The sequence below is a fragment of the Neltuma alba genome, unplaced genomic scaffold (genome assembly GCF_004799145.2).
Source record: "Neltuma alba isolate B1F8T4 unplaced genomic scaffold, ASM479914v2 tig00011084_pilon, whole genome shotgun sequence".
In the NCBI taxonomy this organism is placed as follows: domain Eukaryota; kingdom Viridiplantae; phylum Streptophyta; class Magnoliopsida; order Fabales; family Fabaceae; genus Neltuma; species Neltuma alba.
Window position 1 is genome coordinate 1 of NW_021635825.1, and position 57,971 is coordinate 57,971.

The 57,971-nt window shown below is 36.8% G+C and overlaps 3 protein-coding genes across 9 annotated transcripts; 1 reads left to right on the forward strand and 2 right to left on the reverse strand.

Moving 5' to 3' along the window:
- Positions 1–9,978: 9,978 nt before the first annotated feature.
- Positions 9,979–13,478, forward strand: LOC114761141 (uncharacterized). The gene has a single exon (XM_028950466.1). It carries the CDS (start codon positions 10,279–10,281, stop codon positions 11,179–11,181), a length of 903 nt encoding a protein of 300 aa, XP_028806299.1. The 5' UTR covers positions 9,979–10,278; the 3' UTR covers positions 11,182–13,478.
- Positions 13,479–15,582: 2,104 nt separating this feature from the next.
- Positions 15,583–32,127, reverse strand: LOC114761139 (chromatin modification-related protein EAF1 B). Of its 7 annotated transcripts, none has more exons than XM_028950461.1 (23): positions 32,022–32,127; positions 29,620–29,797; positions 29,451–29,505; positions 29,269–29,366; positions 27,721–29,107; positions 27,479–27,601; positions 27,057–27,323; positions 26,350–26,538; positions 26,007–26,087; positions 25,750–25,807; positions 25,145–25,662; positions 24,974–25,024; positions 23,042–23,120; positions 22,755–22,951; positions 22,618–22,671; positions 22,414–22,494; positions 21,785–21,922; positions 21,565–21,681; positions 19,921–20,006; positions 19,561–19,776; positions 19,085–19,466; positions 16,831–18,586; positions 15,583–16,052 (listed from the first exon to the last, which is right to left on the reverse strand). In XM_028950461.1, the coding sequence occupies exons 2-22, from the start codon at positions 29,760–29,762 to the stop codon at positions 16,913–16,915; spliced, it is 5,994 nt and encodes a 1,997-aa protein (XP_028806294.1). In that variant the 5' UTR covers positions 29,763–29,797; positions 32,022–32,127; the 3' UTR covers positions 15,583–16,052; positions 16,831–16,912. The 7 variants fall into 7 exon arrangements, with proteins under 7 accessions (XP_028806294.1, XP_028806297.1, XP_028806296.1 ...); XM_028950464.1 differs by having other exon boundaries at positions 23,066–23,120; positions 29,620–29,809; XM_028950463.1 differs by having other exon boundaries at positions 23,063–23,120; positions 29,620–29,809.
- Positions 32,128–40,415: 8,288 nt separating this feature from the next.
- LOC114761140 (pentatricopeptide repeat-containing protein At5g48730, chloroplastic) lies at positions 40,416–44,508 on the reverse strand. Its single transcript, XM_028950465.1, has 3 exons — positions 44,039–44,508; positions 41,643–42,049; positions 40,416–41,160 (listed from the first exon to the last, which is right to left on the reverse strand). The coding sequence occupies exons 1-3, from the start codon at positions 44,483–44,485 to the stop codon at positions 40,446–40,448; spliced, it is 1,569 nt and encodes a 522-aa protein (XP_028806298.1). The 5' UTR covers positions 44,486–44,508; the 3' UTR covers positions 40,416–40,445.
- Between the last annotated feature and the right edge of the window lie 13,463 nt (positions 44,509–57,971).

A 57,971-nucleotide genomic window follows, 5' to 3' on the forward strand; every position in this document is an offset into this window, starting at 1 on the left:
AAAAATTAGTAATTAGTAGTTAATTATTAAATAATTTAAGAAAGACGTGTACCTGATAAGTGGCAAATTATCATCTCCTTGAGGAAAGAAAGTCTTCAAAATTTCGAGGGTTGGAAGGGTTCACTGTCGTAAATAATGTCACCATCACCCATATCGTAAAGATCCCGTGGCTTGAGGTGAACGACCATATTCCAGTCTTTATGTTTCTCGTCCTCGACATAGTAAATTTGGTGTGCCTCAGAAGCAAGGATATATGGCTCATCATCTTCAGATGCCCCCGTATGAATAAGTCTTGAGAAATTGACTGAGGTGATGCCCAAATGGTCAGTAGCGAGTCCCCGTGGAAGTTGTCGTATTTGCCCAGGAGCATTTGAACAGTGTCACGGTGAAAAGCTGGTAAGTCAACTCAATAATGTCAATTAGCTTTCCATAGTAAGTGACGCCTCCAAAGCGCATATCGCCATCACTACTGCTAGCATAACATCTCGTTCCGAATGTCCCGCAAACTCCAGAGTTTTGTGTGAGCAATCCCTGATCACGTGCAACCGTACAGAACTTGAAGCCGTTGACATTGTACGCGGTAAACCTCCGTGCATGGTCTAACGGACCGAGAGAAAGAGCTCTGAATTCATCTGTGTATGGGCTGTTGTCATTACGTATTCGACGTGTAAACCAACTGGGAAACTCTTTGTGGACTCTTTTATCAATGTCAGCAGAACGCGCACGGCCCCGTAGCTGACGCCTGAGATAACTCCTAAACTCACTATAGTAAAGTGTAATTTGTTAGAAGAGTCAATAAGAAACAAATATAAAGTGTAAAAGCTAGTGAGCTTATATGATATATATACTTACTGCATGAAGGGTTCAACTTGGCTGCAATTTATCAAAACGTGTCTGTGTGCCTGGAGTTTCTCTGTAGGAGTGAGTCTGAAGAATTCATATCCTCCAACTGGTTTCCCAACAGGAGGAAATAAAGTTGACGTGGAAGGACCGGGAGGAGAATCATCTACGCGACGCGGGCGGTTAAAAGATGTCTCCATGTCATCAAAGTACCTCGAACAGAAAGTTAGGACCTCATCTCCGGAATAACCTTCTGCTATTGACCCCTCAGGCCATGCCTTATTCCTAACATATGATTTTAATTTTCCCAAGTACCTGTAAGTTAAAATTGCATTAATAATTACGAGTAAATGAAAGAACAATGTGAAATTTAAAGAGGCGGGAATAAAAGATAATCTAGTACCTCTCTATAGGGTACATCCATCGATAGTGAACTGGGCCAGCAACCTTTGCTTCTCGAACAAGGTGGACAGTCAAGTGAACCATAACAGTAAAGAATGATGGAGGAAATATCATCTCCAAGTGACAAAGTGTAAGAATAATTTTATTTTGCAGCTGATCAAGCTCTTCCGCTACCAAGACCTTCGCACACAACTTCTTGAAAAATGAACATAATTCTACCAAAACCACCGATACATCAGAAGGAAGTGTGTTTTTCAAGGCCAATGGAAGTAACTGTTGCATAAGAACATGAGAGTCATGACTTTTCAACCCAGTAACCTTTCGAGCCTGCAGATCGATACACCTTGAGATGTTGCTAGAATATCCATCTGGTACTTTTATGTTCTTCAACGTCGAGAGGAAGATATCCTTGTTCTGCTTTGTCAAGGTGAATTTAGCTGGCTGAAACTTGTCGTTTTCATCAGGCCAAGCCTCTTCACGAATTCCCCAGGCCCGTAAATCTTTTCTAGCTGCGAGATGGTCTTTGGACTTTCCAGCTTCATTGAGCAACGTATATAGCACATTATCGCACACATTTTTTTCAATGTGCATAACATCCAAACTGTGTCGTAGCAAATTAGATTCCCAATAAGGAAGAGTGAAAAATATGCTTCTCTTCCGCCATTGCATAGGTTGCGTATCAGATGTCCCACGAGATCGTCGTCCCAATCGTTCGGGATCCACACTCTTACCAAACTCGATATGAACATCTTCTAACTGCCGCAAAATATCCATACCAGACAAAGTAACAGGAGGATCTCTCTTCTCCTGTTTCCCATCGAAGCGAATCCGTTGCAATCTAAGTCTGTGCTTGGAATCAAGGAACCGTCGATGTCCTATGAAGCACCACTTGCGACTGTGTGGAAGGCGACATGGCACAGAATCAAAATTGCACTCAGGACAGGCCAACCCAGTATGCACATTCCAGCCAGACAAAGTTCCCAAACCGGGAAAATCACTTATTGTCCACATCAAGGCTGCACGGAGATTGAATAGTTGCTTGTCATGTGAGTCATATGCCTCAACACCATTCGTCCATAGGTCGAGCAATTCGTGTAGCAACGGTTGCAGGTATACGTCAATATCATTTCCTGGTGCTTTCTTGCCAGGAATGATCATGGAAAGCAAAAAGGAGCTCTGCTTCATGCACATCCAAGGTGGTAGATTGTATGGAATTAACACCACCGGCCAGATACTGTAACTTGTGCTCATGTTTCCGAAGGGATTAAAACCATCGGTTGCCAATGCAAGACGTACATTTCTAGGATCATTGGCAAAGTCTGGAAATTTCGCATCAAACGCTTTCCACGCCTCCGAGTCTCGTGGGTGCCTTAACCTACCATCTAGGTTTTCCTCAGTCGCGTGCCACCTCATGTGCTGAGCCATTTTTGATGACATATACATTCTTTGCAACCGTGGTTTCAAAGGAAAGTATCTAAGAAAATAATATATTAAAAATTTAAAATACCGAATATTTTTAGAGACGGAACAAGTAACACGCTGTAATAATTTGTACCTGAGAATTTTGGCCGGTTTCTTCTTTTGCTTCTTGCCCTTTCGTACCGACTTATAGCGTGACGTCTTGCATCTCGTACAAATCTCTTTGTTGGCATCATCTCCCCAGTATAGCATACAGTCGTTTGGGCATGCATCTATCTTCTTATAGTTCAAGCCAAGCTTGTTAATAATCTTTTTTGCTTCGTAAAAAGACGGAGGGAATTCAGCTTGGGGGAAAGCATCTCCCAGTAACTCCAGCAACATAGACATCGCCTTGTCAGTCATACCGCACAAGCATTTGATGTGATACAGCCTCACCAAGAATGACAACTTCGAATACTTTGTACACCCAGAATAAAGAGGCTTGTCAGCTTCGGTCATGAGGTCAAAAAATTCCCGAGCAGTTTCGTTTCTTAGAAACTCCGGTTGAGGTCCCTCTACTTCATCTTCGTTGGGATTCGAGCTTTCGTGAACACCAAAAGCATCACGCACAGCATCATTCACGGCATCGGCCTCATCCACTCGAACTCCCATCCGTGAAACTACTGGCACTGACTCAGCACCCATATCTAGCCGTTCCCCATGTAGTTGCCAAAATACGTACTCTCGCGGAAAAGGCTTAAAGATTAAATGTTCCCTAACAATATCTTTGGGATGCCACTTTTTGAAATTACATTTAGGACAGGGACACTGAATCTTACCATTTACGGCAGCATTGGCGAAAGCAAAATCCAAGAAATAGTTTAGACCAGCCAAGTATTGCGGAGTCGACCGGTGCAAGTTGATCCACGACCTATCCATGACTAATAATGCTCAAATTTCGTGAAAATATGCCACAGAGCTCAAAGAGAAGTTAAAATGAAATTCAGTTGAAGTGCTTCAGCTTATAAAGGAGGGTGGAGGAACGGTCATTTTTTGTAGCGGTTACAAAACCGCTACAAATTTGTAGCGGTTTTAACGGAAAATTTCAATTTCCAGCGGTTATTAACCGCTAGAAATTCTAAATATCGGTTACAAACCGATAGAAATTTCTAGCGGTTTAACGGGAATTTTCTCTCCATCTGTTTTGAATTTTCTAGCGGTTTTATAACCGCTAGAAAATTCGGTCAAATTTGAGAATTTTCTAGCGGTTCACGTGAACCGCTAGAAAATTCTAACCGCTAGAAAATTCTCAATTTTCTAGCGGTTCACCAGAACCGCTAGAAAATTCTACAGTTTTAAAAATATTTATTAAATTAATAAATGATTATAGAATTATTTCGAGTAATTAATATGTTTAACGTGTTTAATAAATTGTAATGTTGATGTTGTAATAAATAAATAAATATTTCAATATTAATTAGTACTTGACATAAATAAAATTATAGAAATAAATCAATAAAGGAAACAAATAAATATAAAATTTAGATAAATATCTAAATAATATATAAAACCGTAAAATTAAGATTCTAATAAAATCCGATACAATGAAAGCAAATCATGGGTGGGGGGCAGAAGCAGCATCATCGGGATCATCCTCTGCTGAATCCTCCGGCTGACGGTGGGCAGGCCGCTCAACCTGCTGGGACTGGACTGGCGGATGGCGGGGTAGGGGCGGGACTGGTGGCATGTGTAGGTCGGGGATGTCAGGAACCGAGATGTTTGGAGCTATACTGACCACCACATGACGCAGAGCCGTAGCAGCTGCCAAGAGCTGGTCAAGCTGCGTCTGGAGCTGACGATCACGCTCCTGGAACTGACGATCACGCTCCACGATCCTGGCCTCGAACTCTTGTCTGAGCTCCTCTCGCAATTCCTCTGAAGATGAGGAACCCGGCCGCTTCGCACTCGCATGAGAGCTCCCAGCAGTATATGAAGGGCCAGCGCCACTTGAGCGGGGCAGCCTAGTCGGTGTAGGTCCAAGTCCAAGCCCGCTAACTCGACCAGGGTGCTGCGGCCGGCCACGACCCGCTAAAAGTGAGGCGGTGGGATCCAAGGCAGACCCCTGAGACTCACGCAACTCGGAATCGACCTGAGTCATCCGTGCCTACCAAAATTAATATAAAGAAGTTAATTATAATATAATGATATCTACACTGTGATATTATATTAATATTTAATTTATTACTTACCGCTATCTCCTCAACCTCATCCGACGCACGCCCGTCTCGGGGTCTATACACCATCGGCCACATCTCGCCATAAGTGGGCGTGTATCCCCGCTCCTGCTGCGTCTTTTCTATCTGTAAATGAAATCAAAGAAATAATTAGTTACAAATTAAATACATCTACATATTTAATAAATTTATTTCAAGTACTCACAATCTCGTCATAAGTGATCGCAAAGCTCCTGGATCCAGCCCTATGACGTATCGTCTGATGCCTGACGCTCCTAGCATTTCTCCTAGAAAGAGCCTGAAGCAAAATGTAAAAAATTAAATTAAATGAGTCAAGTCGGATAAAAAATAAAGAAATTATAATTAATACAATATTATCATACCATCTGGTCAGCCGTCATCCTAAAATAGACGTAAGTAGACCAGTCTTGGTCCGGGACTCCACCAGGTACATCTGCCAGTATCTCCTGGAGGGGCCTCGTCCCGTCACCTTTCTTCTCCCTCCACAGGTCGGCCCTCCTGTTCTTCCATGCCATCCCCAGCCTCTTGATCGTGTCAGCCCTCAACTCCTCCCCCAGAATAAATTTACTCTATGATTAAAATAATAAATTAACTAAATAACAAATTATAAACAAATAATTAAGCAATTTCAATAATTAAAAACAAATAATTAGTTTTTAACTAATTTAACAATATTATAAATAAAATATAAATTAATCAAAGTTTAATAATAATTAAACAATTAAGTAATTTAAATAAAAAATATTTTTACTCAACTAAATTTAAAATTATTATAAGTAATAAATTAATGAAATCAATAACAAATTATTTTCATTTAACTACTTTTAAATAATTTAAATTAAAAATATATTCATTTAACTACTTTTAAAAATATTATAAATAACAAACAAATTAAATAAATAAAAAATTATAATCAAACAATTAAATTATTTGAAAACAAAATATATAATCATTTATTTAAATTAAAAAAATTATAAATAACAATTTTATATTACCTTCATTATTTCCCAGCCTTGCTGCTTCTTGTCTGAGGTGATCTTCTTCCAGTCCTGCACGTAGATGGGGAACAGCGTCCACTGCTGACCAAGGAGGCGCACGTACTTGTTGTACAACTGGCCACCTTTCTTCGTCGGTTGGCCCAACTCATTGAGCGGCACAACCACTCGTCCGCCCGTCATCATAGACAGCTCTCTGGCTGTCAGCCTCCGATAGGACCTGTTCCCCTCAGTGTCTACAAAATTTAATTAAGAAATAAATTATATATCAATAAATTAATATAATTTCTATATAAATTAAATACTGATCAAAACTTTAAAAAGTTAAAATAAATACTTACCGACAAATTCCACCTCATAACCAGCCTGACGTCTCGGAGCAGGACGCTGTGCAGCCTGGGGATACTCATTCCCCTGATCCTGCTGCTCCTCCTCCTCCTCCTCCTCGTCAGCAGCATCAGCATGGGGTTGCTCATCCCCAGTAAAATGAGCCTCCTCAGTCCGCTCAATACCATCCTGCTCCATAAAACTGAGGATATCCTCCTCGCTCAAATCGTAGTCATGAATGCTGGGAAATGGCTCATCAGCATCATGATGAACCTCACTGGGTCCAGCTCTCTCAGGATCAACTGGGTCTTTCCCATGTCGACGAGGCATCCTAATAACAACAAATAGTAATTATTTATAAATGAAATAAAAAAATTAATTTATAAGCTATAACATAATAAAATTAATAAAATAAAACATAAAATAAAAATTATTTATCAATAAATTACTATTTTTACCTGAAAATAAGGATCTGCAACTGAATCAGAACTCAAATATGTTTGTGAAGAAAATTCAGCAGAGCTTCGCTTCCAGAACGATTGAAGAAGTGAGAGTGTGGGGGGGGTATATATAGACCGAAACTTTCTAGCGGTTAGGCACAAAACCGCTAGAAATTTCTAGCGGTTTTGTGCCTAACCGCTAGAAATTCCCAACGGTCATATGACCGTTGGGAATTTCTAGCGGTTCACGGCCGAACCGCTAGAGATTTCTAGCGGTTCGGCCGCGAACCGCTAGAAAGTCTGCGGTTCGGCCTTGAACCGCCAGACTTTCTAGCGGTTCGCGGCCGAACCGCTAGAAATCTCTAGCGGTTCGGCCGTGAACCGCTAGAAATTTCTAAACTCCTCGGGGAATGAAAAAAATTTCTAGCGCTTCATGCATCAACCGCTAGAATTTTTCAGTGTCTAGCGGTTTATTAGCCTGAACCGCTAGAAAGTAAACGCTACAAATTTGGCGCCAAGTTCCCGCCAAAGCCCGGGGAGTTTTCTAGCTCTAATTTTCTAGCGGTTAGGGGGTAACCGCTAGAAATGTGCGTTTAATGGTCAAACCGTCTGTATTTTGCAGCGGTTTTTGTAGGAACCGCTAGAAATATCTGAAATTTCTAGCGGTTTTCTTTAACCGCTAGAAAGGTTCCGCTGCTACTTTTACAATTTCTTGTAGTGTGATCACTATGTCAGGTACAGCACCATGAGCCTCAAATCCCCAGAAAGGGCTGCCAGTACGAGCAAATCCTGCCTGAACTTCATCTTCAATACAAAGGCCTCCTGCTTTTTTGATAGTATCGTAGACAGCAGGCAAGTAACCGGGAGCCAATTCTATGATGCTCCCCACTCCCTGCCATTAACAAACAAAAGCACCATGAAGAAACCTATTTCTTTTTTTGATATAGCTATCTGCGCTGAGGCCAGATTCAAGCATCATCAGGTTTAATTGGGAGTAGCTTTCCCACTAGGGTTTTTAGCATTCATGCTGACTCAAATTTAGGACCTCATATTTAAGCGGTTAAAACCCCTTCCGTTAAGACCAACACTTGTTGATGAAGAAGCATGACCAGTTGACTTCAGAGTTCAGAGTACATACCTGTATGGCCTCAGACATGAAGACAGCAACATTTTCGGAAGTTCCAAAATTACTGATGCAGATAATGATGGCAGGTTTGAGAGGTGTGGTGTTGGTTAATAGGCTATATATGTCTCTTGAGTTTGTTTGTTACTTGTTGGTTCTTTCATTTTTAGTAGGTTGTATCTTAGGTTTGTTTTGGTTTAAGCTTCGTGTGTTAGGTTGTATGTCAGGCTTTTTGAGTGTTCTTTTCTGGCTTCGGCTATTAGTGAGTGTACTTTTGTTTGGTTATTAATAAAAATGACTTGCTTTTTGGCCAAAAAATAATAATAATGATGCAGACATCTCTTGCATATCTATCTCCATCAAATCCGACATTTCCTCTATAAGGGTCTGGATTCACGGCATGATGAATGCCGCTCTGTCGGTCGTGATACAAACTAACATTCTATTGGAAAGCATAATGCATATGCACCTCCAAAAATTCCATTATTTATTATTCAAACGTAAGTTAGAAATTTATTATCAGATTATTCAGTTATTACGTGTAAAAAAATTATTTTTAGATAGAGTTAATAAATTTTTTGAAAAACTCATTAGAATTTCGTGGCTAGCTCTCTTGATCCGAGGCTACTCACGTTGTGATCTTTTGTTTTGGATCCTTTTAATATGGCCCAACTTTGCATTTCCAACAGGCTCTCCAGGTTTTTCTTCTTGGGAGTGTTACACTTACACCCATGGGCTAAGATGTTGAACTTTGAAATTTAATGGAGTTCCTCCTTGACGTTGAAGTCAAGAGACTTAGATTTAGCAAAATAGACTAATTTTTCATAACGTGTAAATCAATATTTGAATTTTTATTAGAGAAAGTGTCCATATTAGTGCCTAACAGTATTTTAAACATAATTGCATTTAATAGAAGGATATTTGTGCCTGCCCAGATAAAAAAAAAAGTTTCATAGATGAAAAATTTTATTTTAGTAACCTTATAAGTATTTCTTGGGATATCTTTGCCTTTAATGGCAATCTTCAATCATCTATGTTTATTGTTGGGTACTAAAATGTGACCATCTTTTCTAATAGAAATGTGAACATTAGTTCATCACGTTATGAGGAATTAGCTTTTTTCATTAGACCGAACTGCCGTTGATATGTTATGTTGACATTGATTTGGAATTGTTTTAATTTTCTGATTCAAGCCCTTACTTGTTTTTTAAGACACAATTTTTGTCTTTTGCTTTCATTCGTTATGAATTTATGGTGGTATAATGATCTTGTTAGTGTTAGCTTTGGTTGTAGATTAGGTTTAGCGGATATTTCATTTCTTTAATTATCATAACTTGTAATGAAACTCAATATTTTATGTAAGGAGAATTACAATGAGGTCATAAGAAAAGAAAATAATTACAAAACAAGTTTTAGAAATTGTCATTTACTATTTTGAAACTTATCATTATAAGTTGTTTAGATTGTTAATGAGACTTTTTAGTAATTATTTTATTTCCTTGAGACCTTATTGTAATTCTCTCTATTATATACCATTGTACTTTTCCTTTAATAAAATTGTCTTCTATAAAAAAAAAATACACTCTTTGATATATATATTCAAATAAATTAATACTTTCAATCGTAATTATAAAACTCTATTTATAATCTACAAATGAGGTCTTATAAATAATATCAGAGGTAGTATTTGTCATGTCAAATAAAGTAACATTCTTTTTGGCCGGCTAGAAAATACAGTAATAATATTTTGAAACTTAAATAGTAACTATATATAATATAAATATGTCTTATATGCCTCATCTTAAAATTTCTCCTTGTAGGAACCGTTTGATGCTAAACATTGAAAATGAGAGATGGGGATTAGGATTGAGATTTAGAAAATAGTGTTTAATATGAAAGATTACTTGTTATATAGAATTAGACAAAACCATATATGTGAGATTAAGAAATATTATGAGAGAAAATGATATTTTCCAATCCTATTTTTATGAGTTTACGTAATCCCATATAATAAACAAACATTCATGCTAAAAAAATTTTTAATAATTTTTTTAATTATAATCTCAGTTATTATCTCTCATTTTTAATGTTTCGTGACAAATGTATCTTAGAATTTAGTCACAAACATTTTAAAAAGTTTAAAAATCAAAATAACTCTGCGGGGTGTGTACCTTGAATTACTTCTCTGCCCAGAAGAACGCCCCCATTTTGAGGACCCGGGGTCGTCGTCGTCCTAACAGGATGGTATGCTTGCGTTTTGCGACGAAGCCTATCTTCTCACTGTTCTCATCCAATCCCCTCTGCTCCACCCGAGTCCGCCATCGCCGTCACGGCCTCATGAACAACCACTGTCACCGCCATAGCCGACGCAACCACCACAACCTAATGTCGACCAAAGCCCGACTCTTCCTCTTCAATTAGATTAAACCACCATGACATAAATAAATCCCAAGAAAAACAGGGCAAAAAGAGCGCCAACGTGGAAGAAGAGCCCATCAATGGCCTCACCTCCCTCACCTAAACCCTTCTCCCCAGTCACCACCACCGCGTCACCCACCAAGAAGCCCCAATCGATTCCGTGGACCCATCAAGAAACAATCAGTCTCATCCAAACCTACCAAGAGAAATGGTATTCCCTCAAGCGAGGTCCTCTCAAGGCCAACCAGTGGGAAGAGGTCGCCGTCACTGTCGCCGTCCGATGCGGTTATGACTACAATGAGCCCTCCAAGACCGCCGTCCAGTGCCGCCACAAGATGGAAAAGCTCCGTCAACGTTATCGTGCCGAGAACCATCGTCTGGCTGCTTCCTCCAGTGGCACTCGCGTTTGGCAATACTTTGACCTTATGGACCAATTAGAGAAAGGCCCTATGCCTATTTCTGCCCGACCGCTTGTGGCTCTGATGCCCTTTGATTATGGTGATAACGAAGAAGAAAATGACGTTGATGTTGGTGATGATGATGATAAAGATAATGAGATTGATGAAAGACGGCAATATGGCCAGTCAAGGAGTAGTAATTATTTTCTCAGCCAGCGACCTGAAAGTAAATATAGAGGAGTTCCTGAGTTCTCTCGGGAGCAAGTAGCTAAGAGGCGTTGGAGGATCTCTGAAGAGAAGGAAGAGGAACAGGTGGAAGAGAATGTTGAGGAGCTAAATGATGGAAGAATGGTGGAAGGAACGGGGTTGGTTTCTGGGGTAGCTGCAGAGATGAAGGCTTTTGCGGAAAGGTTCATTGGGATGGAGAATTTGAAGATGGAGATGATGAAGGAAACTGAGAGGTGTAGGTTGGAGATGGAGAATAAGCGGATTGAGATGATTGTAAAATCGCAGCAGAGAATTGTTGATTCAATTGGGAAGGCTTTCGGCTTCCCCAAGAAGATGAAGATAAGTCCCGAAATCTAAATATTTAAGCTTCCTATTATTTTTCTTCAGCTGTAAAATTTCGTTCTTGCTATTATCACCATTTTACAGGGGTTATTTATATATTTTTTAATAAAAGAACATGCTCTCCTTTCTTGAATAATTGTTAATGTCATGATTAGATGAAGGTTTTGAGCAGAGCGTCTAAGAGAAATGATCTGCATTATTTTTGGCTTATGATTAGTGCCCCATAATGCATGCACCAAAGCATCTTACTAACAACTGTGCTGGCACTCTGGCAGCTTTCATGAAGTTGTTTATTTGTTCAGAAGTATTTGTTTCCTGCCTAATGGGAATTTCTTGTTTTACTCCAGCATTTTAGTGTTACAAATGTCCAGCTGCAAAAGCAGAATTTTTTTTTTTTGGGCTCTTTCAACAAAAGCTGATATTCAATTCAAATTTGTCATATCTGTATATCACAAATTCCTTTCTTGATTTTATCAAGGGTGGAAGTAAAATGCCAACGAACCAATATATTCGAGGAAATCCAGTATGTGTGTATGATAATACTTTATCTTCATTATTGTTATTGCACTTTTAAATGAATATAAAATAATCCCGTAGATTGAGAAATATTTAGAAAAGTCAAACCTTTAAGATTAATCTGTCCTCCATGGAATGTTGTTTGTGATTGATCTAATAATCCTTTATGGTTCATGTAATCTTGTTCACGACTTCACTGACTGCTATCAGAATTTGATTTTATCTGTTGTTTATCCATACGTATTCTTTGTTCATTGGATGCTAGCAGTAATTTGATTTGGTCCATTTTGCGCAGTAAGCTTGGACAAAAGGCCAAAATTAATATTTGGGTCTATCTTCAGTATATGTCAACCATTTTCCATTTAGTGATGAATGATGGAAGATTCCTTGTTCATACTTTGTTTATATCCCAAATGCTTCGTGCCAATTATGGTAATCCGTATCCTGGTATCTTACTCACTAAGCTGGCTGTGATCTTCTGTCATGCTACCAAAACTAATTATTTCATGCTGTTCTACGATTATCTAATGAAATAGCTTTCTAGCTTCAATTGTGTGATGAGGCAGCTAGCACTTTTTAGGTTGAATGCTACTGGATATATGAGAGAACTGTTTTTATTATGAGAGTTATGAATTTGTCGGAGCATAAACGTAGCTCATGAGTTAGCAACTGAGTTCTAACTAAGATTTATGAATTTTATTGAGAAGCTTTATTCATTGTTTTGAAACTCTGCTGCAAGACGTGATTTTCTTTTTTGGCTGGAAAAAACGGGATTATAAATTGTGTTATGGGAATGATGTGATAGGAGGCAATTGTCATATCCGTACATAGAAAGTATATTAAAGGGGACAGATATTAGTGAGCGATGATAATAAAGGCTTATAGACCTTGCATCAATCATTTAGGTCTTGTTCTTTGTTATCACCTTCGCTTCACCCGTCATATTCGGTCATGAAGGGTAGACTAGGAAATGAATATGATCAGTTACTTCTTTTCCTTTTATTTTCGTCCGTGTGTGTGTGTCTGTGTCAAAGCACAATCAGAGAATGATCTGCTTCAGAAGGGTGCTCAAGCGCGTCTCTCATCAGACTCCATACGCTTTGCGATTGGCTCGCTGCCGGGAGCAACTAATCTTTGATGTTCAATTTTGTCCCTCGCGAAACAAACATGCCTGCTGATTTCTTAGCCAGATGAGGAGCAAACTTGGATGGCCTATGATTCTCCGAGGAACATCCTGTTCGCATAAGGAAATTCTGTTTAACCCCATTTATGTTTTCCGGGGGAAAGGTGCCCAATTAGAGTAGTTAAGGCTAAGAAGTCGAAGCAGAAAGATCTATTTTCTGGTAAACTTGGCTTTCAAACATGAGCCAGGATGTGGATTGCTCAACAAAGCTATAAGCTTGAAGGCCTACTCTGCATCATGCTTGAAGGCCTAAACTTGGCTTTCAAACATGAGCCAGGATGTGGATTGCTCAACAAAGCTATAAGCTTGAAGGCCTACTCTGCATCATGCTAGTTGGTACTGATTAAGAAATGCACCGTTACAGTAGCCTAGGGATCATTACTTTGCATATTCTACATGACTGGCTTGTCACTGCTTTAAAGAACCATTTCTTTTTGCAGCAGTTCTTTTTAGAGGTCAAGTTTCATTTACCGGTGGTAGGGAAAATAGGTAAGATGCCCCTTGATTTGGCCTGACCACTGGTTGGGAATAAATACTATATGACATTACACGCGCACACACGCACACAGAGATATTATTGTAGTATGCGTTAGACTAATGTGTGGCTTAGCAATTTGATTGAAGTCCTTAATAAGCGAACAAACAGCATGATCCTACTCAGTGAAGGAATTTTTAAGTGGGATATGCAATTTTAAAGAGAATTTCCTACTGTGTGTTTATGGAGAACTCGAGGTAAATTATATTGTACTTCTCCGATCTAAATATAAGACTTATTTTTTATATTTATTAATTTTTTAAAATTATCTTTGTTGATACTTCTTTAATCATAATCAAATAAGAGAGAAAAAGAAGATATTAAAAAATATAATTATGATGTTTTAAGAAAAATATATTATAATTAATTGACTCATCTAATTTTTTTAATATAATCAAATTAGTTAAATAAATCTAAGGATCGGAAGTGTATCATTTATGATTTGTTGTGAATACTTTCAATTAAGCACGACGAAACAAGTTTATGTAAATGCAAAAGATTGCCGTCAGAGAATTGCTTTCATTTGGAGTCCAAGTTGGGTCAGATCCAATTTGTCAGTCTGACTTGAAATAGCAAATGGTTTGCAATTTTTTTCCAATATCTCATAATCATATGTATTGTGACGATAATACATAGATAAATATTTTTTCTTTTGTATAACGTATCATGCAAAAACATCTCCCTCTAAATGGTTATGGAGGTATCTTTGCATGATACTTGTGTTTTTTCCCCCCAAGTAACTGTTTATAAACATGCCAAAAATAAATCCAAGTTGCTATATAGACAACGGATATTGGTTGGCGACGCATTCTGCACGCATAAGATAACATATACTTCGACAATACAACTTTATAGTTTGATTTTGATTTCCTAAAATATAACACTTGTATAATTTTTAGGGTTAGATGTAATTTCAATCTTGATCTAAAGAATCAGAAATAAAATTACACCTGAAAATAAAATCTTGATTGAAGTGGCACTTTTACCCTAATTTTTACCGAGACGTTTGGAACTTAAAGCATCTCCAAGAGCCTGTCCTGAGTTGATGATAATGTTTTTTGTTAATAGCTCTTGCAATTTTACAACTACATGTATTTATATTTTTATGAACGCCAGTCACATTTTACACTTTCAATCAAAAGCAAAACTTACAAATACCAACTCTATATCCAATAAATATTTGTATTTTGAATAATGATCCCTATTGGGATTTGATGCTGCTAATTTTATTGACAATACTACCAATCAAATTTGCATAGATTCATTCAGCAAGATCTGTATGATTACATAAACTACAAAATCCTGGAACTTTCAAGAAACAAGATAGAAAGATAGGCAGGATCCCACTTGCGACAGATCACAATCCCCTATTTACACATTCCGAATTGGCAGTAAACACCTATAGTTTAACAAAATAAGGAGCTATATAATTAAGGACAGCAAGATGTTTAGTATATAATTTTGGTTAAAAAAAAAGATGAGTACATAATTAAGTCAGCGCATTATAATGGAACATGAATGAAGGTGAAATGGTGAGTTTTCAACATAAAATACCCACATCTAGCCATTGTCAACAGATCATTCAATTCCAATATCCAGTTGAAATTCTGTGGCACTTGAACCATGAAATACCAAAATTCTGGGACAAGGATTTTCAAGCATCAACAAGCAATGCTATTATTACATTTGGAAGCAAATACTTGGATATCTCAAATATTCTAGAAAAGGAATCTAACCAACAAAAACTTTCACATATCAATAGTTTGACTTTTACCATTTTCCCCTTCCCTTACTCTTGAGCTCTATTGCAAAAATAGTCAAGTAGATAATATAAACTGAGCAAACATTTAGGTCGTCATCATATAGACACAAATGTCATAACGAAACTGCAGACATCAGAACATAATCACAAGAATGCATGCTTTATCTAGTGAAGAATAATAACTTGGAAAGTAAAAACCTTAATGTTGCCTTCAAAAAGGATACCAAGTCCAATCACCCTCCAGCTATAACAAGGGCTCGCACTTCAAAACCTGCTCATATCAACCATTTTAAACTGAAATTTTGAGAAAATGGCACCTTATATTCATTATGATACCAGGATCAGATCTTATGATACGTTGCATTTCAGGAACTGAAAACAGTTTACAAGACTTGATGATTCCCCAAGCACAGATGGATGTAATTTGTGCAAGATAATTAAAGAAAGCATTAGCTGATTCATACACCAGAAATTTATATTCACAATACTTTCAACTGGCCTTTTGCCCAGAAAAATGATTGCCATCCCATTTATCTGAGAGGGTAATAGTACATCCACTAATCTACTGGGGCAAAAAAGGAAGAGGGTTACGTTCTTCTGCATATAGGCAGCAAGAACAAGGGAAAAGGAGAAAAAGGAGGGGTCACAACTAAAGGAAAAGAAGAGACGAGCCTGTACACATACCTCTATATTCGTCTCTTCCCCCAGAAACCAAAACAAAACAAAAGTGGGGGTTGGGGAATAACATGTAAATACAGTGGTAATATACAAGATTTGCAGAAAAAGAATAAACTAAAGGAATGCCTGCCACTATAAGTTCCGTGAATTTATAAACAGGACCTCCAGAAAACAATGGACGTCTGTTGTCCTGATGGGATAACCAGCTTCATCTGCAAAAATAACCCATAACATAAACACGGTCATTCTACCTTTGGTTCTCACATTAAAAACCATGACAGACAGCTAAGACAAGGAAACCTCGAATAGATCATCATTTAAAACGGAAAATTTATGCACAATCAACAACACCACTACTAATACAAAACCTAGCCAGACTAAGTTTCATCACTTGATCTTCTTTGCATAAAACTAATCGATATCAACTGTTTTCTCCTCACATGACACTGTCAATTATTTACAATGATAGTCTCTTTCTATCATTGTATTAGGAATTCTCATTTATACAATACCACCATTAGCTGCTATGCATGTAAACATGCATCATTAATCAATCTCATCATCAGCTCAAAACTTAATACTTAAGGACAGCAGCTACAACATGGGATCTAACAGCCTACAGCCCAACAAACATTTTAAAGTAGGCTATGAGAGCACTCATACAACAGTGATTTTACAATCTCATTTCAAGCAAGACTGGAATCTGCCATCATAAGGAAATCATCTATTAGACTGATTAGAATAGCAGATGCCACCACAGCCATCAGAGATATGTTAGACTGATTTAACAACTGCAATGACCAATGGCAAATCCTTTTATCCGCATTAACACAAGCTCAGAATTCCTATCTGATATTTGCTCGGCAATAAATGTTTCATATGCTTCCAAAACACAGCATATGACACTAACCATCCCTCCAAGAGAACAAATTCCTGCAGTTCAATGCTCAATATAATTGTATAAGCAAGCACAGAAAGCAATTTAAATACCTGTACATTGCTGTCAAAAGGGCATACAGATCCATTCCTGACAGAACTGACCACTCTCGGCAGCTCCAGCAATAGAAATGTGTCACTCCACTCTAGAATTTGGGGGACGAATGAACAAACTGCTTTGTCCTGGTTGCATTTGCTGCTGGGACTGATGTTGTAAAGCCACTCGTTTGGGTGAATTTTTCTCTTGATCCTGTTGCTTTTGCAGTTGCTGTTCTTGTGGCTTATATGTCTGCTGGGATAGGATGGGCTGTGATGAAGACTGCTGCAGTGGCAGTGGCTGCTGCGGCCAATGTGCCCCAGAATTTTGTGAATGAGAAGGCAAATTAGCGGATAACTGTCTTGAGCCTATTCGCTGACTGATTTGTGGTGATGACTCTTTTACAGCTGAATTTCCAGCAGTCGCATTCCCCAAGGAGCTCACTTGCATGGCTGGATTGGGCATATTGGAATCAGTCGGGGGGTCTGATGTTTTCCATTGAGAAGAGGCAGTAGGAACAGCAGCAGGTGCCATATTAGCTGAGTCAATGCAACCTTGAGTCATCACCGAGCTCATACTAACCTCAGGAGTACTGTTAGCAGGCTGCTGATCAACTTGAGTAGGATCCGACTGAGATTTGCTTGGAGAATCAGAGTGTACCGCACGACTCTGCTGTATCACTCTCTGCACATTTGATTGAGTTTGATTGATTTGCTTTGACTGAGGATGAGATTGTAACTGCATCTGGTGATGATTTGAAGTTATAACAGCTTGTTGAGGTGACGACAAAACATGGGATGGTCCTTGAGCACTACTATCAGCAGATGCCATTGATTGAGGTTGCTTTGGTGAAGGAGCTGTTGTTGCCGGATGCAACTTCTGCTGCAACTGAGAATGGTTTGTGGAATGAACAGAAGGTAATGACTTTGACTGTTGATTTGAACTTAAACCAGATTCAGGATATGGGTTTTGTCCTTGCATTACGTGCATCACTGGGTCCCCTTTCTCAGCATTTTGGCTTCCTGGAGGTATAGAGAGGCCATTTAGATGAGAACCATCCAACGGGATGTTCTGATGAGCCAACATATTTCCTCTTCCTATTCCCTTCAGAAGCTTTGCCTGTTGTTGAGACTGTGCATGCTGCCGTGAATTAGGATGCTGCCTTCCGGGCTGCTGATATTGTTGCTGCTGTGGCTGTCGTTGCCGTTGTTTAGCAGCTTGGTTTGTCAATCCACTAGTACCAGGATTCCTGCTGAAACCATGTTGCGGCAGGTGATGTTTCTGCTGCTGCTGCTGAGATGTTGTTGCAGGGGAGACAGGTACTCCTTGCTGAGATGAATTTTGAGATTGAATCTGAGAACTGTTCTGTGGAGCTGATGACATGGGAAGTTTGGACTGTGCCTGAACATGTGGCATCAGTGTATTAGATGAAGCAAACTGTTGCTGCTGCTGCTGCTGTTGCAGATATCGTTGCTGTTGCTGCTGCCTTTCCTTTGCGTAGCGGAGTGCCATGGCTTGCTGCTGGGGATTAGAGGCATGATTTGTACCTTGAAGATGGGGATGAGAACTGCTGAGATGAGACTGTTGCTGAGACATCTGATGTGGCTGCTGAGCATGTCCTGGGTATGGCTGGACAGGTGGTGGTGATGTCTGATTATTAAAGGCAGAACTCAGTCCATTAAAGGCTGGGATACCCTGACTGGTCCCTTGGGAGACCTGCATTGGAAGCTCTGGAACCATCATTTGCCTTTGATGTTCTGGATTATGGCCCGGCTAATGACAGCAGGGAAATATTTATCAGCAGAAACGAAATGAAATCCGAAAATATGCTTCCCAAAATAAACAGATAGTTATCAACTAATCACATTAACATACTTATTGCTCAAGGAACAAATTACATACGAAACTCCAAAGTAATGACAGTTTGGCCCAGACAATTTTTTCTACAAAATGAGTTGCATGTATCAATTCAAACAACTACAAATTCAGGACTCAATATTGCAAAAAAGGCATTCAAGTTTAAAATGTAATTCTCAGTTACAAATTGAGATTTGTGTTTGCAACTGTTTACATCAATATTTGCAACTCATTTTTCCAGAAAAATTTTTCAGGCCCTAACTCATTAATGCAACATTTTGGGACTCATGTCATTCCACCAGAAAAAAACTAAAAAGACAGCCAATAAAAAGTTTCAAATCCATACTTGAAAATCCTAACAAAATAGTGCGTAGAATTAATTAAATCGATTGACAGAGTAAGAGAACTTCTCACCCTCATCATTTGTAGAGCCTCACGAGATCTCAGCATTGAGTTGCCTTGTCCTGTACCAACTCCGGCATGCATATTTACAGGGCTTGGCATCCCCACCATGCTAGAGGAAGGCACGTTTCCAGAATTCAGCATAGATGATGGTGCCATGCCTTGAAGCCCAGGCCTTGACATGGGCATGCTTCTGTTCATGCCACACATCATGCCCATACCATTTCCACCATGCAACATACGAACACCACGATCACTCCCAGAAAGGGATCCAGGCATGGACATGTTAGCTTGCTGCATATTTCTGCCAGACATCATTTGACTATACTGTTGCATTCTCTGCTGCTCATCAACTGATAAAGGCGAAGTTCTTGGAACTCCATATCTAATATCCCTGGGAAAACATATATCCACTGCAGAGTTATAAAATTTGTTTATGTAATTGCACAATTGTGCAGAGAAAACTACCATCCATATTAAGCATATACCTAACAGAGGCAGGAATTGGACCAGATGGTGATGTCAAGTTATTGCCAAGTACCATGCCAGAAGAACCTGGAAGTGGGGAATTCACACTTGATGTAGGGTGCATTGATGGCAAAGAAGCTTGATTTGATAATGCCAAACCACCAGTAGTTGAGCCTTGGTACCCCTGGGGAAGGGCATCTGGAGTTGGTGCATTTGCATCACAAAGATCAAGGGGCCTTCATCCAGGAACATAGTCAAAATAGTTACATTAAACGGAATAAAGATGTAAACCAAAAATTATGACAAGGTAAGCCTAAATTCACTCAGACGGGCATCAAAAAACTTTACGACCCAGAACCCAAATTAAATTCAGAACTTACGTTAGAAGAACTCCATTGAGGTTGTTTGGACAGATTACATGTGAATTATGGACAGGTACTATTTGCTTCAAATCCTGATTACCATTCTGCAATAAATCAAGAATTTCAATTCAAAGCAACTTGATTGAAATTTGGAAACAACACATTCATGGCCATTGTGAGCATGTGCAAGCACAACCATACTACGCTATGAAATAATCAGATTTTTTGGTGGTCAATTAATCTTCCCCAGATCATTATTCCAAAAATGAGTGGAATTAGCCCATGTGTGACAAACTCAAGAGGGGACTTAGCCCAACTATTTGTCAACTCATCAACTATATTAAATCATCAGCCACAATGGATGACAAGCCGAAACTCATTCAAAAGACAAGCAGAAACATAAAGCAAAAGCACCAAGTTATGTGAGCACAAAGCAAGAAAGGCAATGTAAAAGAGTGAAGGGAAGGGGGACGTGGGGAGGGGACTAAAAGACAGGAGGGAGAAGTAGCTGAAAAATTGAAGAACAAGTCAAACTTCATTCAACAGGTCAAAAAGAACTAAAAGTCAATGACTCTAGAGCTATCTATAGATCGCTAGTCATCATAAACGTTATCAATAGGAGGACATCTTAGAGGTCACCATAATCTATTCTTCTTAGGGCTCGTTTAGTACACTGGAATTGATTTTGATAGAAATGGAAATGGAAATGAGCATGGAAATGGGGTTTACAAGTGTGTTTGGTATGTTATGGAAATGAGACCTAATTTTTATGTTTAAAGACCAAAATGTCCTCATAAATTAAAAAATTAAAAAAGTTCCCATCTTCATCTCCAGCACAAATCACCACTGGCAGCACAGCAACTTTTCAGATCTTCATCTCCTTTCAAAGAATTCAAACTTCATGGCAGATCCGAAATCCTCTTTGACGTCTTCATCTCCGCCTTTGACACATCAAGCATGGAGGGAGGAGTATCCAGTGAATGTTCACTCCATCCCACCAGTCAACAAACCCAGACGCCTACGAAGATCAAGAACTAGATCTAGCAAAATCGAAAATGAGGGTAGGAGGCCAGTTTCGAGAGCATTCAAGCAAGAGAGTGAGCATCGTTGATGATGATTCCTCATTTTGCCTCATCGATGAAAAAGCATCACTGTCATCACTGCCATATCATCTTCGCCATCGTATCGTCCTTGCCGTCATCGCTATGGTCTCTGGTGAGTGAGCAGACGGTTTGGGGGGTGGGTGAGTGGACATCGCCGATGAGTAAGGCTACGAAGGTGGGTGGTGGTGAGTAAAGGTTAAAAATGAGGACTAAGGAGATGGAAATGAAATATTTGGGTAGGAGGATGGAAATGAATTCATGCATTTTTGGTTGAAATGGATTCCATGGGGAATTAAAATCTGACATACCAAACATGCTAAAAGCTCGGAATTCCTCGGAATTCTATTCCATTTCCATTTCCAAGGGAGCCATTCCATCATACCAAACGTGACCTCAATAAATTATATCTACCGAAAGTGACCAACCTAATTAAAGGCCTCTATCAAACCTTCTAACTGAAAAGTAAGTAAAAATAGGAAAATATTAAAATGGGCAGCAATTATAAGGCAACCCCCAGGTCGGAGCAACATGTGATTTCTCACAGTATATAGATCCAGACCTGATTCCTACGGTAGTACTGCTTGTGCCCAATCTTTATGATATTCTCAAAATGAGACTTGAGGGTATCCTCCTCCATGGGTCCCTGCAATCTTTGAAATAACTGCCTGGCACTACCCTGCAAAAGACTCAAGTCACAGCCCACAAAATTCTTGTCAATCACATGCACTTCTTCCATCAATGCAAAAAACATTAAATAAAACTTGACATAAACTCCCTGCCTTTGGAATTCCAGGTAGCGTAGATGGATAAGACTGAGAAGACCCAGAATCTTCAGCACTATCAGCACCATCCCCAGCACTCCTATCCATCAAGATCTTATGACGTTCCTTGCATTCTTTTGGCTTCCGGAAGATACACTGAAAATATTGCCAAATTTCATGGAATCCAAGTATTAAATCAGCTAGGTTTAAGTAAAAATTTCACAAGGCACAAAGCAACACACTTCAAAAAGGATGTGACAAACATTTTCTTAACTCGATGGAAAATACCAAAATCAGTGCTGAATTTAACAAAGTAGTGTCACCAAGGGTAGCATCAAAAGATAACTTGTGTTTAACAACCCCCCCCCCCCAAAAAAAAAACACTAAAAAAAGGAAAAAAAACATGGATGATCTAGTGCTACAGATTATATTTATATTTTGGCAGTCTTCATTTAGTATTTAGATCACTACTAGGCACTGTTTCAGGTGATACGGCATTGCTTCATTTTATTCAAAATAAAGAAATCTCAGATATCCATTTCAATTTAACCATTATTCGTCAGATCCCAAGAGAATAATTAAATAATACAGAATCCTGTAATCTTGGCATCTTCTATCCATAAACATGAATATAAACGGATTATTACCTTAAATTGAAGAGTGCTATTAATAGCATCGCTAACAAGCTCCCAGTTTGGACCCATATCATGTACCAGGACAACAAGGGCCTGTAACAGGCAAAATATAAAAGTAAACCATTAAAAGCACATGATACTGATTGAAATTAGAAAAGCTTTCCCCTGAATGTACAAACACCCCCCCAAAAAAAAAGGGGCGTATAAGATGGCTACCTGGTCTTCAAAAAGGGACCAAGGACTTCCAGAGCCAGGCTGCCCAGCAGCTATCTATAAATGGAAATAATGGATACATTACACTTACATCAACAAGGTCATAGGAGTGTGACAATCTACGCTCAAGCCAAAATTACCTTCAGTGATTTAGCCTTGCGGCCTCTATCTCGGCCACTAATAATTTTAATGAGTTTACTTTGATTGGACATATTACTCATTTGAGAAGCAGCTGGAGAAGGAATAGAGCCGTTCATCGTAGGAATGTTGTCAAATGTATTGTCAAGTGTCAACTTCATTGTCTTTGGCTTCTTTGCAATATGTTGCGCATATAAACCTTCAGTATAAGACAGCTAAATGTGTTAAAAACTCAAAAGAACAAAGAATACTCAATAATGTTAAACAATAAAACAAATTCTAACAATACCAGGATGGGAACTTATATTACCACTGCTTCCATTAGGATCAAAATGATGACTATCTAATCTCTTCTTGGAATGATCCCTCTGCATTGTAAATTAACCACAGTAATGAGTAAAAATTCAACCTAACAAAGTTGAGAAAGAGTTAAGAGTCAATTATTATAGCAACAATAAGAAAGCCACAGGGAATCCAGTTATTTTCAGCCATACTTAGGTACCTACTGCGTATGATTAAAACAAAATCATTGACAGTGCTTAGTCTTTTTCTATGCTCCCCAACGCTACAGTAACCACAGTAATGAGTAAAAATTCAGCTTAACAAAGTTGAGAAAAAGTTAAAAAGTCAATTAAAGCAACAATAACAAGGCCACAGGAATCTTATTTTCAGCTATACTTAGGTACCTACTACGTATGATTAAAATAAAATCATTGATAGTGCTTAGTCTTCTTCTATACTCCCTAATGCTACATTAAAAAGCATGATTTGTCTACAGTCAATTGTCGACTCAGTCCCATCACCATCAGGCTTGGCTATTTTATAAGAGCTTAACCCTGCGCCCAAAAAAAGACAAAACAAAAACGGGGAAAAAGAGGCAATCTCAAGGGAATTGTGCCAGATCACTATTAAATCGCGCATAGCAAGAATCAAATCGCACATAGCAAGAATCAGTACAAACCCATCCCCACCACCTAGATTATCCAGCTCTTCCTATAATTGTCACTTCTCAATCAAAAACCATCATGAAATGCATTCAACTTCATTTCCAACAGCCTACAACTATGTAAGCAAAATCTATAACTATACTCCTTATTTCAAACAGCATACTCTTTTTCTGTTTTTGACTTGCAACTAGAAGCATCTAACCCTATACAGCTTATAGGGATTTTCATCAAAATTTAAAATAAAACAAATCAATAATAATAATGAATAACGATTAACAGTAAATATACAGGAAAATCTGATTTCATTTTTATGATATATATTGATTTATGAACTTATGCAGTTGACATCTGATAACTAACCGGCACTTTAAATTCCACAGTTGAGGCAACTCCTTTTCAAAATTTGATATTGCTTAGCGCAGAGCCCATAACAACCATCAAGGAAAACTAACGCTCTCTACGATACAAGGCAGAGGATGGAAAAAGAAGGAAAGAACTGGGAGAGAAGCAAAATGCCGTTTTCATACAAGAGAGTTCCTTTTATTAGGAATGCTCTTTCCCTCAAGAGATTGAAATGCTTTTATCATCAATCAGTGGATAGGGATTCACTGTTTTAAAAGGAATGTGATGCACAAATTACTATTTTGTGCTTAAGGTCTAGCAAAGCCAATAAAGTTTCCAGGTCAATCATCCTTCAGCTACCCCTCACACAGCATAGCAAAAAACTCCACATTCTCAAGCTTCTGCTAATGAATGAAGAGAAGAGAGGAGGAAAGAACCAATTTCACATTCAGGGCTTAGATGTAATAATGTTTTATTGATCTTAAATCCCAATTACTTTTCTCTTTTCTCATCTTAATTAACAAAATATTTTAATATCTCCTTTCAGCCCATCGGTACTTGTCATTTGCTCAGCTTTCCTATCCATTTGATCAATATTTCTACTCTACTAAACATACAATTGAAACAGCGTTCCCATTTCTTGCTTTGCCAAATGAATGTGATTTCAGGCCACAGAATTCCATTCCCATTCTAATTTCCCTTTCCGCAGAGAATCTTTCCTCTAAAATCTTATAACATTATCTTCACACAAAGAACTGAACAAGTAACAAGGATAAGATACTGGAAGCAATCTTCTTCGTGTTGATGCAATATCAAAATTTTCAATAGAGCATACTTTTGCCAAAGTTAAACATAGTCATTCCAACTTTCACCAATTCTGACAAGAAAGATTGGTGTCGGTAGTGCTTATCTTATAATAATATAAGAATCACCTGTTCATTTAGAACTGAATCGACCTGCCATCCTTGATCATATGTAGAACCCTGCAGATATAGTAGTTATGCAACTGAAGTTGAGGCATAGATACAGGATGAATGAAGACGTATCAACATAAATAAATCAACTACCCTTTCAAGTTAGATAAATATACAAATTGATATTACCAGATTCTTTGCCTTCTTCTTCTTCTTTGTTTTAACAGACGTTTCAGCACAGTCGTACGGTAACGGCCTGTCAAACTCTCCCATTGACTCTACTTCCACATTTCTCTGAATCTGAGATCCACAATGTAAAGTACTTTGGTCATCCTGAAAGGAATTGGTATCTCCACTCGAAGCATCTGTCTTAACTTGAGGCTGCACTGTCACCGGGACCCCAGCTGTGAAAGGACTTACAACTCTCTGTCTAGATGCTGTGCGCACCCGTTTTGGTGGTATAGGCCCAACATTTAAGCTAGCAGGCCTTTTGCCAAGTAGCATGGACGGCTGAAATCCAGTTGTATAATTTCCATAGGGCAAATCAGCCCCAAACTCACAGGACCTTGGAGGGTAAGATTTCATCATGTTTCTATGCTTCTTATGGGTTGATTTTGATGATTTTCTACCCTCATAGGCACTAGGCAAGTAGTAAGTGCTTGTTTCTCCATCATCCTCATCATACACATTCTCTTCCGACCCAAACTCTACAATTCAATTAAAATGGGTGTGATGAGTTCCAGATCGATCATTAATTCACTTGAAAATCAAAATGCAAACGAATCCAACATTACCTGGTGCAGTGTCATAAATAGATGTATCAACTTCCTCTTGCATGCTACTCCCAGTTTTCTGAAAAGGTTATATTTATTAGCACTAATGGCCACAAAGAAGTCAAATGATTATTACACCCGATGATAGGAAAGAGGGACAAAAGAAGCAGATAACCTCATAACATATCTTAAGACATCTTTAGCAAATTAGACTAAAATGATTACCCTAAAATATCTACGGAAGGCAACAAGTACAGGACCTTTGGTCATAAATTTACCTCAACATGTAGGAAATGAGATTCAACAGATTTCCGGTATGCTTCCATTGATGTAGAAGGAACTGTGTAGAAGAGACTTTCCTGCCAATTAAAATTATGAAATGTGAAAGTGCACTTTGTCTACATCCAGTACAATGATTAAACGACAAAAACTATCCACACAAACAATCCATTGAATAACCAAATAGATGAAGTATCTCCAACCAATGGAATCCAAAGACCACGATAATAAAACTGAAATATCAATGCAAAAATTTGCAACAGAAGAGGGAAAAAGAAGACAAATCACTACTGTCAACATTTACAAGCAAACCAAATATATCTAAGGAAACTCAGCCCATACTTCTGTAAGATGTTCCTCCCATGGCATGCCCAGAGTGCCTGAATCAGATATCCTATCAGGTGTTGCTGGTGCTTCAGCTAGAGAAGAAGTTTCATGAGGCTTACTATGCTTCAAAAACCTCAAAGCATAAGCTTGGACTTTCTTAGCCAAGTTTTTTCTGGGATGTTCCTCCAAATATTCATCTCTCTCCTGAACAAAACAACCAACACTATGGATTCAGTAAGTAGTCCATGATGACAGTAGAATGGGGGATAAGCAATATGTCTCGATTCTCCCAGATGATAGCTATAACAAATATCAAACAATCGCAGTATGCAATAGTTTCTGAACCTGTGATATGCTCCCTCCATCCCTTTTTATAAGATCCAAATTTTTGAACCCCTATGTCCCCTTTTATAAGATCCACTATGGGGTTGTATGAACATTAAATGCATTTTTACTTCTAAAATCTTTGGCTTTACATATATAACATGATAATAAAATCTCGATTCATTTTTACCTCATCACAGAGTTCAAATATAGAATTCTTCATTATGCGGTAGAAGCAATATCATTTGTATCATCTCTTTAAAATAAACAAATTAATAGGAAAATAATGTAACAGGGATGTCCTATCCCATAACTGACCAAAGCAGCCACCAACAATGAAGGTTCAAGACAAATTTGCTTTATATGCAAAACGCAAAAGTCCAAGAAATAACGAGTACCCCATCTGAATTTCTTCTCTTGTTCCTAGAAGCTTCTACCACATCAACTTTCTCAGATTCTGAGAATGCACCAGAGTAGTCAATACTAGCATCATTGTTTTCTAGAAGCAGCTCAACTGAATGCCAGAACTGCATGATAGCCTTAGCTATGTTGTGAGCCAAAACTTTAATTCCCAGATGTTTACTTTTCTCTTCAGATCTTAACCGAGAGGTAAAAGCAGCTCGATGACACAATTGTGCTGCAGCAGTTATCTTCCAAAGTCTCTCCTGCAAAACAATGCCAAGGAAAAACCCCCCTTTAAAAAAGATAACACAAAACTTCAGTAAGATTAACCTTGTGTATTTTTGCTAGTCCATAAAGGGTTGAGACAACCACAGGAAGGGGAAAGCAGCGAATCACTAGTAGGCATAGAAATTAAAACCTGTGCAAAATCATTTGCCAACCATGCCATTTCCTCAAGGACAAAACCCCAGTGAGATTTTCTATGGTTCTGTGTGGGTAAAGTGCGAGTTGATGACAATTCTGTGATCCTCTTCCGCTTGGCCTGTTTAATACATGTTAGACATTTATATAGTTTGTTGATCAGATGATAAAGGAAAAAGTTACAGAAGTTGGCCAAAATGGGCATGAGTCACTATAAATGGAATTATAAAAAATGAGGACCTCTATAATCCGTGCCTCTTCCAAAATAGAATCTTCACGTGCCTTGTCCGCCAATAAATGGTGATTGGAACATGGCTGAAGGTCAGAGGCAGAAGTTGAAACCTTTTCCGCCAGAACAGCCTGAGCAAGTTCACAATTTGACCCATCCATAGGCTCCTGTTGGTGTCTTCCAGAGCTATTGCCCTTGACACAATTGGAATGATCCGCCAAGACACCACCTAACTCTTTCTCAGCTTTTGATGCAGTACTGTCATTTTGTCCCTTGATATTGGAAAAATCACTCACCTTGTTTTGCATGGATGAACCATTAACAGAAGCATCTTGCTCGGCTTTGACCATATTACCACTACCAGAATGGTTTAGACAACCAGCATCATTTCCATCATTAACAGTAGCCCCACCTCCACTGGCATTGGCCTTGCTGCTTTCTTTTACTTCACAGCCAGTTACATTTGGTTTCTTATCAAATACTGGCATTTTTCCCACAGTGCTGCCATTGCCATTAACATTTTTAGCATTATTACACATATCACTATCATTATTAACATCTCTACCTACACTACTTTGGGTGCACGAAGACCCTGAGTTGAAAGTCGTCACACCTAACACAGCATCACCATTTTGTTCTTCATTCGTTATGCCCTTTTTATCTGCTTTTATGTTGGCAATTCCATTTGGCTGGCCAGAACAGGTTTCGTTTTCTGGTTTTGTAGTTTTAGGCAGAGGCTCCAGATCAGCAGCAGCTACTGGCTCCCTTTCTTCAACTGCATCAGTCTCCCTAGAAGCCATGACAACTGGGTTTTGTACAGTATCATCTCGGGAAGGTAGAGTACACTGATCTTCCTCATAGTTTCTTTGGGCAGTGATATCCAATTTAACTTCAGGAACGCTATTGCCACTAGTTGTTTGATGAACTCGGACACCATCTGATTTGCTAACCAACGGATTGATAGAAATGTTATCTTTAGTAACTACCTCTCCATTTATGTTTGGAGGCTTGGGCTTAGAAACAGAAGGCAAATTATGTTCCTTCAAGTTGCCAGTTTCAGATACCAACCCCTTCCCATCCCTTGAGCTGCCCCGAGGACCATGATTTGTTCTGGACCTATTTCTTCGAGCATATGGGCGGAAAATGGCAGAATCTTCAGAGTCCTTAGCATTCTGACTCCCATCAATTTTGGAAGACTGCTCTGACGGAGTAACATTGTTCCTTCTACTTTGATGTGCAGATCTCCTTTCGCCTTTAGGTAACTCTTTATCAATACCCAAAACTACGAGATTATCAGCAGTATTTGGTTCACTACCCGAGGGAGCACCTGGTCTAGCACTACTGTCAACAGAGTCACCATGAGGGGAGGCCGTCAAAGCAAAACTACCTTTTGCTTCACTGAAATCACAATAAGATAGAAAGGTCAAGCAACAAACACAATGAAATATCATTAAGAATTAAGATTAAGAAAATTGAATGCAAAAGATAACCATTAACAAGCACAAGATACTGCCAAGAGTCAAACAAATCCAACAAAAACAAGAAAAATAATAGCCGACCTTGTCACAAACTGCTCATGGTGTTGATCAGTGAGTGAGGTAGACTGGACACTAGCTGAAGCGGCAGTCCCAAACTTAAAGTCCAGAGGATTCCCCCCCTACACTTACAACGCATAAAAGGTAATCACCATTTGCATACATCTATCAGAAAATACAGCGTGCAAATGATCAAAGCCACCTACTTTTTCAAGAAATTCTAGCTCTCTTTTTCTTTCCTCACGAACATCATATTCCTGTCTGTTATCAACATCCAACAGGTTATTCTTGGCGTATACCATAAAATATCATATCGGTACTCAAGGAAGCAAGACAAAAAACAGAATGGAAGTACATAAATGAACCTCTCATCACCTGAGCTCTGCCTGAGCCTTCTCAATGGCTGCTTGGCGGGGAGAGGTCTTCAACCCTATGCCAACTCCGCCGTCAATAACTCCTCCCATGGAATCAACCTCAGCATTTACAAGGACAGCCGATCCAGAATTACATCCATGCATTCCCACCTCTAATGTCTAAGAGTTTGATCTCCCATCTGTTAAAACATCTGCCAAATTCGTTAAGGCAAGGGGTTAAATAAGAGAGGGCAAAAACTACAAAGCACTTAATTTATATACAAAATATAATGTACTATTAAAAACAACCAAGAAGAAAAAGACCCAAGCCAGACAGAATGTGAACATTATTGACAAACATCAAGCAGCAGCAAATCGAAAACGTCCTTCTAAACAGGAGGTTTTAAACAAGAGAGAACATTTTCCACAAGGCTTAAACCAATCTCCCCACCCTCCCTCTCCCTCACACGCACACAAACGAAAGGACTCTTTCCAGGGCCTATTTATAAAGTACGTTGAATGAACTACTGTTCAGCAGATAAGAAATGTTGCAATGGCCCCTGTGCAGTGATGGGCTAAATAAGAGAGAGAGAAGAGTGAAAAGATAATACGGGTCATGCAGCTATCATTTAGGAGGAAAGAAGTTGCACCACTGGCACAGATCACAAATTACAAATTTCGACACAACAATCATTCCTCGAGGCAAGAGGTGACAGATATGTGTTTAACCAAGTGAAGCAAGACAGTAAAATTTGGTCTTTTTTTTTGGGGGGGGGGGTTGGGGTTAATAATGTGCTCTATAAATAGGAAATAAATATTAACTGTGGAGATAGCATAAGACATACAAGCATAATAAGTAAATTAAGGAAGTTTATAAGCCTGGGAAGTTTGAAAAAAGGTTTGACTGAATTCTGAAAGTGACAAAATAAAAGAAAATAGCTTAGAAGCACACTGGGGCCCAGTTGAATTTCTAGGCCGTGTTTATGCTTTTTGTATGTTTGAATTATCTTGTTTCGAGATTTAAGATACTGATGGTTTTGAGTTATCGGGTTGGCTTTTATAGCTTGCACCTGACGCAAGCTGTTGCATCCACCACAAAGATGCTAAGACGCTGCCATGCAAGCACCAGGATGAAAGGCCCCTGCCTCGGCCCTCACCCAGCAAGAGGCATTGTGGCCTCCTAGCACCTTGCTTTTGTTCCTTAGTATTGAAGTGAACACCTTTTGACTACATAAGTAATTCAATAATTTTAGTCAATGATTAGAGGCAATAAATTAAATAGAGGCATCACCAAGAACTAAGCTGATAACGCTGAAGCAGGTTTTAGCTCACTCATGATTATGATGATGGTACTTAGGTCTTCAGACTAACGACTAACTGCTTCTACGGAACTTTGTTTCTTCATAAGCCGTGCGTAAATTAGTAATCAAACAGGCCTTCTTTCAGCAATTCAAGACAATATTTTCTTTCACTCGATGAATTGATGAATGGTTGAGAAATCCTCCACAAAGAGAAAAACCAAGTAAATATTATCTTTCTACAGCCTGTAACACTGACATATGTAGAAAATAAAAAATGATGTCGACCCTTCAAAATTCACCGAGCAAAGGCCTCTCACCAAGTAGATATTGTCTTCCTACAAGCTGTGAGAATGTAACGTCTGTAGAAAATAAAAAATGATGTTGACCGTTCAAAATTCACCAAGCAAAGGATTCCTGTCTTTCATCGAAACTGTAAGAGCCTATATAATACAAATTAGTAGATTTCTTGACATGAATGAAATAAAGGCACATACACTACTATAACAAGCTAGCGGATATCATCATTTGCACATGGCAAATAATGCAAAAGATACGCAGCGACGTGGTTTGAACTATTTCAACATGCACGGAAATGCATAACCATAGAGGTTGCAGACATAATAAAGACCCATAACGGCATTGAAAGATGTTAATAAACAGCGAAGATAAAATAAGACGCAATTAGTACCTAAAACACTCGTCACTATTACTTATTCTTACGTATGTTATCTCAACTATTGCATACATGGAGGTTGGCGCCAATGATTACCTTCAAAATTTTGAACTGGCATCACGAACGGTAACTTTATTATTCACATTAGTTGCTTACCGCTTTAAGAAATGCATTCCTCTTCGTTGCCCAATATGGGCAGGCAAATCCCCAATCATAAATAAGACACCACTTTCACACCCCATAATAGACACTAGCTCAGGCATAAACCTGACGACATTTCATGACAATGCATAAGACAGCCCCAGAGAAAAACAATTCAGCAAAATTTACCCCCCAAATTAAAAACCCTAAGGATGCCCATTTCCACAAATTCCCCAGTTTGCATGATTCTAGGGTTTTCAGCTACGCAGACCAATGCCCAAACAATGACAATTAAGAGAGGGGAAACACCTTATTACGCACGAGAATCACGAATTTGTGAGCTAGGGCACAACCTGAAACACCTTGAGGCCTTGCCACGTTGAACTTCCTGTTTCCTAGGGTTTTGGAAGAGGGCCTTTTTGTTGGAGGGAACGAGCACGAATTAGCCCTAAAAACCTAACATTCAACAGGAAATGTCAACCATGAAAGCGTATCTCAGTGTCCGTGTGGAATCCAACAACGCCAATTTGATTCTATAGCTTTTGTTTCTCTCTCTGTATCTGCAAGTTGCTTCTTCTTCGTGCGTGAGGAGAGGGACTATGCGACCCCTGCGAGTACTAGTGGGCTGGGCATGAAGACGACGACGAAGAGGAGGCCTTTGAGAAATAGGACGTCCATTTTGGGCTTTTTCTTTAATAATAATAATTATTTTTTTTTTGTTTTATTATTTTTTATTCATGAGTTACAAAATAAATATCAATATCAGTATTAAATTGTATTGATCAATATGTTAATGATTGAATTTTGGAACATCATTAAAAATATAATAATTCATAATTTATAAGTTTAACCCATTGTAGTAAATTATTATTAAAACATAAATTAGAAAAATCATTAAAAAAAATTCCTATTCAAAAGTTTTATTGGTCAGAGGAATTTGAATAAATTTTCATACAGAAAAAGTACCCGTATATATTTTTCAAATTTCATGTCTTTCTGTTAATAAAATTTTCAAACAGAAATTTTTCATTGATTAAATTATGGTTTTTTTTTTTTATTTCCATGCGGATCAAATGAAGGTTTGAATGGAACAGGACAAGTTATGCCAAAATGTTTTCTTAAAGTGGTTAAAATTGTTTCATTTCATTATGTTTAGGGAAAAAAAATAATAGTGTGCTTTTTTTTTTGGGGGGGAATGAGAAGGTACAAAAGTTTTTACCTCAAAAGGGTATTTTAGATTCCTATTCGGTATTATTGGGGTTGGTAAGATTGCATAGAAGAGCCAATTGACGCTGGACAGTGATGCATGATAATATGAACTTGTTCGTGTGTAATAAACAAGGGCTGTTTTTTTTCTTATTTTTAAAATAATTTTATAAAATTATTTCTTAGAACAAGTTTTAGAACCAAAAAACAAAACAATTGTTTGGATAATAATTTTCAAAAAAAATTGCATTTGAAAAAAAAACACATAGTTGACACCGATAATAATAGATATCGAATAGTTAGTAAAAAGAAAAGAAGATTTCTTCAACTTTTTTAAAAAATAAAGAAAACACAAAAACAAAACAAAAAAACATGTAAAAGTTGTTTTGGTTTTTTTAATTTTTAAAACATGTTACTATTTTTGTGTTTTTTTTTTCCAAACAATCAACTAAAAGCAAATCACCAAACAAGTCTTTTCATTTTTCTGTTTTTTAAAATACAAAATTATTTTCAAAACAAGAAACCAAACAAACTTTAAGGTATCGTTTGGTATAAAGCATTAAAAATGAGAGATAGAAATTAGAATTATAATTGAAAAAATCTATTAAAAGAGTGTTTAGTATAAGAAATTACATATTACATGGGATTAAACTAAACCCATAAAAGAGTGTTAAAAACTTTTTTAATAATTTTTTTAAATTACAATCATAATTTTTATCCCTTGTTTTCAATACTTTGTATCAAACGGGATCTAAGTTTCTTCAATTTGAAACTATTTTGATTTTTTCCTCCAAAATAACAATGAAATATTGAATAACTGATCAATTAAATAATTGCTAGTTGCGAATAATGCACTAAATATATCGTAATGATAAATATAATACTTATATATAATATTTAGACCAGTTTTTATAAAATATCAATCATTGGTCTTCTTAAGAGATCTGCTAGATCTAAATCGTATTATTTTATATTGATAAAAAAATGAATAAAGAATAACTGACTGGACTCTGTGTTTATTATAGTTATCATTTTGAGTGCACTTTATTCATATATTTTCAATCAATCACACTCTTGCTGTATAAATGTGAAAAATTCTCGGTTTCGTTTAATTCATCACAGTCAAATAGTTTTATGTTGTCCGAAATAGATTTAAATAAATTATATTTTATTTTTTCAATAAATATTTTAATTTATGAAATAAAATTATGAAATTGGAATAATAGAGAATTTAGAAAACATGTTTGACTTAATGATAAAGAGAATCAAAACCGAAGTACTTGAATTAATATATGTAATGTACTTCTTTTCCTAATAAAGAGGATGTGTTTATTTATTTTTTATACAAGGTTTTATCGTGTGAGATTATTATGAATTCTTGTAATGGCATTTTTTTTTTACTTTCTTTTAAATTTAAATTATAAAAGTATACAATTACTCTTCCAACTTTATGCAATATTTTAATTTAATTTCTTAATTTTATAAAATATTTTCTCAAGTATCTAACATTAACACTATTAGTTTCAAATGATATTTGTTATACCAATTAATATTATTTTTACAAATTAATGAAACTAAACATTGCATCCTTTTAAATTAATACTTCTTCAAAAGTGACATTGTATTATTTAATAGTTTAAGATGCTCAACATTCATTAAAAAATAATTAAAAAGCATTATAGAAGATCTGTGATTTCTTTCTTTTTTTTTTTTAATTGAAAAAACCAACACTGCCAGGCTAATATAATAAATAAAATCGAACTCATGACTTTTTAATTACAAGAAAATTAATAAGTGACTAGGGTACAAAGTGACTGGTAAATTCAGCTATTTCTAATAAATGATAGACTCAAGTGTGGTTCTGCATTTATTTTTTATTCCAATTAATTAATATAAAATTTTACTGGGATTATAGATTTTTATGATTAAAACAAGTGGTGGGGTAGGAGCTATTTTTGTGGATAAGATTCTGTATTAATTTTGGTAAGAGTCGTAGGAAACAATCTTGTCTTTTTTCTTTTTTCTTTTTTGGCTCCCTGACTTGCATTCCCGAAAGACGGATGTAAAAGAAAAGTAAAAGGGATCATTTTTAATTATTGGCTAAACTTGAAACAAATTATATGCTTTTAAACTTTAAAGATTTATTAGTACTTATGTACTTAAATTTATTTTCTATTTAAAGGGCATTTTTTTAATGCTTTAATAAATGATCATAAAAAGGTTTCTCTTTTTTTTAAAGCAAGAAGAGGTTATTTTATTGATTAATAAAAGAAAGGTCTACAAAGTAGAGAGAAAAAACCAAAAGGTACGAAACATTTTACACAGGGAGAATGATAGAAAAAGAAGCTAGAAATTGCAAATCTCAAATCAGGTTTGGTAACACAATTTTATTTGGTATTAACAAGTCTAAATTTGTAAATGACAACAAATTTTTGTTGACATTTCTTGTTTGGTATTTACAAAATTCCAGCTCTTTTTTGGTTGTTGTCTTTTTTACAAAAGAACTAACAAAAACAATAAGCCTAAAGAACAAAACAAAGTCCACCCAAAAAACAGAAAATAAGGCACAAAACTTTAACATCAAATCAGCCTATTCCTTTGCGATCCAAACCTTTATCAGTAAAAGTATTTATGCTGTTTCTACTAGTAATCACATCAGCATCCAAATTCTTGTAGCAGAGATGCTACTATCACTAGCCATTCATAACTGCAAGAAAACCCGCAGCTCTATTTCCTTGTCTGGCAACCAAGAAAAATTGAGTGACTGGTATTAGCTCAATCATTAGAAACATATCAGGAAAAATAGAAAGGCTTTGCCATTCAGCATTAACTAAAAATTTATTCGGAAGAACTTTAAAAAGCTCCTCACAATCCATCTCAATACAGATATTATGATTAGCGAAAGTATGAATATACAAAAGAGCACTTTTGAGAGCAAGACATTTAGTTTCAACGAGAGTAGATGACTTAACTTTCTTGCAGATGCCTCGTAAAAAAGCTCCACTGTTATTTTTGCAAATTACTCCAATGCTCACACTTTCAGTTCTCTTCTTAAATAATCCATCGGTGCTCAATTTAGAGCCTATTTGGGATAACGGTGAAAATTCCTTATAAGCACGTTTCACACAGGCCAAGACAAAACTTATTTCACGTACTTGCTTCGTATTTCGTAAATCACGATTGAAAAGCTACTTATAAGCTATTCCAAGCAAGCCCTTAATAGCGTCTACATTAGGAAGCTCCCAGCATATTTTCTTCTAGATACTTCTATTCCTTGCATCAGCGCCATTATTGACCTCACTTGACTTTGCTGTCCAAACTTCATCAACTATCAATTAGAAGGGAGGCTATTGAGATGGTTCTCATAGGATCAACCATATTGCCATTAAATAACCAATCGCATCTTCCTTTCCAAATACCCCAACATATTGCTACCATAAGTGCTCTTTCATGGTCATCAATATTTTCCTGATGTAGAAAACTTTCGTCACACCATTTTTTAACGCACGCTATTCTGTTTATGTCATTAATCAGAGTGAAAGAACACCCAAACTAGTAGCATGAAGCCCAAGAGCAGTGCAGAATCAAATGTTTAACAGTTTTCGGCTCATTATTACAAACTGGACAGATATTATCTAGAGTACAATGCTTTCAATATAAAGCTTCTTTTGTTGCCAAAAAGCCATTTAATTAATATTTGCCACATGAAATGTTTAATTTTTTGTGGGATATGCAAAGACCAAATATTAACCCAAACTTTATAAGAGATTTTATAAGAAGCACTAGGACAAGTATTAGCTACCCTTACCTCACTTTGTTTAGCAACAAACTAGCCTAACTTCACTGTATACTTGCCATTCTTGGTCTTCAACCAAATTGGAAGGTGTAATCCCCCCTCCTCTGGAATCTTCATCTCATAAATCATTCTTTTCTCATCATCATTAATTTTAGGGAAAATTAATTCCTCAGTCCTTATGGTTTCAGCAAATTTTGAATCAGGTCCCTCTATTTTTTCTTTCTTTTTATCCAATCGTTGATCTTTGCTTCATTATATGTGTTAATCCTTTCATACATGAAACTAGCATATTCCGTCCATTATATGTATATATCTTGACTTTATTTAATGATTTTCTTTAAATGAAGACGTGAATAGCTGGATTATTTAAAAATTTGAAGTATGAATGACGCAGGGGGGAGCGGTGGCATTGATTAAGGTGGTGATTGGGAGGAAAGCCGCCAATTGTGGGAAGACTCCTGATTTATTATTGAAGGAGGAAGGCCTCCGCTTTGAACAATGACTCATTAGGTTCGGTAAACTTATCTTTTTCCATGACAGGCTCCCTTTAAAAAACATAGGGAACCTAAGGGGGTGCGTCACTAGGAAAGAAGGCCTCAAGGCTGCCGGAGATATGATGGCAAAGTTTCCGATGAGGAGCTGAACCAATTCCAGCCCAAGAAAAGAAAGACTGGAGCGGGAACGAGATACAGGAAAGAGGGGTTCAAGTTCAACACTGGTGGGAGAGGCTTGGCCAGGTCAGCGCCACATCGTCCCTGTCAGCACAAAGTGACAGAATATAAAAGTTTCATGGACGGAAGGATTAACACATATAATGGAGCAAACATCAAGGGCTCAATAAAAAAGGAAAAAAATTGAAGGACCTGATTCAAAATTTGATGATTCAAAATTTGATGAAACTATAAGAGACAGGAAATTAATTTTCCCTTAATTTTATTACTTGTAGTTGATAGATTCCACCTTCCATTAACAATCAAATTTGCAGCTTTCAAATCCTGTACTCTTTCATTGCTAGGCATACTTAAAAGTTGATAAAAGTCTGAACCAGCAAGAACCCACTTATTTCCCCAAATCTTAATCTCACTGTTAGCACCAATCCTCCGGAATAATTCCTGTAAAAAGAGAAAAAGATCTTATGAATAAAATAACTTCATGCTGATTAAAAAAAAAAAGAATAATATAACTTAATATTAGTATAGGGATCGAACCACCGCAGAAGTAAATCCATGCTTTTCCTTTTTATGAGTTTGTGTTTTTAAAATTTAGACTAAATTTCATCAAACATTTATTCATATTCCAAAAAAAAAAAGATTTCAATGCTAGACATATTTAAGCTAAAATTCACTGGATTTAAAATCCACGCGAATTACTCTTCATTTTATCTATCGGCTCTTCACTATTTTTCCAATATGATAAAGGAAATATTAATTGTAATTGTTGAATACTTATATTTAGATTATTTAATAATTAAATAAAATGCATCAATCTGCTCTCTATTCAACCTAAATTACAAAGACCCCCTTTTTATTTTAAAAATCTATATAGATTTTCTTTAAAATCAAAACATATGTTGCACAAAATTTCCTTTTAGTTTTGAGATTTATCTTTCATCTACCGAACTGTTATTTAACTGTTGAATCATTGCACTAAACCACCATTTTGATCAAAATACCTCTCCTTAACACAAATATTACTTAATGATTATCATTTGATCACCTATGACATCTTTATCTGGAATTAAAAAATAATTTAATACATATTCTAATATTTTTATTTAATTAATTTTATAAATATTCTAGGTATGAGAATACTTCATGGGCGGAATGTGCCTAAGAAACCCAATTTAGGATTTCTAGCAAGTCTTGATCTGGTGCTTCAGCTATTCAAAGCCTAGTAGATTGTGGGGTTCTCCGGCTTTCGAAATTTCAATGGCTTATATTTGCCACTAGTTTGTTTTCTGGCCTTGTTTATGTGCTTATGGAGACATTACTGTTAGATGTTATTCAACTACTCATGGAGGGGATGTCATTGTTCTACTGCATTGTAATCACATTTGCTTATCCTTTGTTGAGCGTGCTTGTTGGTGGTGGTTTATTCAAGTTCCATAATGATGATGGTGGGCTAAAGGGGACCTTTGTTCAAAGGCGTGTCATTGTATTTCGATCTAAAGATTTTGGATGGCTAAGTATGGCAGTTTCCATTATTTCTTCTTTATCAAACAAAATTTTGATAGATGTTGTTAGCTACCTTATGAAAGTTTGACATCAAGGCATGCTTGCTCACACAAAAATGATGTCAATTTAGACATCATGGAAGCACACTAGTGAGATGATCTATTCATGCACCATGTAGGATATGTTTGGATTTGGATTGATACTGATAAAAGTAACTTTTGTTTCGTCTGACTTTTACAAACATAAATTATAATAAAAGTCAGTTAGTATAACGTGATTTATATTTATATTGATATTTATAAATTGAAATTTATTTAGATGAAGAGTAAAAGAGTAAGTTTAGATGTAAAATGATTGAAATAGAAATAAATTTAAGTTTTATTAGAAAAATTTATAAAAAAACTAAAATACTTCAATTTTAGGAAAAACTAGGGAAAAATTTTCCATTAAAAATCTAATTGGTAAGAAGAATATAAACTTTATCATTTAATTTTTTTCCTTTTTCGGATACTTTTATAAACATATAATTATTAGGTATTTTGGAGTAATTTTTTTCATTAAAGTAAATTAAGACCTACTTTAAGATCCTTCCCTTTCATCTCGTGGACATTTTTTTCCCCTCTCTCCAGGCTAGCTGACTGGCTGAAGCTAAAAACAGGAAACTTTAACTTTTGCTTCAACATGGCTATTTGCTTAAAGCCCATTTATTTCCATTTCCTAAAAGCCCATTTGTTTCCGTCTTGAATCCAAACATTACTTCACCTGCAGATGAGCCAGCAACCCCCGTTGCACGTTTTTCATGGTTACAAACGCGCAGAGCATCCTTTAGCATATGTTTCTTTCATGGTTGCAAGTTAGATACAGTTGCTAATTCCTACCTTCCATGAGTGTGTTGTTCAAGCTATCTTTTGCTATTATATTTTCATATATGTATTTGACTTCATGTATCTTTTAATTTTAATGTACAATTGACCTTTTTATAAAAAGTATTACTTAAATTTTAATTAAAAAAAATTATAATCTCAAATGGTTAATTAGATTGGCAAAATATCCCCATGTCTTGCCTTCCCTTGAGTCATGACTCCTGAGAATCCTCTCAAAATACGCAACCAGTATCCACAAGCTTAACATGGAGTGTTAAAAAAAAGTTCATTAACATAAAAGTTAAGTAACTAATTTGTGAATATTAAAAAAATTAGTTTAATTAGTTATTTATAAAAAAAATATGTATTGACTTTTCTAAATTATCCTCTTTAATCATATATATTGGAACTACTCCTTGATTGGGAGCTTCCTCAACATGTACAACTAATAGAAGATAGTTTGGCTAAGAAAAATTATAAATTTAAAAGATAAAATGAATTGAAATCTTACATTTAAAACAAAATACGACCCTCATTTATCTCTTATATTAAAAGCCAGAGATAGTATATGAGGTAGTCCAAGGCGGCTGCTAGCAATAACAACCACAAATAAATAAATAAGCATAAAAAGAAAGAATACCAAGAGAAAAGAACTGCACCTAAATGGCAGAAACAAGATCAGAAAACCATTTCATTAAAAGTCAGGCTTGTCTCTTTTTAAAGGAGGCCTCTGTGCTGTCCTAATGAGCTCTCTAAGCTCCTTCACATGACTATTCATGCCATTAGCTGAATAAGCTTTGATCATGGTTCTATATGTAATTAGATCAGGTTTAATACTTCTCTGTTCCATCATATCAAGCACTCCTTTCATCTCAGCTAAACAACCTAACCTCCCATAAGCATCCACCAAACAGTTGAAGAATATAATGTCAAGTGTTACATCTGAATTCTCTATAAAACGCAGGACACCGCTGATTTTTTCAGGTTTACCTGCTTGTGCATAAGCCTTCACAAGTGAGCAAAGCGTGACGCAGCTCGGCTTTATCCTCTCTGATCGCATTAGTCTAAATAAATACTCCATCTGTTTCAGATCTCCAGCTCTGCCAAAAGCATCAATCACAATATTGTAGGTCACAATTGTCCAAGAGTAATGGTATTTCTGCATGTACTCCATCACAGCACTCATTTTCTCGTAATCCTCAGCCTTGCCATAGGCGTCCAAGAGGATATTGAAAGTCTGAACGGTAGGCTGCAATCCAGCATTCTGAAATTTCTCATAACATCTCTCCATTGTTTCTATTTGCCCTATATTGCCGAAGGCTCTTAGCGTTGAATTCATGGTCCATACATCAGGTTCGCAATCTGAGTCAGCAAGCATTTCCACAAGTATGGATTCCATCTCTGCAAACCTGTAAAGAAAATAAGATAAATGAGTGGGAAAATGCCATTATATCATGCTGCAGCTGGTTGCTTTAAAAAAAAAAAAAAGAAAGAAAGAAAAACCGAAAAAGAACGGCTTCTTAAAACTGAAAAAGAACGGCTTCTTAACTAAGTTTAACAGAAAGGAGAGAAAGGGTGATCGCATGTACGAATGGGTAACGATGAAAGTGCCTAACCGAAGCAACAGCAATTAACTTTGCATCAGTGCTTATTGAGTTCACCATATTGATTATGGGTGCAATTTGTCTGTTTACCTTTACCCAGCCTTTAAAAAAGACATTGATATTTTCATAGGGAGATCTACAAAGCCCTCCCTCTTTCTTGCTTGTAATGTCTAGAGTATGAAGGAATAGTAGCAGTCAATAAACTCACTTTTCAAATTTTTTCAGCAACCAGACTCAGCATGCAATCTTTTTATAAGAAGGGATACACAGCTAGACAGACAGTTTACTTTTTTGCCTTCCCATAAGCATCAATGAGGGTGTTGTAAGTAACTGTGTTGGGTTTGATTCCCTGAATGACCATATCAGATAGAAGATAGTGGACTTTGTCAAAGGCGAAAATGTGCAAACATGATTTAATGAGGATTGAATATGTCTGGACATCTGGCTGACAATCAGGAATGCTCTTCATCTCCTCAAGAATAGAGAATGCATTGTCCAAGAGACCACTCCTGCTGTAGGCAGATAACAATGCAGTGTATGCTTCACAGGACACGTAACAACCCTCATCAACCATAGCTTGAAAGAGCTCATGGGCTTTCTCAGGTTGCTTGCATTTTCCAAGCATGACTATTAACTTGATATAAATGCCAGAGTTAGGTTTGTACCAGAGCTGTTCACGCAGTAATTCAAAAACCTGCATCCATGAGAGCATTCATTGATGTTGAAAAGTTTTCACTTTCATATGAGAGAGACTCAAGAAAAAGAAAAAGGTGACACAAACCTAACTCTGGCATTTATATCAAGTTAAGAGCATTCATTGATGTTGAAAAGTTTTCACTTTCATATGAGAGAGACTCAAGAAAAAGAAAAAGGTGACACAAACAGATGCACCAATCATTACACACTTATGTTTCAGCAATTGTATTTAGATTTAGTCCCCAATTAAGGGGATGTTTGGATGGAAACCAAACCATGGTTTTAAAAGTGCTTTTACTATATACAAGGTAAATATGTGGAGGAGTTTGCCTCGTTTTGCGAAAAAGTGTTTTTAAGAAGCACTTTTAGGTGCTTCCAAACACCCCCTAAGATTTTTTTTTTTAAAAAAAATATTTTCATGACAGATGGGTGCATTTTCAATTCATCCTCCACAAATGTTTCTTCCAATTTAATCCCTTATCCATTAAAATGCTTTCATGATGACAATTCATCCGATTTCTATCAAGAACCCAACAGAATGCTGACTGGCACCAATTGACTTTCCTGATATACACTTAGTCCACATCAAATAAGAAACCCCAACTAAGAACTCTAATTTTATAAAATTCAGAAGCGCTACATCTCCAAAGTTTACTCATCCATCCTAATCTCATGGACCGTGTTACCTATTGTAGACTGTGGGAGTTAGGCGTGAATCAACTGGCGTCACAAGCCGGAGCACATAGAACTCAGTTATCTGTTAGCTTCGGTCATTTGTAGATGGAGATGGGATAAGGGTCATACTGAGAGCATTTTGAATGAGGGATTAGAAAGTAAATAAACTTGTAAGAATAAGTGAAAAATTCACCTATCTCTTGGGGAAGAAAATAAGATTTTCCTTTTCTATTTCTCCATGTTGTATTTTTTTTCCTCTTCTTAAAATGGATTTAAAAAAAAAAGAAGTATTGAATTTTTTTTCCTCGTGGGAGCAACCTGATAAAGAAGTTTGACACATATGCATGCAAAAACATTCACCGCTACATTTCAGCAAGTATTTTAGGTATTAACAATTCATATTATGTTTATTTCTCATTTCTTTTTCCCCTCTCCAAATGTTCGATATAGAATCTTTCCTTTAGTTATTAACAATTCAACCTCTTTCAACTGGTTTCCATTTTTGGGCAGCATTTTAAGGCAGCCAACAACACAACTCCCTCGCTAGCGAATGGTACCGAAAGTCACCAGTACACAACTCTCAGGTCTCATTTTCTCTCCTCATTATGGCTCCCCAAGTTGCATGGGAACTTTGGTTCCAGTGATTTGTACGCAAACTCAATGAATGAACACTAAAATACATACTACCAAACTAATTTAGTCACACCACAAGAAATCCCAGAATATATCTAGGCAAGAACAGTAAAGATGCCTCAAAGGAAATAACGGATAACAAGACCTTATAGGCTTATACATCCAACGGATGTTATTGTCACATTAGCCCTCAACGAGATCCTCAAGAAGCAATTAGGGTTCCATGAGTTTGCCAATAAGCTACCCGTCAATAACCTCTGTCAGTACCTTCAAAGAGCCCTACTCTTGACAGTAATACTCAAAATTCTGTAAGAGAAGACATGGGCTGTGTTGCTCCAATAATGAGTAAAAATTTCTTGCCCCCCGATTTCCTTTTCCAATTAGTCAAGGAAAACATTATACTAGATAAGCACAGCCTCAGGAATAACCAGTAAAACCAATTTTCCACGTCAACATACAACAGAGTCCATAGAGCTTCCAATCCAATTTTCAAGCAAGTTAACCAGAGTAGAAACAATTAATCCATGATACGGCCATTCATGCAAGAGTAATTTTAGACAATCCAATTTTAACTACATTTTCAGACGATCGAGGGATACAAGATTGAATGTTAAGTGGACAATTTTCATATCATTTTCAAATAATGAACTCGATTGAGCTCCAAAACAAAGAGGCTGACCTTGAGAGCAGACTCCCACCGCAAAGCTGTGATTCTTTCATGAAGTGCTTCTAAAACGGTCCTCGGAAGCAGCTTCTTGGAGTTGGTGGGACCCCTCTTCTTCTCAATAATGGCCTTGGTAGCCTCCCTTCGAAGTATCACCGATATGGCTTTCTTCGATGCTATCTTCCTGTTCACCTCTTCTTTCCTCTCCCTCGCTTCTTTCTCCTTCAGCTTCTGAACTTCCATGGCCATTCTCCTTGCGCGCCCATCAGTGACTATCATTGCACCCGATGACTTCTCTACAGCGTCATTGGAGTAAGGAGACGAAGGCGAAGGGGGATTCGGATCGGGTTCAGACTGTGCCCGAACGCATCGCGATTGATTAGTAGCTCGTTGGCGGTAAATGGTGGTTGGAAATGGAAGGGCGCTGCTGGAAATCGAAGCCATTGATTCTGCTCCACTCATGGACCGCACCAGAAGGCAGTAGAGAAGACATGTATATTGAAATAAGATATCGAATTATCACCTTCCAAATATTTTAGGGGAAAAAACATTGCGGCCGAAACGGTAATTATCTGATTCGGACCTGAACCTCATTGTTCTACTTTCCCCAGTCTTAGGGAAAATGGGATTAATGACGGGTAAGAATATCTGTGGGGGAAAAACTTTCTAGAATTAAGATTTAAATTAAGAAAAATTATTAAAAAGTACTACCTCCGGTCCTTAATATAAGACCCCGTTTGACTTTTTATTTGGTCCTAATTATAAGACCCCAATCCATTTTGTCTCTCATATTTATGTATTTTTTCCTAAAATAGTCCCTCTAATAATGATGGTTCTAGCCAATACACTTAATTAGCAAGGATATTTTAGGAATGACAACACTTATTTATTACAAATAACTAACTTAATTTATTTCCTTAATCTCCTCAAATAAGTCAACTGGGTCTTATAATTAGGACCGGAGGTAGTACTTAATATGAGTTTTTTTTTTTTTGGGTTAAACAATGACTTATACAATTTTTCAATATTATTCCCAATACCATCCAGTTTTGATAAGCTTTGGCTCGGGCTTGAACCTCATAAGCTCGTTTTTCTTTTGTTTTTTAATTATTTAATTAATGTGAGGATGTTTTCTTTTACTACCTCCGGTCCTTAATATAAGACTCTTTTTTTTTTTATTTTGATCCTAAATATAAGACTTCAATCCACTTTGTCTCTCATATTTATACATTTTTTTTCAAAGTAACCCTTCTAACAATGATAGTTCTAGTTAATACACTTGATTAACAAGAATATTTTAAGAAAAACAACACCTATTTAGGACAAATAACTAACTCAACTTACTTCCTTAATCTCCTCAAATGAGTCAACTGGCTCTTATAATTAGGACCGGAGGTAGTAGTTTATATTTAAGAAAAAAATAGGGAAATGACAAATAAAGAAGGCGACATCATAGTTTAGGAAGCTTAGGGTTAGAGATGAGAGAGGAAAAAAAACACATTGTTAATCTCAAGTTTAGACTTCTCATTTCCCAATCAAGACATGTCATTTCTAGATAAATGACTTGCCATTTCTCAATTAAGAGGGTGTTTGGATGCAAACCAAAACATAGTTTCAGAAGTGATTTTACGGTCTACGAGGTAAATATGTGGATGAGTTTATCTCGATTTACGAAAAAGTGCTTCTCACGAAGCACTTTTCAGGGTATCCAAACACCCCTTAAGACTTGTCATTCTCAGATAAATTCTTCTCACGAAGCAGAAACATAGTAAAATAGTCAACTTATATTTTTTTTTTCCATTATAAAGTTGACAAATCATTAGTAGCCCAATAGCCATCTTATCTTTTCTTGGCCCAAATAACCAAGAGGTAGTGACATCAAACCCCATCCCCACCACTTTCTTTAAATAATTTCTCACATGACCAAAAAAACAAAATATTCAAGGGGTTGAACCTTTTAAAAAAAAAATAGAAGGGAATTTTTGTCATTTTGCCTTAATTTCAAAATTCTAATTTGAGAATAACTTTTCTCTCTATTATTTCTAACCTTTGACTTCCTAGGATATCCTAATTTCAACCTTATTTATTTGTTATTTTTCCAAAAAAATAAGGGGAGAGAAGTCTCCCCTTGCAAATTTTATTAGTGAAAAGGACATAATAAGCTTTTATAAATAAAAAGTACAAATGCTCTGTAAATTTTGTACATACAAAGTATTGATATTTGATACTATAATTTGGATCATTCTTATCAATAAAATTATTAATGAGAACTTCTACCCGATGGTCAGGCCAAATCCAGTGGCATGCTATGAAGATTGACATTTGAAAAACACAGAATAGCTGCGAAGAGAAAGGCTTCTTATGGCAGTGACAAGCCAGTCATGCATAATCAAGAAACTAACACAGCTATGGTCTTACATGTAATTTACACTACAACAAATAAGTCTTACACTTAAGATAGGAGGTAGAGCAATACATAATGCATTGTATAGAGTTCTTAATAGCAGTTCTCGGTTAGCGTGATGCAGGGCAGGCTTTCAAGATTAAAGCTTTTTGTCAATAAATATATTAATTAGTCTTCACACATGATTTCAGCACTTGGCATATGCTTGCAACAGGTTCACCAGAAACGGAGAAAGAAATAAATAAAAGATAAAATGATAGAAGATAGTGAGTGATCAAGTTCCCTCCTTACGGTACTTTTTTCATCCAAATAGAATGATCATCAGTACAAGATAAAACAAAAAGCTTCATAGAGTTCCCTCGCAAATTTTGCAATGCAAGTAGAATTAGGATAACCTAATCAAATGCATTCAGTTCTTAGATCTACAATAATATACATGAATTGTGCGGAATATGGACAAAAGATGAAAAAGGGAACTGAGATTACAAGAGAAACAAAACTAAATTCTTATTTCATACAACCCATACTCTCAGATTACAATGACCTTTACACCTTATACAGCCATCGGCTCACTAACACTTCTAATGGCTTATCAACCTCTTTACTAACTACCCGACTAACTTCCTCTTATTACAATTATAACGACCTACTACTGCCAGAAAGACCTAAAGTAGCCAGCAAAAATGTACAAAGAGAGATATGGAGCTCAGACAAATGGGCTAACAAATTATACAGGGACAAGGGATCTTTGCATGAAGGGTCAGAGGAACAAGCTAGGCAGAAAGGGAATCTCATGCTGAGCAAAAGAGGGAATGGGTGGCCTAGAGAAGGAGCTTATCCAGGGAAAAAGGCAGGACAACTTCGGGAAGGAAGACTTTGGATGGCACTGGCCTCTCATAAAGGCAGCTGCTGTTTACCTACCTTGTCACCTTGGGTTGTTGTCCTGCGTTGTGTTCGTTTGAGCTGCTATGGTGCTACTTTTGTTTGTCAAATGAATTGATTATGTCCACATTATCAATATCAGAAGACTTTTGAACTTTCTGTGTGGCCTCTAGTGGACTATTGTCACGGAAACCCTATCATTTGCTGCTTCGAGTGTCAGTAGAAGCATGTGTTATACCAAGTTACATTCCAATACCAATATGAAAAGCATAATATACACGTGTTGGTTTCAGTAAAATTTAGAAGGGACTCTATTAAAACCCAATCTACATAGGATTCACTATGCCAAGATTATGCTTCACAACGTAGATCCATAAGAAATAAGGAGATTTTCCAGCAAAGTAAATAACATAATAAAAGAGAAAAAAAAACATAGTCCAAATCTCGATATCAAGCCTAAAAAATTCAATGGTGGAACAGATTAATGATCAAACATTGTTAGTTGAAATGCTTCTGCTCGCCAAATAAGACCCATCAATGTACATGCAACCAGATTTGCTAAATTTAATAGCAGAAATTTAGTGGAAAACACAACAGATAGAATGGTCTTCCAAATAAATAAAAGTCAAAGGCTCACACCAGCCAACATCAATCCTGAAACACTAGTTTACATCAAATGACACTCATAGATGACCGTGAACTTGAAATTAAACGTCAGAATATAATCAATACAGATATTTCCATGCCTATCTGACAATCATCCTTGCTTATTTTTTGCCTCCACCACTACCACCTGCAGCTTTACTCCCAGCTGCTTCCTGAGCTGCTTTCTTCGCTGCTTTCTCCTGCAGTGCCTTTGCATCTCTGGCCCCGAAAGAGATAGGAATAAACAAAAGATAGGCACAATACAAGAGCAAGATATTAAAGAAGAACCAACCTTTCCCGGCGTTGCTCAGGTGTCAACCCATCATTCTTGCCCTGCTGCTTGCCGCCCTTGGAGACCCGGGACTGAGCCCTTTCACGATCTTTCTCCCTCTGGTTACCGCGTTCTCTACCGTTAAAGTGAAACAGGCAAAAAAAAAAAAAAAAAGGCAGGAAAAAAGTGGCCTTACGAAGCCCACATGATAAGAAGAACAAAATCCATGGCCAACAGATCGCGATTGAAAACAAAAGATATAATTTAACTCTGAATTGAGATGCAGAAGACATAGAAATTTTTAAAATTTCTAAGAGAATTTTCATATCCGACATCAATACTTCCTAACCACTTCTCTCCACAAAAACAAGGGTTATTCTCTCATTCCAAAAGGAAATTTAATTTCTCGGATTTTCAATGAAACGAAACGCAAATTCAACCCGACAAATTGCTAAAACTTGAGAAAAACTAGAAGCATATCACAAGATCAAAGGATATGAGTCATAATTGCTCGATTCTTCAACAACCAAACGAGATCGGAGAAGGCCAAAGCCCTGAATCAAGAAATCAGAGAGAAAAGAAATTACACAAAGGAAGAAAAACGAATCTTTCGATTAATCAATCAATGAAAACACGAAGTACGCAGGGAACATAGTACCTGATAGAGATGTATCGACCCGGAACAAAACTTGTACAGGTAAATAAGGACTTTGCCAGGGAGGCGACTTAAATCGAGAGCTATAAATACAACTTTATTTTCTACAGTCTGTACCGACGGCTGATTCTCAATATTAAATTAAATTAAATAAATACAGCAGGAATAATATTTGGGGGAATTACACGCAGGTCCCAAATAACAGAATTTATTCCTCTAAAGTCCCTGAAAACCATTAAGTTGTTGTTATGTCCCCAAGACCTAGGAGCAAAAAATTTACATCTGTGAAAAGATTATTTTACCCTCATTAATTCAAAGAGAAAAAGAGACCGGAATGAGATTCAATTGGCATGTTTTTTGCTGCTACATGGAAAGGGAAGATGAACAAAGAAGGAGACGAGCTGTACAATTATTTCCATTGTCTGCATTATTCCAGGCAAGTTATCCCTTATTTCATCTTATTTGTAGGCTTTATATTGACAACATTTATCATCTTTTTTCTCACAGACCTTGAAAATGTGATATTGATTTCATGGTTTGAAGGCTGATGGAGTGTAGGTATATGGGTATTTAGGATATGATTCAAATCACTTAAACTACCAAGGGTGATTCATTTTAACCATACATGATTTTATTCATCATGGGTGTAATTTCGTTAATGTGGTTAGGGTTATAAAATGATGTAATTTCACAATTAAAATCTATTACTCTTAGGTCCCTTAGGTCCTGTTATCCATTTTGGGATTTCAAGAGACCTTGAATTAATAAAGTTTGTTATGTGGGACTTGTGTGTAATTTTCCAATAATATTTTTAGGAGAATTACAATAGATTAAAAAATAATTATAAAATCAGTCTTAAAAATGTTTATTTTTTATTTTGAAATTTGTCATTATATATTGTTTAGATTGTTATTGGGACCTTTTTAGTAATTATCTTTTTTACTGGAATCCTATTGTAATTCTCCTAATATTTTTTCGCCCATGGGGAGTAAACGTTATGTCAATATAAAATACAAAAATAAATTAACATATATTGATGGAAAAATAATGTAGTATTATTTTTCCCCAAACGTTGTTGTTTTTCTTATTTTTATGGTTGGAAAAATAATATTATGTTTAATTATTATTTCATTTACTGCATGATAAATAAAACTAAATAATTTTCCTCTACATATAATAAATTCCTAATATTAATGGCCAAAAAAAAAAATCCTAATATAGCAGAGGCTCCTCGTCGTTTTTTTTTTTTTTTAATTTTTTTCAATTTCAGGACGCATTTCATGCTCCACATGTTTAATAAGTTTAAATTTGAGAGAAAATATCCCGGCCAAAAAAAATTGAGAAAAAATAGATAATTTTTTTAAAAATAAATTAATATATCTCGTGTTCTCGTATCATTTCAAGGGTAAAAACTAATCTAGCGTGACAAGTATGCGTTAAACTAGTTAGAATAAGCTCTTTTTTTTTTGTTTCCCTAAATAAAGAGAGAAAAAGGGAAATGAAATTGATGGACAATACAATTACAAATATAGTTGGAGAATAAAATTATAAATATATTCCTATTGTCCCTAAGAAGTCTTTTAGAAAATTTTTTTATCCATTTTATAATATGTTTAGATAGTTTCAATAAATGTTTTTTCATTTATGCCCATATTTAATAAGGATAATGAGAAAGAGTAGAAATTAATATGATATTATAATTTAGTGTGGTTAATAATGGTAATATTGGGAATCACTTAAATTTCATAACAAATTTAATCTTTTTCAATATTTTTTATTGATACGCATGAATTAGTTAGAAAAGTTTTATATTATAAATCAAAAGGAGCCTTTTTTTTTTTACCTGAAACTTAAGGAATTATATTTTAAAAAAATAAATTGAGTTAAAGTGCAAATTTATCTCGAAAATTTTCACTTAAGAGTATTGTGCACTTCAAAGTTTTTTGAAATTAATATAGCAATTTTATCATTAAAAATACTAATAGTCAATATTATTATTTTAATAGCCAGCATTACTCTTTTAACTGTAAGAGACAAAATTGTTACTACCTCTGGTCCTTAATATAAGATCTTATTTGACTTTTGTTTTGGTTCTAAATATAAAATTTTAATCAACTTTGTCTCTCATATTTTTTTTTCAAGATAGTTTATTTAATAGTGATGGTTCTAACCAACAAACCTGATTAGTAAAGATATTTTAGAAAAAAAATAACAACTATTTATTACAAATAACTAACTTAACTTATTTCATTCCAACAACAACAACAACAAGCCTTATCCCACTAGGTGGGGTCGGCTACATGAATCACATGACGCCATCATGCTCTGTCAACAAGCCAGTCCTTAGATATGTTGTTGACTAGGAGGTCTCGTTCAATGACCTCATTAAGCGTTCTTCTTGGTCTTCCTCTGTTTCTTTTTATGGGACTCCATCTTATCTGATCCACCCTCCTCACCGGGGCCTCCAATGGTCTTCTCTGCACATGTCCAAACCATCTTAAGCGATTTTCAACCATTTTTTCTTAGATAGGTGCCACACCGATTCTTGCTCTGATATTTTCATTTCGAATCCTATCTTTTCTTGTATGACCACACATCCATCTCAACATCCTCATTTCTGCTACCCCAACTTTGTGCTCTTGTTTTTCCTTTATTGCCCAACATTCACTACTATACGACATAGCCAGTCTTATAGCAATCCGATAAAATTTTCCTTTAAGTTTCTCAGGTACCTTCTTATCGCAAATAACTCCAGTAGCTTATTTCATTAATATACTCAAATTAATCAACTAGCTCTTATATCTAGAAGCAAAGGTAATATAATTTTAAGCTTTCTAGTAATATTAAACACAAACTTTCAGGAGAAATATACAAGGGAAAATGACAATAAAATACCACTTGAATTCCAAAAAGACAAATAAGGGACTTGAATAAGCAAAATGACAAGGAGGGTACTGGGAACCAATCTGGAATTAATATTTTAGGCCAAAAAACTGAAATACCCTTAAGATGTTTGAAACTTGAGGAGATGGAGAAAAGGCAGAAACCGACTCCTCGGCGAAAACAACACCCCAGTCGATGAAAGAGGAACTGCTTCCACTCAGCGAAAGCAACCCCCCACTAAGTGAAACAGGAACTAGAACTACCTCCCCCAGTCGACGAAAGCAACCCGCCGACCCGACGAGAGCAACCCACCGAAACAGAAAGTGCCCCCACTCGGCGAAACCAAATCGAAGGTCCTCTAGTAACGAAAAAGCGGTCGCCGAAATCACATTGCCGCCGTCGCTTTCGAAACTAAACAGGTAGGGAACTTGAATATTGTTGTTCATAGAGCATTTTCGATGGGTCCCCGAAGCTTAAAATGTAATTATGCAGTGATGCTCTTTGTGGTTCCGTCTTTGTTGTTCCCATAGAAGTTGCTCTAGGACGAAAAAAGTTGTTTCCATGTTATTGCTGATGTGTTTGGTTGTGTACATATTTGGAAATGATTGTGATTGATAGTGTTTAATCCATTTTGGGTGGCCTTTAATTGGAACAGGGGATTGCTTTTGTTGTGGGGATTGGTTTATTTTGATTTGAAGGAAAAGAACAAAATGGAAAGGATAGTTTTGTCGGTGTTATTTGACTTTTCTAAAAAGAGTATAGCTTTCTATGTGGAGAGGGTGGGATTTTAAGGAAGTAGAATTCCACTAATTTGGTCTGCATGTGCGGCAATGACAAAGTTACTTTCATTTTCATTGAATGGTTTAGGGTGAAAAGTTTGTCCTTGCGTGGGTAAAATTTGCAAAGGTTATCCTGTTGTAGTAATTTAGCAAGCAGTAATTCTATTAGCCGAGTAGTAAATTTGATGAGGTAAGTAGTAAATAGTACTAGCGGGTTTGGTTTTGAAATAACAACTGTTGGTCTGAGAAGGACTAAATTTGTGTTGGCAATGATTACATTTGTTAACTGATATGTTAATGAAATTTACAACATTAATTAGAGTAATTGACTACATTCGGCAATGGAAAATAATAGATTTGGTAAGGGAATGACAACATGCTTGTGATGCAAATTCAATTGAGTGGACAATGATATTGAGGTGATATATTACTGAAATTTACTACATCAGTCAATGAAAGTAACCAGATTTGTTACGGGAATAACAACATTGTCGTGATGCAAATTCATTTAACTGTGAAATGGTTTTGTAGGTCATGTTAATGAGATTTACTATATTTATTAGTGGAATTTACTACATTAGTCAATGAAAGTGACCAGTTTTGCTAGGGGAATAACAACGTCGTGATACGAATTCATTTGACTATGCAATGGTTTTGTAGGTCATGTTAATGAGATTTACTACATTTATTAGTGTAATTTACTACATTAGTCAATGAAAGTGAGCAGATGCAAATTCAGTTGACTGTGCAACGGTTTTGTAGGTCAGGTTAATGAGATTTACTACATTTATTAGTGGAATTTACTACATCAGTCAATGAAAGTGACTAGATGCAAATTCATTTCACTGTGCAATGGTTTTGCAAGTCAGGTTAATGAGATTTACTAGATTTATTAGTGGAATTTACTACATTAGTCAATGAAAGTGAGCAGATGCAAATACAGTTGACTGTGCAACGGTTTTGTAGGTCAGGTTAATGAGATTTACTACATTTATTAGTGGAATTTACTACATTAGTCAATGAAAGTGACCAGATGCAAATTCGTTTGACTGTGCAATGGTTTTGTAGGTCACGTTAATGAGATTTACTACATTTATTAGTGAAATTTACTACATTAGTCAATGAAAGTGACCTGATTTGTTATGGGAATGACAACATCGTCGTGATGCAACTTCATTTGACTCTGCAATAGTTTTGTAGGTGATATGTTAATGATATTTACAACATTTATTAGTGGAATTTACTACATTAGTCAATGAAAGTGACCAGATTTGTTACAGGAATAACAACATCGTCGTGATGCAAATTCATTTGACTGTGCAATGGTTTTGTAGGTGATATGTTAATGATATTTACTACATTTGTTAGTGGACTTGACTACACTTGTTAATTGAGTGGACAATGGTATTTTGATGATATGTTAATAAAATTTACTATATTTGTTAGTGTAATTGACCACATTTGTTGATGGAATTGACGACATTGTTGTGAAAGAAATATAGTACTATGAATGACTAACAAGTGGTGTCATTGCAGCAGGGAAAATGGAGTTACAAGTACAAGTAGAAGGACAAGGAGAGGGAAGTGGACAAGTGAAGAGTGGGTACATGCTGTTTCTGCATGAATTTAAGGCGGGCAAAGAGTTTAGGAATAGGAGAGAATAAGTTAGGGAGGGAGCAAAGGCATAGAGGGAGCTGCCACCAGAGGAGAGGAAGAAGTATAATGATAAAGTGAACAAACCAAAGAAGCAAGGGACGAAGAAGAAGCGGATGAAAAAAGTTGCTTTTAGCACCCGTTGCTCAATCCGGCAATACAAGTCATTGGTGGAATTTATAAATAGCAATGACAGATTGAAAGCCAAGGTACAAAGCTTGGGATTTGCAAGTTTGCTTGACATGGGATGTGAGAGACTCCTTCGTGACCTCATAGTACGCATTCTTCGAGCATATGATCCGCCTACTCATCAATTTACAATAAGGGGGAAGATCAAGGAAATTGATGCACAAGATGTTGCGGAGTTGTTGGAGGTACCCCACACAGGGGAAAAGGTAAGAACGGATGTGGATGATGATGATGAAACATATAAGAGGTTGAAGAATGAATATGGTAAAGTTTCTTTTACCAAGATACTCAAAGACATTAAATCTGGGGAGAATGAGGAGAATTTCGAGTTCTTGTTCATGCTGGACACACTTGGGAGTTTTCTAGCTCCTACCTCACAAACAACAGCGAGTGACAAGCTAATAAGGGTGATGTGTTGTACTATGCATGAATTTCACCAATTTGATTGGGCCACATACATTGTGAACAACTTGTGGAAAGAGATGGAAGATTATGTTGAAGTGTATAGAAACGTAGGGGAAGACAATGATGAAGGGAGTTGCAACGTCGGAGGATGCATCTACCTCTTATTGGTATGTATTTACTACCATTGTTTTTTGTTCTATGTTTGAATGGAGTGATGATAAAATTAATAATTTGATGTTGCAGTTATATCTTGCTGAGCGCTTTCCATTATCTAAATCTGTTAGAGATGGGTCAATAAGTGCTATTCAATTCTGGACTGATGAGAGGATAAAGGAGATGACAAAGAAGGAAAGGCGGAGCAACAGAGGCCTATTGTATAAGCAGAAGGGCTCGAAAGTTAGGGTTGGAGATGAGGAGAGAAGAAGGAGAAGTGTCGCTGACTTACACCCAGTGTATTTATTTGCTTCGTAATTTCAATGTGCATTAACAAGATAAAGTGTTTGACCTTTTTTTAATGATGTGATACAGGAGTTGCAAAGCTTACATCAAAAGTTGATGGCTGTAATTGATTTAAGCTACAAGAGACTTGTTAGTGCAGTAGAGGATGAGCTACATAAGGTGCACATAACGATGGAGGAAAATTGTACTGTGGGAGATGAGGGCCCTAGTGAAGTTGGAGCTGAATATAAGGGAGAAGATGAAGCTGATGATGGTGATGATGAAAATGAGGGAGATGATGATGATGGACAGGAATCAGGACACGTACCTTGACAAACTCAATTATTTTTATATATTTTGGTATCTTTTATATGAGTTTTGTCAGCTTAATTGGTTCCTTTTTGCCTTAATTGATTTATTTTGTTTCATTTTGAATTATTATTTTATAGGGGCAAAATTGTCATGTTTTGATTTAATTATGATTAATTGATTTTTAAGGACAATTAATGCTACCTTATCCTTGAATTTTGCTTGCAGGTTCTTGGAAGATTCAAAAATAAAAATAAAAAAAAATAAAGAAGAAAAAAAAAATTAAAAGAAAAAAATATAATATTAAGTTGGGGGCAAAACGCAACGTTTTGCCCCAACCTAATAATCATCATCAGCTGGCCAAAGGCGCGGGGGGAAACACAGACGAACACGCCGAAGAAAAACAGAGAAAGACGAAACAGGAGAGCGGCGGCAGAGAGACACGATGAAACAGAGCACGCCGACCGGGAGAGAACAAAACCGAAGAGCTGGGCGGCGGCAACGAAAGAGGAGGCCGAACGGAAGCTGAAGACGCACGCCGGACGGAAGCAAAGACAACAAGCTGAGGTGGCACGCACAGAGCTCGACGACGACGGAGGAACAGAACAGAGCGGCGGCGTGCAACGGAGACAAATCCACGAGCAACACAAGGACCAGCTTGCGTTCCGTCTTCTTCCATGGCTGACCGTAGCAAAATACTATTGGAGGCAGTATTTTTTATGGCAGTCCGTGGCTGAGGTTATGTGATTCTCTGATTCAACAACAATCCCTATCATGGAGATGACTCGGACGAGGCTAACATGGTTGATGTTGAGGAAGAAGGAATACAAGCAGGAGATATGGATTCCCCTGATGTTTCCCCCATGGACAAGAATGCACAGCCCAGGAGATCACAGAGGGAGGTGAAGTCGGCCATAAATTCTCCATGGATTTTGACGATGCCTGTTAAGAGGAAGAAGAGGAATATGGAGGAAAATGACAAGTTTTTTAACATGATATCCCGCATGTGTTCAAGGCAGGAGGGTGACGTGTAAGTTACTATTCGCATGACTGTGAATGATATTACTTATCGGTTGTTTACTAATTAACTACACACATAATGATACTGGGAACACATTTTTAGGACTTTGGTTAAAATATCTGATGAGGATATCACTCGAGATCAGCTAAGGACACTTGGAGGAATTGAGAGAATAGGTAACCGGGTAAGTTAGTATTGTGATCTTCGGCTGAGTACTATAAATTTATATTTGATGCTCATGTATACCTGTGCAAAAAACTAAAATTTACTTGCAAACAGCTTATGTCAGTTGTGTGCAAGACTTTACTGGCTGATATGAAGAGCGAAGGAGAAGTCAAGCGACACATATTTGATGCTGACTTTATGGTAAGGTTACTAAGATTAATACAAAATAATTACTGCTACATGACTAATCATTCGATGCTGCAGGCAATACTAGCTGCGAACCCATCTCGGTGGGATGCTAGAAAACGAGAAAAGCAGTTGCTGCCTGAATATGTCGGTTACAACATAGGAGACTGTGACTTGATATTTGGACCTACACTTGTTGGTGCTCACTGGTTTTGTCTTATGCTTGAGCCTAAGACAATGAATTTCTATGTGCTGGACTCAATGAAGCCAAGTTTTCCTGCTAAGAAGAGTAAGAAGAAAGGTGCAGCTGATGATGATATGATGACTGTGGTGACCGGATGTGTAAGACTATTGTTACTGTTCTTGTGTAGCATGCTCTTTGTTTACCAAATTATTTACAAATGCAAGTATGTGTTGTGCAGAGGGATCGATTTTATGACATGATTGAGATAGTAAAGCCCAATACCATTGGAAAGAAGCAGATGAGTGACATTATTTAGGCCCCTGTTCCTTAACAGAACAATCTGTGAGTGGTATTAGTTGTTGATGTAATAATGTATGAATGCTACTTCGTGTTTCACTCATGGACATTGTTGCCATGTGCAGGCGAGACTGTGGCGTTCATGTTTTAATATGGTTGAGCAAATGGGAGCCCGGTGTGACGCTTGACTACGGTGAAGAACATGTTGCTGATTTCCGACGAAACCTAATGTGGTGGCTTGTTAATCATGAGCTCAATTCAAGACGTGAAGAAGCATTGAACTTGCTGTCATCCGCAGAACCCACACCGAGGAAAAAGCAGCGTGCATCACAGCAGTAAATGACGCTGTCTAAGTTTAGTGATGTGTTAGTTAATGTCATGTATGTAAGGGAATTTGCAAACTGTTTTCAGGGATTGTAAAGGCAACTCATTTTCAAGTAATGTTAAACCATTTTCCCAAATTGTTACAACACATGTGACGAGATTTACAACTGTAGAAGCAAATTTTACCACTTCTTGAAGGGGTTTGACAACCTGTTTTGAGAGGCAGGGCAACTCAAGAAAAACACAAATACCACACTG

Excerpts from the sequence above, each read along its gene's own strand:
- LOC114761140 (XM_028950465.1), bottom strand. The coding sequence starts at position 44,485 with ATGAGTGGAGCAGAATCAATGGCTTCGATTTCCAGCAGCGCCCTTCCA. Across the intron at positions 42,050-44,038 it reads GGTGGGAGTCTGCTCTCAAG|GTTTTTGAATTACTGCGTGA; the intron begins GTCAGCCTCTTT and ends TCATGGATGCAG. Across the intron at positions 41,161-41,642 it reads GCTTATGGGAAGGCAAAAAA|GTTTGCAGAGATGGAATCCA; the intron begins GTAAACTGTCTG and ends TTTTCTTTACAG.
- LOC114761141 (XM_028950466.1), top strand. The coding sequence starts at position 10,279 with ATGGCCTCACCTCCCTCACCTAAACCCTTCTCCCCAGTCACCACCACC.
- LOC114761139 (XM_028950461.1), bottom strand. The coding sequence starts at position 29,762 with ATGCATGGATGTAATTCTGGATCGGCTGTCCTTGTAAATGCTGAGGTT. Across the intron at positions 19,467-19,560 it reads CCAATTCCTGCCTCTGTTAG|GGATATTAGATATGGAGTTC; the intron begins GTATATGCTTAA and ends ATGTTTTCCCAG. Across the intron at positions 18,587-19,084 it reads AGGCTCTACAAATGATGAGG|CCGGGCCATAATCCAGAACA; the intron begins GTGAGAAGTTCT and ends TGCTGTCATTAG.